Here is a 72,089-nt window from a genome sequence, read left to right on the forward strand (position 1 = left end):
TATTAGTTTTTTTTTTGTTTGTTTTGTTTTTATCAATCATCTTCATTACTTGGGAGGGCATAGAGAAGTCCTTTTGGAGCTAGTAAGTACAGTCTTTAAGCATTCTGGGTCTGGGAAGAACATATACAAGATTTATAGACTCGTGCGCGAGTGCTGTGTGTGTGTGTGTGTGTGTGTGTGTGTGTGTGTGTGTGTGTAAAGGCAGGTGTGCATGTGCCGTGGTTTTAGTGGAGGCTAAAAGATGACTCCTTTTGGGTGTTGATCCCCATCTTTTACCTTATTTGAGACATGCGCTCCTTGCTCTCTCTCTTCTCTCCCCCACCCCCGTCTCTGTCTCTTCAATTTTCAAAGACTTACTGATCAATAGAATAAACTCCAAAGAATCAACATGATATCATGCATTCAGATGAGAATTGTTTCTTGGTTAGGTGGCTTCTAAAAGACCCTTAACTATAAATAGTTCGCTGCTGAAAGCTGAAGTTTGGAAGTTGGGACCTTCTTCAGTTTGCTATAGTCTACATTCACCAAGCAGAACTTACATTGCTCATGGGAACCTGGTTTGTTCCAACTGACATTGGAGTTGAACAATGTAACATATCTTGCTGCTCCAGTACCTCGAGCTCTAAGAAATACAAAGAGGGGAAGCAAGCTTGGCTGTTCTTGGCCCACTGATAGTCTAGAGTAGCACTTTTGCACACAGATAGGAGAACAAGGCCACGAGCACAAGGCACACAGCTTCTGCAGAGGCGGAATCTCTTGGCTGTCACCGCATGTGCATCTGGCTGCATGTGGGGGCTGGGCATTTGAATTCAGGTTCTTATACTTTCATAGCATAAGCGTTACCCATAGAGGTACCTCTCCAGCTCCAGTTGGTTGGTTTCCTAAAGCAGCGTTGCTGCATAGTTCAAATGTCCCTTTATCTTGCAATTCTTCTGCCTCAGCCTCCTCCAGTGCCGGGATGATAAAGATGCGATACCACTACCAATTAAAGTACCTTGATAGCAAAAAGGCTAGAAGAACCTACTAGATCATAGCAAAATGTGTCGGGAGCCAACATAAATAAGCTTTAGGCAGCTACAGCTGCACTGACAGGAACATTAGTGTACATAATTGGAGTGGGCCAAGACACAATCAAGTTGGAATCTGTGAGTTGATAATATTACCAAAAAAGGAACCTTTATTATTTACTTTTTAAAAACAACTCCACCATTTTCTTTTAGAGAAGTTTATGGCACTGCTAAATAAAATATTTAATCAGAACAACAATATTTTTTGATGCTGGCAATTGAACCTAGGGCCTCACATGCTGAAGCACAAATTCTACCATAGAGCCACACCACAGTCTCATAGCAACAATAGTTAATTTGTAAAAAGCATCTCCCCTGGCCGGGCGGCGGTGGCACACGCCTTTAATCCCGCACTCGGGAGGCAGAGGCAGGCGGATCTCTGTGAGTTCGAGACCAGCCTGGGTTACAGAGCTAGTTCCAGGAGAGGCTCCAAAGCCACAGAGAAACCCTGTCTCGAAAAACCAAAAAAAAAGAAGAAAAAAAATAAAAATAAAAAGCATCTCCCAACCTATATCGCCTGCTTGTCAGTGAAATAGTGGCCTTTAGTTCCTTACTATTCAGCCAAGTTGAATTCATACATCCTTCCCTCCCTCTTTGCTAATAAAGCTTTAGATTTAGATATGGATGAGTTATTTGAACTCTTAAAAGTGCCTTTGCAGTTTCCATGACTTCCCCCAAGTTTTGACCATTTTTTTTTGATCCTTCATTGTTGTAGCATATTTTTGCTGGACTCTTTTCAAGACATGTGAACCAATGTTGTTTTTTAACCCAGGCAACAGAGACAAGCAAAGGGCTCAGAGGCTCAGGCTATCTAAGCTCCCTTGTGGCTCTGAGATAAGTTAGTCATGTCACCTCCCTGGCCTTTGGCTTCTCGTCAATAGGAGGACATGGATAGCAAGAATTCCTGTCTGCCATGGTTATAAGTTGAGAGTGGGTGACTCAGTACATGCATCAACACTTCCCATCAGTGCCCGTCACACACATGTGTCGAAAACAGGCTAGCTATTAGGAAATCGTGAAAGAGAATTTGACAGGCCTTACAAATCTGCACCAGACAACATCTTTCTCCCAAAAGATGCGACTCCATTTCCTTCTGGAAGCTTCTGCTGCAGAGAAGTAGGTGAAAGTGACTGTCAAGCAGCGGTATTTGGCGTGTTGGAGGCCACCTGCCTTCGTTTGCATGCTCGCTCCCTGACTCACTGCCATGTGACATTAGAGCAGCTGTTCTCTCTCATCGTGACTGTCATCCCCGGATCCCACAGTGAAAGGTGAGAACCAGCTTCCCCACCTTGTCCTTTGACCTCCACATGTGTGCCATCATATGTACAACCATACACACATACAAACATATAATTTAAAGGGTGGCACATGTGTAGGCCAGAAGACAACTTGCAGGAGGCTCTTCTGCCACGTGTGTCCTGGGGATTGAAATCAGGTTGGAAAGCTTGATAGCAAGCACTGAACCATCTCACTGGCCCAATTTAAAAAAAAAAAATAGCCAGGCGGCAGTGGTGCACGCCTTTAATCCCAGCACTCAGGAGGCAGAGGCAGGCCTGTGAGTTCGAGGCCAGCCTGGTCTATAAGACGTAGTGCCAGGTTCTGAAGCTACACAGAGAAACCCTGTCTCGAAAAGCCAAAAAAGGAAAAAAAAAAGAAAAATTAAATGGTAGTGAAATGCAGCTGCGTGTAGGCAGTCAGGTCTCCCTGGAATGTCAAGTCTTTCATTCTGGAGATACCACCTTCTGAAGCTCAGGGCGCTCTTCTTTGTAAACTACCATTCCTGCTCTGAGCTTTGGAACAATAAGTGCCCCTATCTATGCTGGCGCCAGCTCTGTATTCTCCGCATCGCTCATCTCTTTCATCATCTCCCCTCTGCCTCAGAAGGCTGCAGCTCCTCCAGGCTTGGCCCTAGGCACAGTATTCATCACAAGAGTGGTGGACTCCTTGTGCTGGCCCAACATTCCTGGGTCTCTGTGGCACAGGCGAGGCAGCTAAGCAGCCCCAGGCCACATGAGGGAAGGAGTTCTGGTTCTTTCCAGACCTCCATTATCTCTGTAGCAGCAGCTGCTGGCAGGTAAGTGTGTGTGAGTCACCGGTGACAAGACTCCATGCTTGGTGGGGTGGGAGAAAAGCCAAACTCTGCAGGATCCCAGAACCCCTTGCTGCTCAGAGCAGCAGCTACCTGGGGCCTCTCTGTGGGAACTGGCTACAAGGACACACCCACCCTCAGGCCCAGACTGGACCCTCTGCGTTCCAAGAGGCCCCTTTACAGTGGCCCAGGACTGTGTGAGCATCCAAGTGTGTGGCGATCTGCTCCAGAGCACAGGCTCTGCTTGACTTTCCCTTCCTAAGCCTTGTTTTTCTACCCAGCCAGTTATCTCCTGGTAAAATCTCCAAGGGCCTCGGCAGACCAAATTGTGGACTGCTCTCTGTCGATTTTCATGTGAAATTCCCCCTAACATGGTGGTACTATCGAAAACTGCTCCGTTGCCAGGCACCTAGGAGTCTTGTATGTACAATTCAGACTTCATTGGAATTTTACCCCTCTTTGAATACCATCCAGGGCTTGCCTCACATTCATAAGGATTCCCAAACTTGCTATAGCTCAGAGTGGCTTCTGTGTGTTCTATACATGAGAACCACAGGTTTGAATACCTTCCCAGATTTAAGATACTGGTCAAGGGGACTGGAGAGATGGCTCAGCGGTTAAGAGCATTAGCTGTTCTTCCAGAGGTCCCGAGTTCAATTCCCAGCAACCACATGGTAGCTCACAATGAGACCTGGTACCATCTTCTGGCCTACAGGCATACATGCAGACAGAATAATAAATAATCTTTTTTTAAAAGATACTTGTCACTTTGTTCCTACTGGCTAACCTTGGTCAACTTTTCTTCTCCAGTATGGAGTCAAGTCAATACTACCCAATAAGAAGAAAGTATTCATGACGAACACTGGTCACTGCAAAGCACTGGCCTGATTGACCTCATCTTAAACCCACCATGATTCCCTGAAGCAGGTTCCAAGATTCCCACTTAGAAGATGAGAAAATTCAGCGTGGACTAATAAATGAGATATTTCTTTTTTAGGAAAGTATGATTTTCTTGTTGTTTTTGTTTTTTTGAGACTGGGTTTCTCTATGTAACAGTTCGGGCTGTCCTGGAACTCACTCTGTAGACCAGGGTGGCCTTGAACTCACAGAGATCCATTTGCCTTTGCCTCCTGACTACTGGGATTAAAAGCATGCACCACAACTGCCTGGCCTAGAAGGGTACTGTTTTTAACAGCAAAAAAAAAAACAAAAAAAAAAAACAAAAAAACCCACAATCATTTCTAGCATGATGGGTAATGGGGGATTTTGCCTTTTACTCCCCTTTCCGTTCCTGTCACAAACACTTGGATAGTCCATTTAGAAAAAGTTTACACTGCTTCATGGCTTCAGGGAAACTGGTTTATGATGTGGTTCTGCTGTTTTGGGGCCCGTGAGAGACAGTCCTCCATGCCAGAAAGCAGCTTGCAGCCAGGAAGTAAACAAGGGAAAAGGGGGAAGGGAGCACCTCTCCATAATCTATACTTCTCTTACTAATTCCCACCTCTGAAAGTGTTCACCACCTCCCAAGGGCCCCATGCTATGTAACAAACTTTACCTTTGGAGAATATTTCAGACCCAAACTAAAACACCTATGTAGCTGAGCATAACCTTGAAGTGATGCCCTGCCTAGGATTGCAGGCCTGGTTCATGTGGTGTTAGGGAATCAAAGCCAGGGTTTTATACATGCTAGGCAAATACTCCATCAGCTGAGCTACACGCTCAGTCCCAGCAATCTTTCTTAAAGACAGGATTTCACTCTGTAGCCCTGAAACAGGATACATAGACCATGCTGGCCTTGAACTCACAGAGATCCACCTGCATCTTCCTCTCTAGTGCTGGGATTAAAGATGTGTGCCATCATGCCCATCGCCCACAATCTCTGAAAACTATAAAGCAATTTTGACCTTTTTCTGGCTTGAAAAGTAAATGCTTTTCAGGAATATTTTCCGAGCCTTCCGAGTTGCTCCCAGTTCCACGGTGCCGGGCACCACTTTCAGTCTACACTCTTGCTGCCTATGCACTTCCCCTTAATTATAACTCTGGTGGCAACTTGGACTTTCATCATCGTCTCTAATCCAGTGGTGGAACAGCAGCGCACCATGAGACAGTCTACTTTATCCTGCAGTCTAGACTCCCAGTTCCGCCTAGTTTATCACTGGGATTATTCTATTTCCATCTAAAAGATAGTGAGTAGAGCTGGATAGATGATTGATCAGAGCACTTGCTGCTCTTGCAGAGAATCCTGGGTTCAAGTCCCAGCATCCACATGGTGGCTCACAACCATCTTTGTAACTCCAGTTCCAGGGAATCCAAGGCCCCCTTCTAATCTCTTTTCTTTCATGATGTACCTCATAACATGAAGTATGGATTTCTTTTTCTATTTAACTAACTCCATTTGCCTTCAGACTCATTTCAAGACTGCTCACAATTTCACATTGTCTTCTGTCAATCTCACTATTTTGATGAGGTTTTTAATCTTTTCCTCTAAGGTCATGGAATATTTTAATGAAAGTTATGAAGTACTTTACTGGAGGTTGTAAAATCCAATTTTCCTCATATCCTCTTTTAACCAAGTCATCTGTAGCTCCATGGAATATTCATGAATATGTTTTGCTGTTGTTTGACATCTGCTCCCATAGTTCTTTGGGTGAGGAATTCATCACTCCCCAAGCAATCCATATGTTTCTCCACTCACATTTACCCATGCAATTCCCTCTGGCACAAATTCTCTTCATGTTTAGCCTCTAGCAATTCAAGAAACAACGTATCGATGACACCACCTTGTATTAAGCCTGAGAACTTTTTTTTTTTTGAGACAAGGTTTCACTCTGTTGTCCTGATTAGCTTAGAACTTTCTATGTAGACCATGCTGACCCTGAACTCACAGAGATCTGACTGTTGTCAGAGTGTTGGATTAAAGGGCATGTGCCATCCCACACAGCCTGATTCCATTTTTGTGAGTACAACCAACTTAACTTCAGTGTAATAATATGATGAATTTATTTTTGGTCCAGGGTTTTGCTGTGAGGCAATTCTGTCTGAGCTTCTTTAATGCTAGGATTATAGGTATGCACCACCACACTAGGCTCCATTATACATGGAATTTTATAAAAATATATTTCTCTTGAAAGGCATGGGCGCACACCTTTAATCTCAGCACTTGGGAGGCAGAGGCAGGCAGGTCACTGTGAGATGGAGGTTAGTCTGATCTACAGAGCAAGTTTCCAGTTCAGCCAGAGCTACATAGTGAGACCGACCCTGTCTCAAAAAAAAAAGCATGGGATAAAACTGGACTCTCTGAATATGGTGGACAATGAGGGCTGATGAGAAGCCAAGGACAATGGCACTGGGTTTTGATCCTACTGCATGTTCTGGCTTTGTGGGAGCCTAGCCAGTTTGGATGCTCACCTTCCTAGACCTGGATGGAGGGGGTAGGACCTTGGACTTTCCACAGGGCAGGGAACCCTGACTGTTCTTTGGACTGGAGAGGGAGGGGGAGACGAGCAGGGAGGGGGGGAGAGGAGCGGGGGAGGGGGAGGGAAATGGGAGGCTGGGAGGAGGCAGAAATTTTTTTTCAATAAAAAATGTATTTCACTGCACAAATTCAAATCCACTTAATTTGTTGATATCAGTTTTCATCTATACAGTGCAAGGAAACTATTTCTAGTATTTTTTGTATCCTTTGAAAAATTTTCCAAAGTTATTTTAATCTGTAAAATTCCTGTTCCTATAAATGTTGCTGGGGAGATGTTTTAAAACTTGCCCAAACTGGGGGCTGGAGAGGTGGCTTAGTGGTTAATAATACTGGCTGCTCTTCCAAAGGACCGGGGTTCAATTCCCAGCACCCACATGGCAGCTCACAACTGTCTGTAACTCCAAGATCTGACAACCTCACACAGACATATATGCAGGCAAACCACCAATGCATATAAAATAAATAAATACTTAAAAAAACTTGCCCAAATTGAGCCTGGGGTGATAGTGCACACCTTGGATCTCAGCAGAGCCAGGCAGAGTTCCAGGACAGGCAGGGCTACACAGAGAAACCCTGTCTTAAAACCAAAACCAAAACCAAAAGAATCTGCACAAATACTTTTTTGTTAATAGACATCATGCATTTTATATTTCAAGCTCCTTGAAAATAGTATCAACTTATTTTTCTTGTATTCAGAACATTGTGAATTCCAAACAAGGGCTTGGATTTTTTGTGTGTTTGTTTTGTTTTGTTGAGAGAGGGTCTCCCTGTGTAGGCCTGGACGTCCTGGAACTTATTCTGTAGACCAAGCTGGCCTCAAACTCAGAGAGCCATCTGTTTTTGCCTCCTGAGTGCTGGGATTAAAGGTGTGTGCCAACACACCTGGCTATTTTATTTGTAACTAATTGTTAAACTTCTTAGAAGTAAGCTAATTTGCTGTGTCTAAATTTCTCTATTTGAACTTGTCAGCCTAAATTTTGTCAAATTGTGAGTGAGTGACTCCTGACAAAATGGAATGGGCAGTGATGGTGCTATAATACCTGTAAAGGAGGGTGGTCCACTGGGAGTAATCCAGGATACACCCAGACACCAAGTTCTCAGCACAAAGGACATTTATCACTGCAGAGGGGCAAGCAGGGGGTTGATGCAAAGGCGGGGGCGGCAGCAACACGCAAGCAAGCAGCAAGCAGGTGTTTTTGCAGGAGTGGGTTTTTAGGGAGAAAAGGGGGGCAGGATCTATGCTAGGGTGAGTTCGTAAGTCCTGATTGGATATGTTAGCCAAATAATGAAATTTGATTGTTGGACCTTGGTGTTTTGGGCCAAATAAGGTAATAGGCTTTGGGGGCTAGCTTTAGGAATGTAATCTAATGGTTTAACAAGGTAGGGAACGGTAAAAGGCAAAACCTGTCAGCACCATGTTTGCCATACTGGGGTCTGTTGGAGAGCCCTTCAATACCCCTGTCCACCTGGCCCTACTTTTCTACTCTTCATTTGAGGATTACAGTGCTGGGGAGTTACAGTCCCTGGGAACCACCTTAAACCAATGACTCATGAGAGTTGGAGGAAAAACATCCCAGCTTCCTAGTCTCTCTGATGGGATGATGCTGAGGTAAGGAGGGGGGATTGAATCCAGCTGATCTCCAGAGGATAATGTCTGATGATATACTTGCAGCCTTTATTCCTGTCCTATAGTTATCTTTTTTAAAACAGAGCTTAAGTGGGGAGTTTATTGAGAGAAAGAGGAAGAGGAGGGAAGAAAGAAAAAGACAGAGAGAGGACCTATAGTCATCTTAAATTATTTGCAGGTTAGCCAGATGGATCAGTGAGTGAAGGTGATCGCCACCCCAAGACTGATGACCTGAGTTAGATTCCCCACAACCAACATGGTGCAAAGGAAGTACTGACTCCTAAAAGTTGTCCTCTGTCCTACACACACACTATGGCAATATGGCCCTGCACAGAGATAAATCCATAAAGTTTTCCATGTTATTTTTCTGTGTGTACATGCACATGCTGGTGTGTGTGGCTGTGAGCATTCATGCAGAAGTCAGAGGAGGATGGCACCATCTCTTGTCCCACCCTCCAACTTCTGCTTCCTGGAATTGTCTCTCCAATTAACCATATTTTAAATCCCTTTTCAAGGAAGTCCAAACTAAGATTAGAAATGTAATTGTATAGGTTTTGCCACTGTCTATTTTAATTTTTTTATTTGAAAATTTTATACATTTACAATGTATCTTGGCTATATACTTGTACTGTCAGTTTTCTAGTATTGATTTGATCAACTCTAATGTTTTCCATTGTCATTTGTTTTTATTTTTTTCTCTTTTGGTTTTTCAAGACAGGGTTTCTCTGTAGCTTTGGAGCCTGTCCTGGAACTAGCTCTTGTAGACCAGGCTGGCCTCAAACTCACAGAGATCCGCCTGCCTCTGCCTCCCGAGTGCTGAGATTAAAGGTGTGCGCCACCATCGCCCGGCTTGTTTTTAAATTCTTAAACACTTGAGTTAAAATGAGCCCAGACATATTTTTCATTCAGAACAAATTTTGCTAGGCACTGTTTTATGTTGTTTCTGCCAGCAGAGTCAAAGTCTGAAATGTTCACCAAGCAGGCTAAAGAAGGCTAGGGTTGGGGTGTATGCCTCAATCAGCATTCTGCTTTGTGTGACCTCCCAATGCATTTTTGTCTTCCTCCCTTGGCAGCCCTTTTTTTCATATCTTTCCTGTTGAGAAATACCATTTAATCTGCATGACCTAGTGAAAGTCAGTCCCGCATGACCAAGGACAGAGTTAATTCTTCCGTGAAACTGGTCCTCATTTTCTTCCATAGCATTAAAATCCCCGAGCTCCTACAGCAGGCTGTTTTTTCTTCTAGCACTTTTTATTTTCAGTGATTTGTTGTTGCTTACACACCCTCATTAGCAAAATGGATCTTACTTGGGTTGTGGTGGCAGGTGTTTTAATGGGAACTGAGCCTAAGTCCTTGCTCATGCTAGGCAAGTGTTTTACCACTGAGCTACATCCCCAGTCCTTTTTGTGTTTTCAGACAGGATCTCACTAAATTGCCCAGGCAGGCCTTGAACATGCAGTCCTCGTGTCTCAGCTTGTCAAGTAACTGAGATCACAGGCCTGGGATCATCATAGTTGCCCTCTCCCTGAACCTGATGTCACTCCTTTAATCCCAGCAGTCAGGACACAGAGGCAGGCAGATCTCTCTGAATTTTAGGCCATCCAGGCCTACACAGAGAGACCCTATTTCAAAACAGAGGTGGAAGGAGAGTGACTAGAATTAGAATTAAAATATAAATTTCATCTATTGGTATCCATTTTTTTCTTTTTCAAGTACAGTACTCAGTATCATTGAGGATATAGCAATCAGGTTATATCCAATACTAATATGTGTATAATACTCCACAATTTTCTGGAGCCAAATCCAGCAATTATTTGTAAGGGACTCTTGAGTTCATTCGGGGCCATGAAGATATGGCTCAGTGATAGAACTCTTCTTATTTGGTATGCATAAGGCCCTGAGTTTGATCCCCAGCACTGCAAAAATAAGTGCATAGAGTAGTATGCTTTAAATTCCATTTTCAGAAAACTACTTTAGGGAAATGCCCAGAAGTTTGGATGCTATAAGTATAGACACAAATCAAAATAACTTTAAATTTATGACGTTCGTGTGGGGGTGTGCATGTGCCATGGTACACCTATCATGCTACACCTGCAAAGGTCAAAGGATAACTTGTATAATTAGTTCTTTCCACCATGTGGGATCCAGGGATCAAACTTAGGTTGTCAGACTTGGAGCAGCAAGCATTTTCCACTGAACCTTATCTTACCAATCTTGACACAAAGAACTTTAAAATATAGTTTGTACTACTAGGGACAAGGTCAGATAAATTGCAGTATATATTTCAGAACACCAAGCAGTCATTAAAAATATTTTCAAAGAAATTTAAAGGCAGAGAAAATTGCTTCTAATAAAATTTTACAAGGGGGGACTTAAATGTTTGACACATCTATTGTAGCGGCTTTTGGAGAAGATTAGCTGAGCTTTGTTTGGCTGCTCTGAAGTCCTACTCCTTTTTTTTCCTACTCCTTTTAAGTTGTACAAATTATACAAATTCTTCTCTTAGAGGGAGAAAGTACGGCCCTCCTTGTGAAGTGAAACCCTCAACGTGGTGTCATCTTGGCCAAATATTGGTGTCATGAAGTAGAATCTGACTGGGCCTGCAGGGGGGAGTCCTATTTTGTAACCCAAAGTGCCTACACTAGATAATATGTTCATTGTCTTCACAACTCTGTAGCTAAGAAAAAAATTTTTTTTTCCACTGGTAAGAAGCCCTTTATTCAATAGCACCATGGAGGCTTATATACCCAACTGTCAAGTGGGCCAACAGGTGAAAACCTTATCCTCTGATCCTCAAAGTCAAGGCAAAACATGCTTGTGAAGCAGAGCTGGTAAACAAGTTTGACACAGACTTTAGTAACTCAAATCAGAAGGAAATTAAAGATCACTAGCAGAAAAGAGCAGCTGGAGGCCAGAACTCCAAATGGTCCCAACAACTGGCCATTTAGATGATGTTTTAATGTCTGTTTTTCTCATGATTAGTGAGCCATGTGTTTACCTGTACCTGATTGCTATTTTAATGTTTTTCATTATATAGAAAATGGTTATTCTTGTCCTTTGCCCAATTTTAGACTTGTTACCCATTTCTTTCCTAATGAGTTGCTAGAATTCATTATAAGCTTTGGATATTAAACCCTTTTTATACAGTTAATAAATCAGCATCCCATTCCATAGACAATTTCCTTATTTTGTTGAACAGAAGCGTTCTAGTTCATATACTCATTCAGTGCGTTTCGATTATTAGTCTTACATGAGAAATGCTGAAAATGAGAATGTAGTCAAACATAATTTGGGGAGTGTGATGGTTTATGAGGTAAAGGTGTTTTGCAGTCCAGCTCAAAAAGCTAAGTCCACAGGAAACCATATAATGAAAGGAGAGAGTTAAATTTTTTTTTGTAACCTGAGGTTTCTCTATCCCTCCTTGTCCCACAGACTTTTTAAAATAATCACTCAAAGGCTTAATATTAATTATAATATCTTTTGCTGATTACTCAGGCTTATCACTAACTAGCTCATACATTTAAATTATCTATATATTGCCACTTGGCTGGCTGTGGCTTTACTGTCATGCTGGCATCTCGTTTCTCGGGTGACTGCCTGGCATAAGAAAAAAATTTAAAGGATTTATGAGAATTTTTCTTGCCTCTATGTCTGTGTATCATGTGTAACCTGAAAACTGGAGTTATAGATGATTGTAAGCCACCACGTGGGTGCTGGAAATCAAACCCAAGTCCTCTGCAAGAAAAAGTGCTCTGAAGCACCAAGCCATCATTCCAGTCTCTTAGCTAGACTTTTAAGAATATTCTGGAGAAGGTGAAGGGAATGGGAGGAGGGGAGGAAGTGGGAACTGGGATTGGTATGTAAAATGAAAAAGGTTTCCTTTTTTAAAAAATAAAAAAATACTCTGTGATCAAACATTTAGTTTATATGGCCATAAACAAAACCAGAATGAATAGAGCAATCTTCTCAGAGCCTTTAATAATTAAAATGCTAAATCTGATAATTTCTCTAAGAAAGTGGAATGGTATATGTTGGTTCCCAGTAGTACTGAGACCAGTGAATACTTTCTTACCCCACATTTTGTGAGACTGATGTTCCGCCAAGCACCTTTTAGGTCTGTTTTATTTGGCATTTTCAGCCTGAATCAGGAATCCCGAGATATCCAGGAAGTATTTGTTGACAACTGTGATAAGTGTGCACACATCAGCTTTCCAGACATGAGAGCAGTGGTAGGAGAAATGAATGGATGTCTTCAGAGAAGTCAATCTCGGCAGACAAGCTCTCTAATACAACTCCCCTCCTCAAAGGGAGCATTTTCTTGGTACTTCTCCAATTTTCTGGGTTCTATTTTTATTGAGGATTTACCATGTGCCAGATACTAAGATTCTTGGAAGACAAAAGGGACAGTATCTGTCCTTAGTGTACGTACAGTTAGGGGTGTAATGGGGAAGGGAGTTATCCTCACATATGAGAAAAGGTGAGACCTAAGTATACACAAGGTGCTATTAGAAGACTAAAGGGTAGAAGTTTTAAAACAACGAGAAAATGTTTGTTACCAAGACTGGTTTATGAAGGCCAAGAAAGGGTGAGTCAAGAGAGGATAGGGTGTGGGGTGTGGGTCAAAAGGCAATGAGGCTTAAAGAAAACAGCCTATTCAGAAACCCATGAGGTTTGCATAGCTATATAGTACAGGATATAAGACACTGAACATGGATTTGGGGGGACAGCTCAGTAGTAGAGTTGTTGTCTAGTAAGTGCAGGGTTCCATCCCCAATATGGAGGGCAGGTCAGAAAAAGGTTTTACATGGCACGCTAGTGATTTGGGACCTTACTCTCACAAGATGAAAGGCAATTATTGAAGAATGTTCTATCTCAGGAGCAGATTTACCTTTAGAGAGCTCTCTCTGGCAACTGTGTAGAAAAGAGAATATGGAAGCTGATCAGAAAGACAATTCAGGAAGTCTAATAGGAACCATGAGAGTGTGAACCAACAAGCTTAAGAAGATGGATGAGAGTTTAAAGTGGCAAAAGACCAGTGTGATGTCAGACCTGTATTCCCTACACAAGGAAGGCTGAGGTAGGATCACCCAGCATTCAAGGTCAGCCTAGGACACACAGTAAGACTGACTTAAAAAACCCTGGAGATTGGTAAGAGAAGTCACATGTTGGGTAAGGACAATGCAGATTTCTGCTTTGAACTACCACAGGCAATGACAGAGCCACACACATAATCCAGGCAAAATTGTGGCCAGATATAAGAAGGAGTGCAGTATTTAGAAAAATAAATGTCCCCCAGGCTCAGGCATTTGAACAGCTGCCTATCAGTTGTTGGTGCTGTTTGGGGAGGTTTAGGAGATATGGCCTTGCTGGAGGAATCCTGTTCCTGGGGCGGGCTTTAGAGTAAAAGCCTATCCTACTTCTAACCTGCTCTCTTCTACTTCACGCTTACATTTGAAGACATGAGCTCTCTGCTTCATACTCCTACCACCATGACCCTGCTTACTGCCATGGACTCTCATCCTTCTGGAGCCATAAGCCAAAATAACTTAAGTTGTCTTTGCTCATAGTATTTTATCACAGCAATAAAAAAGTAACTAATCCAGAAGATAAATATGCTCAGTTTACTATGCCAATGAAACACATGAAGAATGCTTAGGAGCTGGCTGGAACCCTAAGTTGAGAAATGTGGATTTGTCAGGTGACAGAACTAAAGTTTGAAAGGAAGCTATAGGTGTGGCTAAGATTATGTAGGAAGTGTGTACATAAAGAAAACCAAGCTAAAAGCCCAGAAACTGTTACCTCTAACTCATCTAGCTCCCTCTAGCACTTGCCTGTAACCTACAATGGAACCTGTCATGCTGCAATGAACACTTACTATGAACATAGCACAGGCTAGTCCTGAGGGTCTTTCCATTCAAGGCAGTAAGATAGGGTATTTATATCCAAGGAGACTATGATCTAAGCACGGAGAAAGAATTCTGTACTATGCTGTTGTGCAAACTGAATGAAATCAAGAGCTACAAATGAGTGGAGTGTAGAAGAGACAATAAATTCACTGGGTAGAAATACAAGAGGTGTATTATTTTTCTATTGTCATGATAAAATACCATGACCGAAGAAAATCATATGAGAGTTTTGAGCTTACAGTCACAGAGGATTAGACTCCATGATGGCAGAGCAGAAGTACCAGGCATGTGGGTGGAGTAGAAGCCAAGAGCTGAGGGCTTACATTTCTATCTACAAGCAGGAAACAGAAAGCACACTCAAAATGGCAAGTCTTTTGAAATCTCAAAAGCCTGCCTCCACTGACACACTTCCTCCAACAAGACCACACATCCAAGCCTCCCCTTGGGACCAAGTATTCAAATGCCTGAGATTATTGGGGGACATCTCCTTCAACCATCACAGAAGCATTTCAGTTGGGCTTCATAAATTAAGTGGACTGGCAAGGAAAGAGAAAGACAATTTGAAGCTGGACACGAATACACCGAAAGGTAAACAGAATGTAAGAAGGCCACTGGAACAGAGCGCAGGAAGTGGTGGACAGAAAAGCTAGAAAATGATCTGAGTAAGTCAGGTCCTTTGGAATCCTGCTGAGGTTTCTTAGGAGTTCACATGAAAGGCACATGTGTGTGCATGCACACATACCTAAGACTACTTTCTGCCTATTTTCTAAGTTAAGAACAATGAAAGAGGCTGGAGAGATGGCTCAGCGGTTAAGAGCACTAGCTGTTCTTCCAGAGCTGCAATTCCCAGCAACCACATGGCAGCTCACCACTGTCTATAACTCCTCTTCAGGGGGATCTGATTCCCTCATACAGATATACTTGCAGGCAAAACACCAATATATATATAACATAAATAAATTATTTTTTAAAAAGAACCATGAGAAAAATATCAGAGAAAACATAAAGCTCACCAACTAAAGTTGAGGATCACATGCCTTTTCTCAGTTCTCATATTTCTATTCTATAAAACTGAAAAAGTCTTGTTAGTAGACCTTTAATAATTTGGCTTTGTTATATCATTTCTATTGCATATAAGAATATAAATCATCTCACTCTAACGTTCTCATTTGAATCTTCTGCTGAAAACATTGGTAGAAATAACAGTTTTCTTGGCACATTGAAGAATAACAAAGTATACTATTTATTAAGTTATTAATGACTTGAATGTGAAGGATTAAATAAAAGACTAAATAATCAGATAAAGACATACTTTTAAAGATTAAAAATATTTTATTTAAATTTTTCTTCATAAACACTTTTAACTTTTTTTCAATTTAAAAACAGAATGGATAGCATAAACATGTTGAATAGATTATATCCACGGCTTGGGAAAAAATTACCTGACAAAAAATGTAAAGGCTTTCAAAACAGGTATAAAAGGCAAGCCTTAAATTATCCTAAGATTTTAATATCGCCTCTAGGATTATTTGACTACTGGCCCCAAAGGTACCTAAAGGTCAAAATATTTTTTATAGACAAATTATGCCCAAGAGCAAAGGGCATAAACAAGTTAGGTAGAAAAGAACCTTTCTGATCACCTCTTAGGAACATTCCTTCAGAAAGCAAACACCCAATCCTTACTGATATACTGATTGGTAACTTTTAATGCAGTTGTTCCCAAAGAAGTCAAAAGAAAACCCAAGAATTTTAAGAGGGAACAAAGCTAATGGCATTCTCAATGTTATACATATAATATTGGGAGCTATACTGATATAGTAAAAGAATGGGATTTCCATGAATTATCTATTCCAGTTCATGCCTATGGGGTATCTGAAGTAATAAACTCTCAATAAACTAATTTTTTAGGACTTTAATTTTTAAGATAAATCTCTTTTTAGAAGATATTTATTCCCAAACCGACTCTAAATGCAATTAAACAAATGGATGGCCTCACAAAATGTTTAGAATACCAAAAAACAACAACAACAACAACAAACTGAAAACATGGTAGGCAAACAAGAAAACTGGCACTAGCAGTTCCACTGCCATATAGCCCTCAAATATTTCTACTTTGCACTATTGTCTATGTTGTTTTACTTCGATCTAAAACCTTTAAATTATGTATTCTCAAAAGAGCTAGTTTCTTTTGAGAGCTAGCTTATAAACTGAAATAACAACTTATATTATAAACTGAAATGTTATGACCCACACCCACATACACATATAGAAAAATAGTCCCACAAAACGTTCGACATGTTTACATTATGCAGCTCAAATAATTTGTTAGAAAATATTTTAAAGCTTAGTTTCATGTAATTAAGACAAAACTCTCCATTTTACCACTTCTTCCCCACACAAGTGTGTGTGTCCTTTATTGTGACTCAAGCAAGCTTCCCAGAATGAGGTGTCCAAAGGTGCTGCTTTAAAAAAGATACGAGAAGGGCTCAGTAAGTATTTCACAATTAGAGTAACACTCATACAAGATAGAGCAATGAGGAGGACACAGAAAAAGTTAGCAAACAAAGTTAATCATTCTATAATGCTTTGCCTTTTAGAAACCAGTAGCATTTCTTCCAATACAAAACCTTCAACACGAGAATCTTGTATTCTATGAAAAGGCTGTAGTGCAAGAATTTTCTTTAACATCAAAACTTAGGTCAAAGACATTTAAGAAAATAAGTGGTGCCAACTAAAAGGCAATTAAAGAAACTTTACTATTTTTTGTGACGTCTACCATTTAAAATGTAAAGTGAAAGATGACGCATTTAAAGATCCTAACAGTTAAACCATATCGTTTCAAACCACTTACTGAGTTTTTCAAAATGACAGTCTTGTTCATATACAATGCATATAGACAAAGTGGTTCTAACTGAAGCACAGAAAAGCTTGAAAAAATTCTATGAAAAAATTTTCATAGTTTAGTATAACAAAAATAAATCTCTTGCAGCTATTAAACCATAATTTTAAAAGGGAATGTAAGTTATTTGTGGATTTATAATCTAAATTAGAACTATGATTTCCTCATACATTCAGAACTCAAACAATAGCAACTAGTCTTAAAGCTCAAAACTGATTACTACTAAGATTATAGTCAGACATGACTTATGTGAAGCTGAACCCAGAATTAGTTCAAGTTAAGATATCATGAATTTTCTGAAACAATCGTTGACCTTGGCCTTGTTTATTCCAAATGGAAGACCAAGACTATTCAATTGTTTACGAAGATGCTGATCTACACAGGACTATGAAGTTGTATCAAAGCAATTAAAGAGAACTGCCACTGGAGTGTAAAGCCTTTGATAGGGGTACCCTGTCTGATATCCTCTTCTTGGTCATTTCCAACAAAAGATATCAAGAAAAATAATGAAGACATTTTCTTTAAAGACACACCAATAAACTTCTAAGTATAGTAGAAAAAAAGATGGCTAACCTATAGTTTCAAAAAACAAAATAATTAAACTTATTTTTAAAATAAAAAACCCTTTACCCACATTCTAAGGGAAACTCAAATATCAATTTTATTTTCAGAAATCAGAAATAAATGAAAGGCCACCTAATAAAAATGGAAGGATCACACACAAAAGGAGCCACTATTCTGATTCCTGAAAGAAAAAAAGGTTTTCTTTAGAAAGTGTACCTGACACTTTCTAAAACTCAAATACCTGGCTTTACAGTTTTGAAAAATCAGGCCTTATTCACACTGATTCGCAGCATGGGGGGGGGGGGAGAAAAACCCAAAATCTTCACATTTCCATTATTTCACACTTCCATTTTATGTTCAATGGTGCCAGCAGCAAAAATAAAACAAAACAAAGTAACTAGAAAAATTTATACAACAGCAGCCATATAGAAGGCATTGCAATATTGCACCAAAATCCAGAGATCTGGCAGGCTATGCCAGTGTAAGATTTAATCAGATACAGACTGCTCATGAGAAAATGGCATCAATGTGAATGACCCACTCACACGGATCACTCTTAATTTTGTCAGCTATATTTTGTTCCTTTGCATTTGAAGAGTTGAAATGTGCAGTTAATCCTAAACTATTTATTATAAACGCCATTAAAACAGCTATTCAAGATTCATTTCAAACTTTCGGGTGACTATCCTTCATGCTAGTAGTTTCCAGAAACCAAAAAGACGCTGAGGGTTAACATATCTCTCTAGTGCCACTGAATATTTTGTACAAAGTGATCAAGCAGATGCATCATAACTCCTTTCTCACCTCTCAGTCAAAACTGACTCAAACTGTGTAAGAGTTGCCGCCCCACATCCACCACCTGCAGCAGCCTTACTGAATAGAAACTATGGGAGTTGCACTTACTTTTACGAGGCTTTTACTTAGGAGTCGGGTAGTACCTGACTTTTCTTTAAAAGTGCTTGCACACTGCAGGCTGAGAGCTTGACAAAGAGCACTCTGATTCTCACTAAAACAGGGTAACCAAGATTAAACAGACTGCGAAGAAAAACATTTTCAAACAAGGAAAAAAAACATACATTAATATAAAATACTAATGTTTAGTTTTGAAAACAAAATGTAAAAGTTTTTTATCCATACATGTTTCAGAAATATGAGTTCAAATTTTACTGAACTAGTATGGACTGAAGATAGACTACTTTGATAGTGAATGAGGACTCCAGTTATTTTAACTTTCTAAAAACATTAACACAGTAATGACATTACATCTAAATTTCAACAAGTATGGCGAACTGTGTGTGCAAGTGCACTAGCTTAAAAATATAGAATCCTAATCACGCATAAAAGGGATATGCCTTATATATTTATAGGATGTGCGCGAGTATGGATATGCTTTCACTAACACAATGTAGATAAGAGAAGGCAGCTTAGAAATAGTGTTCTGATATAAAAAACTTTTGTAGAAAATTTAAATTTTTGCATTTTCAGCAAAAGCCATGCAAAAAGGTCAAGAGTTTTAAACTTTTAAATAATAAACCAAAACATATAGCAGACTAAAACAATGTCTAAAACAAGTTCAGACAGACAGAGACTGAAATCACATCCAGTGACACTTACTGGGTCTTCTCTTAGAAGATGCACAAATCTTACACTAACATCTGGAAGAAATGTTTAAAGCAGAAAAATACACTTCCCAGGTAAGTGGAGAAGTATAAACTGCTTTTGGAAGTAGTTTCAAGAGCTAGTGCTTTAAATAAACTTATTGCATGAGTCTGAGGTCACTCAAAGGAAAAAGATGCTAGCACAGAATGAAAACTTACAATATTAGACCAATGGCTTTGATAGGAAAACTGGTGAGGTTTTTCTTTATGCTTTTAAACTACTTTATTACAAATGCTTTATTTGCCTTTTTAATTTTTAGGGAGAAAGATGACATCAGTTGCAACGCCTAACCTCATCCATTATATAGTCTGGAAAATATAGGTTGCACACTTGTAAACCATCCAGCTTGCAGGGCATTCGAGGATATTCGTCTTCCTTCCACTTGTTTTCATCTGGGTCAAAGGTGAAAATGGAATCACTGTAATGACCATTGTAACAAAGCCCTCCAAGGACCATTATTTGTTTGTCGAGCACAGTCACACCATGGCCACTTCTACCAATTGGCATGGATGCCAAGATGGTCCACTGATCAGTATCTGGGTTGTACACTTCTGTGGAAGGGCAGCCCTGAGATTCAAAAGAGGCCCTCAAGATCACACAGACACCACCGAAGACATAAAGCTTGCCATTATAAGATATCATCTTGTGAAAGCATCTGGCATAATTCATCTTGCTCTTATTTTCCCAGCAATTGGTGACTACTTGAGTTCTCCTGGTCCGCTGTTCTATGGTCCCTTCTTTACTGGGATCAAACACACATACTTGTTTAGATGTGGAAGACGAAGTGATTCCTCCAGTGATAAACAATTTGTTATTGAGTACTGTCCCCTCATGTCCATATTTGTTAACTGGATAAGGATCTACAAATTCCCATTTATCATTAACGATATCATATCTTTCGGTCGAGTAGAAAGTCTCATCTCTTGTTCTGCCTGCTACAGCATAAATATATTTCCCAATAACACCAACAGCAAATTCTGAACGGGGTACAGACATGTCTGCCATGCGCAGCCAAGAATTTTGTCTTGGATCATACCTGAACACTTTTGAAGATGCATGGAATTCGCCATCTGGGCCTAGTTCTTCTCCACCTAACAGGAATACAAAATTATTGACAATAGCAAGGCAGTCTGGCCTCAGAGGTACTTGGGGGCCTTCCAGTTCCCACCAGACCCTTGGTTTCTTTAGAAGAAGTATTTTACTATTAACCATGCTATTTCCAATCATTCCTCGGAATACTGTAGTTTGTGGTTTGGCAGAACGAATACGGCTTGATTTTATGTCTAACAAGGGCTGCTGGTGAATGTTCTGGAAGTAATTCAATGCTTGGTCAACTTCATAGCGTAGCTGTCGAGAATATCTATAAAATTCTGATGTCTTAACCTAGGAATACAAGTAAAAGAATTTAACCAAAAGATATAGCATAAATGTTAAACAAACTATCAATGCCTACTATGATCAAGATATTTTAAGACTCCTTTGCTAAAACTTTTTTCCTGGAAAAATTACTTTGTTTTCTACAAAGCTTTTTCATTGTATTTGTTTCTGTAACTTGCATTTATAATTACATATATATGTTCCCCCAAGCCTTTAAAAGTAAACAATCTCTTTTTAAGGAATAAGTTAATTTTTAAACAGAACAGGGTTTATGAAAAAGTCTATTATCAGACACTGTTATATGTTAGGCCCTAGGCTGCAGGTGGTGATCAGGTCATAAACAGGGCTTCATATTAGAAAAAGATCTCATCCGTAGCTTTTTTAACCAATGATATTACATACCACGAAACAACCTCAAGTGCATCATGTGGAGAGTTATGGTAGTGAGTTAGTGAAAATTTTATGTACATACAGAATTCCCAGAAGGTTTTTGACATGAAGATTTAGTATGTCATCAACAAATCCTATTAAATAACAAACCAGGAGAAAATAGGTCAACTTTTCCTTTGTTTTTGGAAGTAGAACTACTTTAACATGACTACTATCAAGATCTTAGGAAGTACTTCTAAGAGCTATACTAAGCACTACTAGGAGATAGAAAGGTAAGTGTAAGAAGTAGTTTATGCCAGGCAGTGGTGGTGCATGCCTTTAATAGCGGCACTCAAGAGGCAGAGACAGGCAGATTTCTGTGAATTCAAAGCCAGCCTTATCTACAAAGCAAGTTCCAGGACAGGCTCTAAAGCTACAGAGAAACCTTCTCTCAAAAAAAAAAAAAAGAAATGGTTTATTTCCTCAAAGAACTTAGGATATATTTATAAAAATTAAAGCATACATAAATTGGTCAAGTTGACAGGTATGAGGTAGTACAGCACATCTCTGTATAGTAGCACTTTAGGTGTAAGAATGTATCAGTCAGGCTGTGGTGGTCCATGCTTTTAATCCCTTTAATCCTAGCATTTAGGAGGCAGAGGCAGGAGGATCTCTGTGAGTTCAAGGCCAGTCTGGTCTACTGAGTGAGTTCCAGAACAGCTAGGACTGTTACACAGAGAAACCCTGTCTAGGAAAAAAAAGTTATATAATATATATACCTAAATTTGCCAAGAAATACTTTGTAAAAGAGGATGTTGGAAATCAGCAGAGAAAAAAAAATCCCGTTTTCAATAACAAGGATTCACTATTCTAAGATGAGGGCTAGAGATGTAGTGGAGTACTTGCCTACCATGAGGCAAGGACCTGGGTGCCTTCCTCAGCAATGTAAACAATTCTACAGATGACCATGATTAATTTGACAGAGTAGGAAAGCGAAAACTTTAATGTGATTTGTGGACTTAAACTTAAGATATTACATGAGTGGTGGATTATAGATATGAGAAAAGCAGCTAGGCTTTGGGAGAGGCATTTATTTCCCTGGCAGGAAAACTGCTGGCAGGGTGCTGAAGGAGGAAATATCTAGAAGCCTGTTGGAAATCCAAACTGATAGTTCAAGAAAAAGTCAAAAGCAGGTATATGAGCTTTCTCTCTTCTCTTCTTAGGTGTTTTTCATTAATCCATCCTGTCATGAATTCTCCCAGGTAAGTCCAAAAAGATAACAAAGTTAAATGTTTCAACTGTATTCAATATAATTGTTGTCCTTTGTAACTCCAGGCACTTCATTTATGCAAATAAGACTATCACTTTGATATAGAGGTTCCCTCCATGGGCTTCACTAGACTAGCAAAGGCAAAATGTCTTTTCTAACTCCAGAAGATGGTAAACAAGAGTTGTGCTGGGCACTTCATATGTGTAGATCTTGTTAAAATTATTCCACCTGTAAGAGAACAATAACAATCCCTGATTTTCTGCTAAGAAAATTGAGGCTTAGGATATTATGTGACTTACTCGCTCAAATTATTTACATAACTAAACTGGTAGATGCAGAATCTGAAGACAATTTTACTCTAAAGTGCTTATTATTTCTAGTATGTTGGGAATACAGCTTCCATTCTGCTTTAGAAAAAAAGAATTTGTTTTTGTCAAAACAGGGTTTCTCTGTGTAGCCATAGCTGTTCTGGAACTCACTCTGTAGACCAGGCTGTCCTCAAACTCACATAAATCCACTTGCCTCTGCATCCCAAGTGCTGAATAGAATTTTTTAATGTATTTTCCATCTTCACATGGCTTTTTTTAAAATTGAACTACACATTTTTCTCTGCTCCCCTTCAGGGATAGAAAATTTTTTTAATAATATGTTCATTAATAAAAAACCTAGCTAGCCAGGTGGTGGTGGAGGTGCACATTTTTAATCCCAGTGCTAGGGAGGCAGAGGCAGGTGGATCTCTGTGTGAATTCGAGGTTAGCCTGGTCTATAGAGTGAGTTCCATAATGGCCAAAGCTACAAAAAGAAACCCTATATCAAAAAACCAGAAAGATAAAAATCCTAGCAAGTGATTGGACCTAATGACTCATCTCAAAGAAAAGAAACTATAACTGTCCTTAGCAAAAACTGATAGCCTGGTGTGTTAGTGCATGCTTGTAATTTTAGCACTTGGAAAACAGACATGGGGACCAGAACTACAAGACCATCTCTGACTACATAGTAAATTTTAAGCAGCCTGGGCTACCTGAAAGTCTGTCTTTTTTAAAAAAATATTTATTTATTTATTATGTATACAATATTCTGTCTGTGTGTATGTCTGCAGGCCAGAAGAGGGCACCAGACCCCATTACAGATGGTTGTGAGCCACCATGTGGTTGCTGGGAATTGAACTCAGGACCTTTGGAAGAGCAGGCAATGCTCTTAACCTCTGAGCCATCTCTCCAGCCCAGTCTTGAAATAAAAAAAAAAATCAGTTACTGGGATGACAATGATTACAAATTCAGCTCAATTCTTTCTATTAAAACAAGTGTAGAAGAATTCAGCAAATAAAAACTATGAACAAATGATTGCAAAAAGAAAAATATGAAAAAGACCCAATCCTTTATCATTTTACTTCACATATTTAACATGGAAAGATGCTCACAGAATATTCAGTTGTTTATTTTTATTTTATTATTGTTTTTCAAGACAGGGTTTCCCTGTGTAACCTTGACATTCCTGGAACTCACTCTGTTTACCAGGCAGGCTGGCCTTGAATTCAGAGACCCACCTGTTCCTGCCTCCTCCCAACTGCTGGGATTAAAGGTGCGCACCAACATCACCTGGATCAGTCAGTTATTTTATTGGTACTGATTACTGAACTCAGGTCTTGAATGACAGGCAAGCATCCTACCAACTGAGCTATATCCCAAAGCCTCAGTATGTTCTGTTCATTTTTCTGAAGAACAACAGTACCCTGGCACTATACCAACTAAATACATTTTTATATAAGCTTACTTACATTAGTAGTGATTCCCTCTGGAATTTCACGAATATTTTTGGTTCTTTATCATGTATCATATTTGTAAGTAAAAAGGAGTCTTTCCATTTTAAAAATGGGTCCCAAAGTGGATGGGGGTGGGTTGGGGCAAAAAATAAATGGCTCGGCTATGGTGGTGCACGCTTTTAATCCCAGCACTTGCGAGGCAGACGCAGGTGGATCTCTGTGAGTTCAAGACCAGTCTGGTCTACAGGGTGAGTTCTCGGACAGGCCCCAAAGCTACAGAGAAATCCTGTCTTGAAAAAACTAGATAAGATAGATAGATAGATAGATAGATAGATAGATAGACAGACAGACAGACAGACAGGAACACATCAGCTGTACAACCTTGAACCTTTTGTTTTTTAAATGTGCATTGGTGTTTGGTCTACACGTATGACTGTCTGAGGGTGTCGAATCCCCTGGAACTGGAGTTACAGACAGTTATGAACTGCTATACGGGAACTGAACCTGGGTCCTCTGGAAGAGCAGCCAGAGCTCCTAACCATTCAACCATCTTTCCAGCCCCAACCTTGAACCTTTAATCCTGTTTCCTCATCTGTTATTATTGGGATATCACCTATGCTTCTTAATTTTGGAGATGACTGAGATAGCCGAAGTGCAAAGGATTTAGTGTCTGTCATGTGCCCATGTACAAAATTCATTAGCTGTTACATTAAAAGTTAGTCTGTAGAGAGAGACAGAAATCAGAGGAACCTATTTTGGACCTAACTGAAACATGACTGCTAATATACTAATAGAACACTACTTTACAGAAAGCAGCCTTGTTCAGAGATTGAGGAAGGAGAAACCTTCATATCCTAGACAGGAAGCTCTCAAGTTTTTCCAAAAAAAAAATCAGGAACTTTGCAAGGAAGCTTAGGAAGGCTTGGAGGTTCTGTGAAGTATAACACTAACTCCTTAACTGTACAACACCCTGAGGAGAGAAATGAGAAAGTGACCTGATGTAGCAGTTATCTGGAATTCAGATGCTAAGAAACAAGTTCATAGAGCAAGTATTATGAAGAGTGGAATGAAACTGTAAGAATGCAGTAAAATGCTGAATCTTCACAAAGTACCAGATATTAAACAAAAAGCATCTTAAAGTAAAAATTAGAAGAAAAACTGAAATTAACAACAGAGAGGAAAAAACCTCAGGTGGCACACGCCTTTAATCCCAGAACTTGGGGGGCAGAGTAGATGGATCTATGTGAGCTATAGATAAACCTAAGTTCCAGGCCAACCAGAGACCCTATCTCAAAGAAAAAATAATTAGTTGAATGAACTATGGTATATACCATCATTTTAATGATTGTGTATGATGTGAAATGAACCCAAAATGTACTGACAGATGTTCAAAATGTTAAATGAGGAAAACCAAAGAACAGTACATATATTATTAAATAAAAATCAACTATTTTATATTTGGAAGCACATATGGGGGATCCACATGTGTTCAATACACAACTACCAGCAAGTTCCCGAGGTCTACCCCAAATTGATTTTATATGGGTTAGAATATATTTTTTTACAAGGGTCATAGCCTTTTTTTTGGAATAATCAGTTTTAAAAGGTACCTAATTTGCTCCAAATCGAGACAACTGGATCTCTGGAGTCAACAAGTCCTCTGATACTAGAGGTAATGACTACCAGCAGGAACAGTAAATAGGGGTTCCAGTGTCTCAGAAGACTAGGCTAGATGACCTGACATCCCCTTCCACATTCTAACACTGCTTCTTACAGATCTCATCAAATTGGCCCAGTTTACCTGCTTTGGGAATCATTTTCCAGTCTTGCAGTTTCTACCTAATCTTCTAGTTTCACTGTCCTCTTCCCCATACATTCTATTGTGCTCTTTTGAAACCTGGGTTCTAAAGAGCTTACAAAATTTACTTCAATTCTACGTTCAAGCCCAATCAAACTGTTCTACCCCTAAGTCTCCAATACTGGAATATATGCCTTTTGAAACAGCTAATTCAAAGACCTTCCAACCAAAGAAATTTAATTCCAATTGCTTTTGGCTGAAGCAAGTTCTAGATCTGCTTTGCTCTTTTCCCAGAGCTTCTAACTGCTATGCTTTTTCTAAAATTGCACAGTAACAATAAGCACAACCAATTACTTATTTCAATCTTGGCCTAAGGGATTTTATATATACATATGCACTCTACTTTTAAAAAAGCATAGCGGTAAAACCATATGAAAGAAATCCTTTGAAGTGTATTCATGAAGAGAGCTGCCCAAAAACAAATGTGACTCATCTTTTCATAAAAAAGGCATTTCTCGCATCATCCATCTTTCATGTAACAGCTTAGCCATCTGTATATCAGGTGCTCTCAAAAGACAAATATAGAAAGAATGACATATCTTCATGTTTTGAGTTACTTTCCTTCTCCTTTCATAAATATAAAAAGCTTGTCTTGTTTTAACACTTGGAAAAATTATCACTTTTCCTGCTTTCATACAGTAAGAATTTTGTTATAAAAGTGGCATTTTGTTTTATAATAAAATCCTAGGACATACATATCATCTCTTAAAAACAGTGGTCTGAATTATTAGTTGGACGTTTCTTCCTCAAACATTTTCAATTTAACTTGTGTGCACACATATATGCATATAGTTAGGGAAGGAAGAAATATGACACAGGATTAATTCTAACAGTGGTTCCTTAAATATGTTAAAAACAGCAACTAGAGCAGAGCAAAAATTCTGTTTCTCAAAATGTTATACAATCCATTTGCTAAACAAGCATATTTTTTTTGAGACAGGGTTTCACTATATAGTCTCACTCTATAGATCAGGCTGGTCTCAATCTCAGATATGCCTGCCTCTGACTCCTGACTGCCGGGATTAAAGGTGTGTGCACTGCCATTGCCAGGCTTAAATAAGCAAATTTTAAAGGTAACTTGTTCATACTACCTTAAATTTTGAGAAGTAAAATGAACTTGTAATATTAACAGGCATTTCCCTACAATCTACTAGATTTAACTCAAAATCTGAAATTTTAAATATCTATTAAGCTAGCTGGAGTCTAAAAGTTAGGTTTTTAAACAACAAAGATACTATAAGCTGTTTCATGTTTTGAATAGTCCTAGTGATCAAACTCAAGGCCACACTCGCTAGGCAAGTTCTCTTTTACTGAACTATACTATCCTCAGTCATGAAATAATTTTTTAATGTCAAACATATTTCCACTAAACCAAAAAAAAATCTTCTATATTAATATTTCCTTCAGTGTGAGATGCTGAGCCACATTCCTTTAGATACTTTCTTCCTTACAGGGAACACTAGTTACATGAGCAGACACTTCTGACTCTTCCTACATCCAAAAATGCTAACTTAAGCTTCAGAATGATGAGTGTAAGCTTCATTCTCACTTCTCTACCATGATCCCATCTTCACAAGAGAAATACCTAAAACTAAAAGTACTATCATGGGGCTTGTGCTAAAACAAATACTTACTTTTAGAAACCACAGCTGCATTCTGGTTAATTTTGGGTTTTTGGTGGTGGTTAGCGATGAGACAGGTCATACTATGTAATCTTGGCTGGCCTGGAACTCACTATGTAGCTTAGGCTGGTTTTGAACTTATCAGAAATTATTGTACCACAGCTTCCCAGGTGCTAGAAAGTGGCACTACACCTGGCTCGTTTGATAAAAGTTTTGGTTGTCAGGAAAATGTGGGGCAGTCTTCATGTGTTGTATTGGAAAATTACCATGTCAAAGTCTTTATGGAATCATGCTTGGGAGATAAGGGTGTGGTCAAGTCCTAGCCTAGCATTCATAAGGCCCTGAGCTTTCTCCTCAGAAGCAGAAAATATTCATCAGAACTAAAGCTTATACTGATTTATGTAAAATAAAAAGCTAGATTCAAAATGGCTTTTATTAACCCCTTTGTTAAAAAATACGGTGCTAAAAAATAAGTTTAGACTAGGTGCCAATCCTTTTGGTAGTAATATTATGATTACTCAGCTCTTGGTATCAGAGAGGGATTGGTTTCAGGGCTTTATGCTGATGCTCCAATCTCTTACTTAAAATGGTACAGTGCTAACATTTGGGGGTACACATGTTCCAGCATGCTTTAAGCCATATCTAGATTACTTATAAAAAATTCAAACTAAATGTGCTTAGAAAGCTTAATTTTCTTACAACTTCAGTATGACAGAGCATTGTCAGAAATGGTAAAAGTAGGAAATTATTTTAAAATAATTCTTAATATTTGAATAACTGAGCTGGGCAGTGGTGGCGCACGCCTTTAATCCCAGCAATCAGGAGGCATAGAAGGGCAGATTTCTATGCCTGGTCTGCAAGAGCTAGTTCCAGGACAGGCTCCAAAATTACAGAGAAACCCTGTCTCGAAAAACTCTCTCTATATAAAATCTTCCAGATTATTAAAGATAAACGATCTGAAAGTTAAGAAATAAAAATAAAGTTGAAAATTTTTATTTAAGCAACACAAGTAAGTTCTAAAATTCATGAGGAATCTTTTTATATTTACAGAGATATACTCTATTATATATTTTATTCATAAATGTATTTAGCAAGCAAGCCAAATAAAAGGTTTAATTTTAAAAATAATTTCTCAATAAGTCATGGAATAGTGCTTACGGAAATGTGGTTCATTTTCAGGTAATAAGTTGAAAAATTAAGACTTCAAGCCAGGAGGAGGTGGCACATACTTTTAAATCCAGAACTTGGAGACAAAGGCAAGTGAATCTGAGTTTGAGACAACATGGTCTACAGATTGATTTCCAGACTGGACAGGGCTGCACAGAGAAACCCTGTCATGAAAACACAATAAAATAGTAATACTTCAAGGCCTCAAATCTAAACATTCCCCCTGTTCCTTCTTGCTCCTAACCTTTTCTCCAGTCATTCTGACATTTGTTTTTCTTGTTGCTTTTCGAGACAGGGTTTCGCTGTGTAACAGCCCTGACTGTCCTGTAACTCGCTCTGTTGACCAGAATGACCTCGAACCACAGAGGTCTACCTACTTATTCCTCCCAAGTGCTGGTATTCAAGGCATGTGTCACCACTGCCCAACTAACATTTAGTCTTTTTTCTTTCAAAGTGATGGAGATGAACCCACGCTAGGGCAAGCTCTCTACATATTCAGCTCCCTTTAATCCTTTTAATTTTCTGTTTTTCTATTATCTCTCCTACTTATTAAAAAGGGTTACTTCTCTTACACATCAGCAAAGAGGCCCTTATTCTCCTGACTTTGTTCTTTTTTATTAAAAAGGGGAACACTGAATTATTTTTTTTTTCTGAAAACATGTTCTTACCATATTGTCCTGGCTGGCCTAGCACCCATAGAGATCTGCCTGACTCTGTTTCCTGAGCGATAAAATTAAAGGTATGCACCACCATGCCTGGCTTAAGATTGAGCTTTCAAATTCCTGTTTTCAACAGGTTCCTGTATACTAACTAACCCCTAACATCCTGACTGCCTTTATCAAGGTTCTAACAGCAGTCAACATCTAGGCTTCTGACATTCTTGAAAAAACTATCAGCCTAAACTGAATCCAAGTCAGAGGTAAGGGGGAAAAGTACTCTGTATACACAGCAGATTTCAAAGCCTAAAAAACACTGTGGGTTGCTTTTTTAGAAAAAAACCTGCATATACATTAATTCTGGGCATCTTAGTCTATGGGGTCTGAGAGGAAAGTTTAGCAAAAAGGAGACCAAAGTAACTGAGAGTATGTTTAATGCTGGCCTGGCTCCCAAACGAAAACCCACCCATTTTTGTTTTCACTCCAAAGAGCAAATGAGTTAACTGTTCATTTAAGCAATTTAGAGTTCTATCTGCATAAATACTATTTCATAGCTGAAGAGGATTTTAAACTTTTCAACACAACTCAAGCTTACCAGAAGTTCTGGTCAAATGTCTAATTTTCTTTCTTTAGAAATATGTTTACAGAGCTGGGTAGATGGCTCTGTGGGTAAAAGAGCACTTGCTGTGAAAGCAAGGGACCTGAATTCAAATCCCCAGCACCCAGGAGCTGGCCGGCCAGAATTGGGGGTCAGAGAAAAGCAGATACCGGGAGCTCAAGGGCTAGTCAACCTTGCTAAAACGACAAGCTTTAGGTTTAGTGAGAAACTCTTTCTCAAAAACTAAGGTGCAAAGTGACAGAAGACTTCCAACATCCTCCTCTAGCCTCTCTTTGCATGTACAAGCACCCTACATACATAAACACTTAATACACACGTGCACATATAATACAAATACATACCCAAAATATTACTGTCAAAAACACAGCACTTTTTCTCATATGTTTCTAAAACTGTGAGGGTTACAAGGAAATTTCCACTTATTCTAGCTCTAACCGAAGTAATTAGATATAAACAAAGTCTTTTCAAGAAGTTTTGACTAAACAGTGCTAAAATTACAAGTATCAGGATCAGACAGCATGTTCCAAAAACATACATGAAGGGATTGCAGACCTATAATAACAGGATCTACACTGTACCCATGGGCTGTACTTCAATTAATGAGAATATCATACCACAAGCATGAGATTAAGAACAGTAACTATGTTAACAGTCCACTGTGAATGCTGATGGAGAAACTGTGTGGAGGATTAGTGTTTGGTGAAGAACACTGACGCCACTATATTCTAAGGCATACTTTAGATACTCAAACCCTCATCCATAAATTCTACTAGTTCCTAGGTGACTTCATAATGCTTTGGGCTTGTTTTAAAATGTAGCTTTGATTTTCAGGTGTGTATGTGTATATGCATGTGGTCAACAGAGGTCAGTCTTGGATGTCATTCTTCTGGTGTTCACCTGTTTTTCTGACAAGATTTCTCACTGGCCTGAAACTGGCAAATTTAGCTAGGCTGGTCACCAGGACTCTAACACCTCTGTGCTGAAATTATAAATGTGTAACATCATGGCAGACTATTTTCCTGCATGGGTTCTAGGAATCAAACTTGAAGCCTCGTGCTTTACCAACTGAGCTATTTCTCCGAGAAACCAAAATGTAGGGGGTTTGCTGGGGGGGGGGGGTATTTTATTGTTTGGTTTTTGTTGTTGCTGTTTTGAGACAGGGTTTCTCTGTGTATCCCTGGCTGTCCTGGAACTCTCTGTAGACCAGGCTCAGAGATCTGCCTGCCTCTGCCTCCCTAGTGCTGAGATTAAAGGAGTATGCCACCATTTGCAGGTTTTTGTTGTTTTGGGATTTGTTGCTGTTGTTTTTGAGATAAGGTCTTATGTAGCTCTGGCTGTCCTCAAACTGTGTAGACCAAGTTGTCCTCAAACTCAGAGATTTGCCTGCCTCTGCCTCCTGAGTGCTGGGATTAAAGGCTCAGTTTAAAGGTTTTAGTTTTTTAGTTTCATAGTTTTTAAAGCCATTAACTCTAGGTGAGCATTATGACGCCAGCCTGTAATCCCATCATTCAGAAAGCTGAGGCAAGAAAGTTAAGCCATCCTGGGCTAGCTGAGATCCTGTCTTAAAATATCAAAGTGCTAGAAAGCTTTTCTGAAATATTATTTTCACTGACTTGAATTTTCACTAATAAAGACGTATTTTAAGCTATCAAAATTGTCCAAGTGGTAAATATTATATTACATATACATGGGTATGGATTAAGATCAGAGGACAACACTCTCCTTCCACCATGTACGTCCCAGATATTGAACTCAGGTCATCAGGCTTGGCAGCAAGCACCTTTACCCACGGAACCATCTTGCCAGCCCAAAGAAGTAAATAGTCCCAAAATAAACATTTATTAAGTACAAATATATTCTCAGTGATAGAAAAAGTACTATTCTAAATTCTGTACACACAACAGACACACATTATGGCCTTTCCTTCCTAAAAACATTAGCATTGCACTTAAAAAAACTGTAGGGACTCATCAGAAAGCCCAGTGGTAGAGTAGATGCCTTTGGGTGTTCTAACCAGAAAAAAAATAATTTTTAGATAAATCCAGTTTTGAGGTAAGACAGAGAATTATGCTTAACCAATAAGGGGGAAAAAAACCACACTACAGAGTCTGAATATCATGAGGTAGTTCATAAAACAATGTGTCTGAAATAAGAATGATGGGTTTACTTCAAGCAGACTATAACTATATAGTCTGCTTTCTTAATAAACTGGCAATCAAATCAACTATAAAACCCTAAATACAGAACTAATTTGTTTCTCTATCCTCACAGGACTTAATAATTTTGAAGCTAATTCATATTAATATAATATCTACTAGAGGGTCAACAGCATGCTGAGCATTACCTTATGCATATTTATGATTTATGAAGATGCTCCTGTTCAAAGATGTTAAAATATGGACAAGATTGTAGCTAAGTGGAAAAACATTTCCCTAGCAAGTATGAGGCCCTGGCTTACCTCCTAGTAGCATCAAAATTAAAAAAAAAAAATGTTGATGCCACTAGACTATGTTTTATTATTTATTTTCTGGGTTTTTGAAACAAGATCGTACGTACACTGTAGCTCAGGATGGCCTCAAACTTAGGCCATCCTCCTATCTTAGCCTTCCAAGTACTAGAATTACAGGAGCCACCATTCCTGCTATGTCACTATATTAAAGAAATCAACAAATGTGTTCTAATCAATAATTTAACAATTTTGTTGGGGCTCAGAGGTTAAGAAGAGCATTGTCTGCTCTTCTAGAGGACCTGAGTTCAATTCCCAGCAACCACATGGTGGCTCACAACCATCTATAAAGAGATCTAGTGCCCTCTTCTGGCCTGCAGGCATACATGCAGGTAGAACACTATATACACTATATATTATATATATAATTTTAAAAATTGTTACAAATAAGGCCTTTTGTGTAAAGTATTTTGCCAAATATGCATTTACTGGATAATTTATTGTATCTATTTATGTATATGTGGCCATGTAGTCATGGCATGTGTGAAGGTCAGAGGATAACTTTTGGAAGTCAGTTCTCTCCTTCTACCATTTAGGTCCCAGGGATGGAACTCAGGTTGTCAGGCTTGGTTACACTGCCCTGACCTGCTCAGCCATCTGACAGACCCATATTGTTTCTTGTTTTTTAAGCCAGACAGTGGTGGTGCATGCCTTTAATCTCAGCACTTGGGAGGTAGAGGCAGGCAGGTGGATCTCTGAGTTTGAGGCTAATCTAGTCTGCAGAGCAAATTTCAGGACAGCTAGGGCTGTTACACAGAGAAATTCTGCTTCAAAAAGAAAAAAGAAAAAAAACACAAAAACAAACCAAATAAGACTAGCCAGGTACAATGGCTCACAACCGCACAACTATAATGGTAGCACTCAGGAATCTAAGGTGGAAGAACTGTCTTAAATTCAAGTCTAACCTAGGTTATATGGTGAGTTCCAGCCAAGCTTAGGTTACCAATGAGACCCTATCACAAAACAAAAATAAAACAAAGAGCATGATTTAAATGATTTAACTCTCTACTGAAATTCATTGTGATAACAGGCCTTATTCCTTGTTAACAGATGCAAAGGCCATCAAAGCTAGTAAAAATGCATGCCAAAGATAACTGCTTAAGTAAAAATTGAAATTATAGTCTAGTTTCAAAACTAAGAATCTTCGACACAAAAACAAATCATAACTTAAACAACTATGTTTCAAAAAGACAAGATTTAACTTGGAATGTAGCTCAGTGGTGAAGTGCTTTCTTAAAATATGTGAAGACATGGGTATAATCCCCACCCAGCATCATAAAAATCTAAATTTAAAAAAGACTCTGAAATTGTGAGGTTTGATTAAACAGTAATAACAAAAATGTGTTTTCATACCTTATATTCTTTCAGGGTTATGAATTTCTTAGGTTTGTGTTGTTCATGCTACCACTTTAGAATTTCCCAATTCTACTAACAATTTCTAAATGACTAAAGGTGAATCACAGGTAAACAGCATGTATTATGTACCTCAAGGGGCTCTGATTAGTCTAGCAGCTTTAAGAAAGATGCTGACATGAGAAATAAGCAGACCTGGATTCCAGTCTGGACAGTGCCACTTGTTCTGGAATAAGATCCCTACCTTTCTGAACTTGTTTTCTTACCTATATAATGAGGATAACTTTTGGACTCTATACCTATGTAGAAAGCACTTAGTGAACACAACCTGACAAACACACACATGCATATGCACAAAGCACTGTGTATGTGTGTGTGTGGGGGGGGTTGTGCGCGTGTCTGTTTCAGTGTTCCAATAAACAGTAGAGATGCCTTTGAGGAACTCAGGAAATCTGGAAACCTTGGCCAAGGGTGACTTCACAGAGCACTCAGTATAAATTGAGGCAGTGTGCTGAGCTGAGAGAAATTCAGAAGGGATTACAGGGAATGATAAGGCAGTAGAATAAACCTAATAATCCTAGTGATTTGGACAGAGCTAGAGGCCTTATTCAGATTCCTGAGATCCTATTAGGTAGAGCTCTTCTTCAATGAGAAACATTCTTTTGCTTCTTAAGATGTCATCGCTTATATCTGACAGCTACTACTCCAGGAAGAAGTTTCTTCCCAAAGCTTTATATAGGTGCTTATTTTCCTGATGATAGAAAAAAAAGGGTCCTGACAAAGAAAGATGCTACACTCATTAACAGTTAATCTTCATCAAACACACTAAAATCTTTAGGTCTGGGAGTTTAACGCTAACTGTATATAACCATAACCAAAGGATGAAAATTTAGGGAGAAGGGTCTAAATATGAGAAAATTAGTTTACTATATGTATATTCAGAGTTGCTAATGAAAACTCACTTCCTTAACTTTAGAGCAGCACTCTACTATAAAAATATAATCCAAATGACAAATGAAAGCCAAAAGATGCAAAATTTTACATGCCCTACTATCCACATTTTAAAAAGCACAAAAGGTCAAATTTTATTTTGATATATTTAACTCAATATATCCAAAGTGCAATTTCAATATGTAATCAATCTTAAAATTATTTAAGTCTAGGGATGTAGTTCAGTAGTAGAACACTTAGCTAGCTAGTATCCACTAAGGTCCTACGTTTAAAATTCTTAGTTCCAAAGTAAATTTGAGATAAACATCCTTTTTGTTGCATTTCAAAAAGATTTATTTTATGGGTATGGGTATTTTGCCTGAATGCATATCTATGTGCATCATGTGCATCCCTGGTGTCATGGAGCCCCTGGAGCTGGAGCTACAGACAGTAGTGAGCTGCCATGTGGGTGCTGGGAATTGAACCGGGTCCTCTAGAAGAGCACCCAGTACTCCTAACTGCTGAGTCATTTCTCCAATCCCACTTTTTGTTGTCTTAATCTTTGAACAGTGGAACTCAAGTCAGTTACACCTGATTTGGGTCAAGCTGGAGACTGAATATAGTGCATACTAAGCTTATACTACAAACCGAAATCTCAGGCTCACTTCTTTATTAGGACTCTTTCAATTTTAACCCTTCATATAGTTTTAACTCCAATAAACCAAAGTATTCTACTTTTTCTTTAAGGAAAAAAAATTTATTACTCTAAATGAAACTGAATACAGAACAGAGTGAATAAAATTTTTGGTTTTGGTTTTAGTCACAGATATGAGCTGCTTGGAAACATAATACCAAAAAAAAAAATGATGATTTTCTAAGCCTAATCAGAACAACTAAATGGTTTTCCGAGTTTTTCCTCTGGCATTATAGTATTTTCCTGTAATTGTTCATAAAAAAAAAAACAAGATGCTAAAATGTAGCTGTGTTAATAGGAAACAAGGAGTATAAAGAAACTAAATTAACAACACAAGGAAATAATCAGACACATCTAGAATACATCCAGAATGTGAAACACATTCTAGTCTTTCTCAAGAAAAAAAGAAAAAGAAAAGAAAGGTGGAGGTTGCTGTAGATGAAGAAAGCTTAGATATATATGATGGCCAAAAAGCAATGCAAAAACACTGGATTCTAGTAGATTTTGGAAGCAAATGCAAAAACTAGAATATGCATTAGCAATTTGATGATGGGCCTTAGTGTTACTGCTCCTAAGGTAAAAATAGTATTGTATTTAAATAAGAAAAATCCTTACTCATCAGAGAAATACAGTTAAGTATTTAAGAGTGAGGTATATTGATAATTACAAGTTACAAGTTATTTTCAAAAGCTAGAAAAGCAACAGCTACACATGATACAAGTGTTCATTACACCATTCATTCAACTTTTCATATATTTGAACATCCTTAAAACAAATGAGGAAAGGGAGAGGCAATTAAAAATTAAAACAAAGACAACCAAATATACTGTGCAAATCTTGATTAAATTTTAGTTCATGAAAAGCAACCAAAAAAGATACCTTTGAACTAACAGAAAATGACCTAGATGTTACATGATGCTAAAGAAATATTGTTAATTCTCTTGGGTACAACAATAGTATTTTGGTTATGTAGGATGATAGCCTTAATCTTGGGAGATGATACATGAAACAGTTAGGAATGAATGGTCACAATGCCTACAACATTCTTTTATTTTTTTTTTTTTGAAACCTGGTTTCTGTGTAGTTCTGGTATAATGGCCTTGAATTGAGAGATCTACCTACCTCTGCCTCCCAAGTGCTGGGATTAAAGGCATGTGCCACCACTGCCTGGCTCTACAACATTCATTGAGCCAGTTCAGGAAGGAAAAAAGAACACATACTAAAGACTATACAATCTCTATCTAACAAATATGTTAACAGCTATTAACTTACATATTATGTTTGTTTTGGAGTGATCATTCTTTTTTTTCAACTTTTTTATAAAATTTACAACAGAAAATTTAAAACACATAAAAGCTAAAATAAGGCCATACCAACACTTCCTGCCAGATGTGGTACATGCATATAATTCCTGTACTTGAGAAGGCTGAGGCAGGAAGATTATCCTGAGTGTGAGGCCAACCTGGGTTCTATAACATGTTTAAGCCCAGCCTGGGATAGAGTAAAAAGCCTTACTTGAAGAAAAAAAATCCATTTTTATAAATTTCAGAAAATGGGGTAAAAACCACAAATCAAAAATAGTTATACTCCTTGTCCCTGGAGACTCTCTCACTAATAAGGAGCAGCATGGATTTAGCTTTACACTTTTATGCCCACTCTAGGACTAGGTATACATAACCAATGTTTGAGTTTTAAAAAAAAAAAAAAAACAAACGGCCTTGAAGGCCAACTGGCCCAGGTCTGAAAAAGCATGGAATAAAACTGGACTCGCTGAACACAGCGGACAATGAGAGCTGATGAGAACTCAAGAACAATGGCACTGGGTTTTGATCCTACTGCACTTACTGGCTTTGTGGGAGCCTAGGCAGTTTGGATGCTCACCTTACTAGACCTGGAAGGAGGTGGGTGGTCCTTGGACTTCCCACAGGGCAGGGAACCCTGATTGCTCTTTGGGCTGACGAGGGAGGGGGAGGGAAATGGGAGGCGGTGGTGGGGAGGAGGTAGAAATCTTTAATAAATAATTAATAAAAAAAGAATTAAACTCTTTTTATAAAGAAAAAAAAGGCCTTGAGCAAGGCAGGTGGTGGCGTGTGTCTTTAATCCCAGCACTGGGGAGGCAGAGGCAGGAAGATCTCTGTGAGTTCCAGGCCGGCCTGGTCTACAGAGTGAGTTCCAGGACAGGCTCCAAAGCTCCATAGAGAAACCCTGTATCGAAAAACCCAAAATAATAAATGGCCTTTAGCAGGGCAGTGGTGACGCTCACCTTTAATTCCAGCGTTCAGGAGTGAGGCAGAGGCAGGTAAATCTCTGTGAGTTAGAGGCCAGCCTGATCTACAGAGTAAGTTCCAGGACATCCAGGGCTACACAGAGAAACTATCTCGAAAAACCAAAAAGCAAAACAAAACAAAACAAATAAACAGGCCTTGTTTGGGACTTGCAAGAAAAATACATGGATACTATTTTCAAAGAGATTAAAATATAAAATACATGTCTAAATTCTTTGTTTTGAGACAGGGTCTCTCTATAGCTGGCCTCTGCCTAAGTGCTGGGATCAAAGGTGTATGCCACCATGCCAAACCATATCTAATATGTATTTGCCAACCAAATTCTCCCTAATAGTTTGTTTTTCAAGTTATATTTCTAGAGATAAGGCCTCTAATCTGCATAATTGAAGTGCATCTCAACATTTAAAAAGTCATAGATTGTTTTAATAAATCTCACACACTATTAAGGCAATCTTACTAGTATTATTCAAGTGAAAGATTTTTGTATTACAAAAAAAATGAAAAATTTCTTCTCAACTGGGTCTTAAGTTTACCTAAGAAAGTAATTTCAGAAAGAAGCCTTAATAATATTTTTATCATGAAAAAAAACCACACACTTAGCCAATGGTGATAACCATTGTTATGCGATAGGTACAAAAGGAAATCAGCAAGTTCAATTGCTAGACAACCTACCCAACACTATATTTTAGCCACGATAACAATTGCCTACTTTGAAAACTGATCATTGAAATGCAGACTAGTCTAGCAGCTCAGCATTTACAAAGCATTAACTGCTCTCAGTTAACCATTATTCTGTCCCACAAGAGATGAAATTTTATTTTCTATTTCAGAAATACTTTCTACTTCAATCTCTAATTAAAATGCGGGGAGTAGGGGGCTCTGTTTTAGTAGTGAAAAAGCATCCTCATTTAATATATAAAGACAAAACATGAATCCCCAGGGAAAGAAAGCAATAAAAACAATAGTAAAGGTAGAAAAAAATCAAAACATAAGCAGCAAATGGTTTACATAGTTGATGTGGGGCTGGTTTTTACTGAACAAAAACAAGTATATTCTTTAGTTTCAATTATTTCTGCCATATTAATACATTCTAAGAATAAAGATAAAATTCCATAAAATTCTCTATTAACGATAATAACATTTCTACAGGAGCTAGTTCCAGGACAGGAACCAAAAAGCTACGGAGAAACCCTGTCTCGGAAAAAAAAAAGATAATGACATTTCATAGCAGTTCAGAAGGGAAAAAAAGAAAAACATGCCAGTCTGCTGAGTGTTATTCAAAGGCACGAATTTGTTTATTTTTCAAATGGCATAAACAAAGTTCCTTTTCAGAGATTATATTTTTCCACATGATCTGTTAGTAGCTAAAGCCGAGTATTTTAACATGAAAGGTGTCTGTCAAAGAAGTTTTGTGTGCTTTCTAGAAAGGAAAGATGCAAGAGGTAAACATAGCCCCAGAGGTAACCAAGTGATTAGAAACCAATTAAGTTAAGCAATTACTGAAGCTGCTCTCTCTCCTTTGGGCAAGAATGGATCACAAGTGAGACTCTGATATAAAAATGAAGATGCTTACAAAAAAGGCCAAGGCTGTTTTAGAGAAAGTATTTTAAAATAGAATTATTTACATGCTAAAATGTACACATGGATGCTTGATGAATATACATAGAGGATTTATGGTCTACTAATTTGGAAATGTCAAAATGTTTTTAGGCATATATACTATTTTCAGGGATAAATTTAGTTAGTATTCAACAGTGAAATGGGGAACAGAAATAAGTAAGAATATGGAAGACAATCACTCTGTGGCCTATTGGTCATCAAGAGCTATTTATATGTGCCCTTACTGCATTTTAAATAACAAAATGCATTTAATGTATATGTACCATGTAGAATTGTAACTGCCCCCAATGTCAATTCTAGCATGGATTATTTATATTAACTTTAAAAATCTTAACCCAGTTTATATTATAAAAAGCTAAAGCAAATTTGTAATATTTGTATCACATTGTAAGCCAACCTTAAAAGTATTTCAAAAGTGGAACTATTCTACTACCTACCTGGTTCACCCTTCACTCACAAAATGTATTTTAAAAACAACTAAATACATAAGCTATAATAAAGTCAGCTTCTTATATATAAAATATTTTTATAAAACTACTTTGACTCCTAACCAACTCTGGGAATCTCATCTATAACAACATCTTTAACTAAATGAGGAGTCCTGTCTACTGTTTTCAAATGCACCAACCTTCTCAAAAATGCTGGATGGAGTCATCAAACAAAACCTGATGTTCTGAATGATGGTATCTGTATGTCTCCATCGTCGTGTATCATGTCTCAGCCAAGATTGCACAGCCTCGTATAGCTCAATTTCTGGAAACCTGCTCAGATGATCATTATCCAGATAAGACATGAGCTTCTCAAAGCTCAGATAGGACAGGAAGTCAGGCCTGGACATGAGTGGCACAAAGTTGTCTAGCAGAAAAGCGTCCAGCTTCTCCCTGACTCCCTCGATGTTAACACCGAAATCATCTAAGAGTCTCATAATTTCTGCACAATTTTCTAGGCAGATTTTGGCTAATAAGAAAGAACAGCAGAACTTCACCACTTCTATAAGCTGAACATACATTGCCGCCTGAAGGATTTCATGAACAGTATTCATACTCAGTTCTATAGTTCCATAATACATAAACTGAAGAACGTGGCTGAAACCGGTAGCTGTTAGACCTTTTAAATGAATTTTGTTCTGATCTCGTTCCCTCATGTCTGCAGTGAACATAATTCTGAAGTAATCACTTTGGGTGGCCAAGAGTGCTTTATGGGCCTGGAACTGATGATCTTCAATAACAAGAGTGACATCGAGAAGCAATCCCTCCTCATACAGTGCTCTGAACCCAGCAGAGACACTGGTGTCATGGAGAGAAGAACAGAAACCTTCCACGTCCCCTGCCATGAATCACCTGGAAAAAAGTAATTAAAGAAAATGGTATTAATCATGACAATGCATTCAGAAGGTATTAAGAGCTGTAACAGTTTTTATAATATCTTAGGTCTACTGGAACAGTCTCAAAAGTGTACAAACCCTTAGAGAGAAGGCAATCTTCTATGAAAGCTTCCAAGCTAATACTTTTGGGTTCCTACCTGGGGAAGAGACTCTACTAAAGATTAATCAATCAAGCAACAGTAACCTATTAACTTACAAACAACACACACCCATCTGACTTACTTTACATAATCCATCAAATATACACATGTTCCAAAACTAGGAATACAAAAGATTTCATATGCAAGTATGTAGTTAAGGAAAAGCAAAAAAAAAAAAAAATAGAAAATAAATTATATCCAGAAAAAAACCAAACTTGAAAATTCCTAGAAATTCACCCAAAGAAAGTAATTAGATAAACATGCCAAGTTGTACAGATAAAATTCTTCTTCCTAGGATTTATAATAAACTATTATAAAGTATCTGGCACAGTAACATGCATTTGCAGTTATAGCTCCTCAAGAGGCTGGAAGAAAAACATCACTCAAATCCAGAGTTCCAGGCCAGCCTGGGCATGATGAAGGAAGGAGAAAAGGAGAAGGGAGAGGAGAGGAAGAACAGAGGGAGAGTGATAAACAAAGCTTGCTGAAAATTCAAAGTCAGCCTGAGTTACACAGCAAGTTCCAGACCAGCTCCTGTCTTGAGCTACAAAGACAGACCGTCCTTGTCAACAAAAAATACACAAAAGCTTGACACTTGTGGGACATGTGGCACTCGGGAAACAGAGGCATTAAGTTCTGGCCAGCTAGGGGTACATAACAAGATACTATGTAAAACAAAAACAAGTCTGACAACAGATTAGTAAATAAATATGGTACAGTCTTATGGTAGATTACTTTAATAGATAAGAGTGGTGGTAGAAATCTGCTTATTCTGACAAAGGATGTTTATTAGCTGCTACCACGATATACTGAGTATAGCTTCAAAAATAAAATATATATGTATTTGTTCAGATGAGGAAAAAGTCTGGAAGAACATATACTAAAATGATGAACCTAGGTAGTAAGTTTTAAGAGACATTTTTCTTCTATACTTACCTTATTAACCTCATTTTAAAAACAGATGAATGCTTTTATATCTAAAATATATAATTTTTAAAGGAAACAAATTTCCACATAGCTAAGAAATAAACCCAGGCATGGTGGTGAATGTCTTTATTCCCAGCACTTGGAAGGCAGACAGAGGCAGGTGGATCTCTGTGAGTTCAAGGCCAGCTACAGAGTGAGACCTGGCCTATAAAATGAGTTCCAGGACAGCTAGGGATGCTACTCAGAGGAAAGGAAATCTCAAAGAAAAGGAGGGAGGGAGGGAGGGAGGGAGGGAGGGAAAAAATTAAGCTAACACGATACAATTAAAATCAGATATGAGGTAGAGGCTGGGCATGGAGGCATGTCTTTAATCCCAACACTCAAGGAACTAGAGGCAGGTGGATCTTAATTCAAGATCAGTCATGCCTACACATCAACTTCCAAACTATCCAGAGCTACACAATGAGACTTTGTCTCAAAACACAAGAAAAAAACAACCAAATTCGATCTATGGCAAGAGGCATAGCTTAGAGGTAGAGTGCATATTTAATATGCAAGCCCTGGGTTCAATTCCAAGTATTACAAAAATATAAGAAAAATAAACTAGGTCCAAGCAAAAAGTAAATTTAGTCGATTCTGCTTATGAACTGAAGTAATTTTCTTCCCACTAGCATCCACCTCATGTCATCTTCTATCTTGTTCTTTTCTTTGCATGCTCACATAGCTCCTAGCTTCCTCTCTAAGGATTTCTACATTCGTAAATGCCTTTACAATTCTTTCCACTGTGCCCTGTAGAACCTTGAATTACACATAAACTTCCTTACATGCACATGTTGGTCCAAAGTTCCTTCTCCATCCTTACTGAAATATTTTTCCTCAAATTCCCACCTTCCAGACTTCATGCTTCTATTCCCACCTTCACCCATCCTATTAAAAATACTCTTCCAAGGCATACAGATATTTTTAATCCTTTCCTTAACTTCCTACCATCCTTTTCCTAAATAAAACTCAGAATTTTTTTATAATATAAAAATCCATCCTCTGTTATCTCTTATTACACACCTCTTGATCAATCACTTTCCCACATAACTGGCACCTCGCTGAGTTATATGTCCCCATTCAGCATTCATAAAAGACAATCCACACAAAAACTGAGTCATAGTTCCTCCAAATATTCCTTAACTTCTATATACCCTCCCTTATTCCATTGCAAATCCTTAAGATGTGCCCTTATCCAGAACTAGTACACATCTGAAATCCAAACTATCAACTTCCTAATTAACACTGCTCCTTTTAAAGAAAGAAACCGGAGGCAGGCAGTGGTGCGCGCCTTTAATCCCAGTACTCAGGAGGCAGAGGCAGGCGGATCTCTGTGAGTTCCAGACCAGCCTGGTCTACAAGAGCTAGTTCCAGGACAGCTAGGGCTGTTACACAGCGAAACCCTATCTCAGGGGGGGAAAAAAGGCCAGGTGATGGTGGTGCACGACTTTAGTCCCAGCCCTTGCGAGGCAGAGGCAGGTGGATCTCTGTGAGTTCGAAGCCAGCCTGGTCTACAAGAGCTAATTCCAGGACAGGAACCAAAAGCCACAGAGAAACCCTGTTTCAAAAAAAAGAAAAAAGGAAAAAAGAGAGAGAGAGAGAGAGAGAGAGAGAGAAACCAAATAACCCAAGACAGACAAAGACTCAGACATCTTGCTTTACAAGTATAGGATCATAAGCCTCTATCACCACAGCTAGAGGCAATTCTTCCTCTTCACTTGTCATATCATATCTTAACTTTATCACTCTTTTTGCATCTTACACTTTCCCATGCCAGATCAACAACTCCTGTCAGGGCTTCCATTTTTCTTGCCTCTTTGTCCCACTAAACAAAAACCATACTGATCTGTCTTTTACTCTTAAGTGTCTGTGGAGAGTTATTTCTTTTTTTATTTTGCTTGTTTTTTGTTTTCTTTTTTTTAAAGATTTATTTATTCATTATGTATACAGTGTTTTGCAGGCCAGAAGAGGACACCAAATCTTACTACAGATGGTTGTGAGCCACCATGTGGTTGCTGGGAATTGAACTCAGGACCTCTGGAACAGTAGGCAGTGCTCTTAACTGTTGAGCCATCTCTCCAGTCCCTGTTTTTTGTTTTTCAACACAGGGTTTCTCTGTGTAGCTTTGGAGCCTGTCCTGGAACTCACTCTGTAGCTGGCTTTGAACTCACAGAGATCCATCTGCCTCTGCCACCCAAGTGCTGGGATTAAAGATGTGCGCCACCATGGCCATTCCCCACTGGTGAGTATTGATACACAATCACAATATGTTACCAAACTAAACATAACTGGTATGGACTAACCTCTGGAATATTATATCCATTGGAGGAGGGGTGATTTTGAGACAGGGTTTCAAGAGTCTCACTCTACAGTCCAGGCTGGCCTTGAACTCATAATATCTTCCTGTCTCAGACTCCCAAATCCTTCTCCACATAGTTAAGAAATGAAGCCAGGCATGGTATCGCACACCTTTTGTCCCAGGACTCAGGAGGCAGAGGCAGATGGGTCTCTGTGAGTTTGAGGCCAGTCAGGTTTACAAAGGAGTTCCAGGACAGCCAGGACTGTCACACAGAAAAACCCTGTCTCTGTATTCTGGAGAATTACAGATATACACCATATTCCCCCACAATATAGCCACTTTGAAAACAGTTTAGAATGTCTCATGATTTATAATTATATGTTTGAGCTATCTGCTGAAACATTACCTACACATCAGGCTTGAAGAACATATTCAAAGATGTAGCAGCCAACATCTGAGGCTCTGAAACACTGCCAAGTGACAATGCTGGGACCCAATCTCAATTTTTTCGTCTGCTTGGGTGTTTTGAACAAGATCCCTTCCAATGGAGCAATTGGCAACATATCTGACTCCTGTCACCTGCCCTATCTTCTCCTTCTAGAGACAACACCTGCCAATTTCACTGTTCTATTACCATAGTTTCCCTTTTATTTACTGAAAGGAAAAACACCAGTTTGCCAGGCACATTATATATGGATGTATGTGCCAATCAGGAAACCTCTCTGTACGCTGGATATGGTTAAGGAGGAAAAGGCAGTGCTCAAGACACACTAAGGCATCAATCCCCCACTTTCATGAGGAGATGATCATTAGATTTCCTACTGCTTCAATATGTTGTTTTAGCTTCTTGACTTTTTAACCTGTTTAATCAGTATTGAACCCAGCCTGAGCTCATGGAACAAAAGAATGTGAATAAGAAAAAAGTCTGAACTAGGTATGGTGACATATACCTGTAATCTCAGCAGAAGCAAAAGGAGGAGGGCCAGTAGTTCAAAGTCATCCTTAGCTACAAACCAAGTTCAAAACTAGTCTTGGTTACAACAGATCCTGACTCTTAAGAAAAAAAAAAGTCTAAGCCGGGCAGTGGTGGCGCACGCCTTTAATCCCAGAATTCAGGAGGCAGAGGCAGGCGGATCTCTGTGAGTTTGAGGCCAGTCTGGACAGGCACCAAAAACTACAGAGAAACCCTATCTCGAAAATAAAAAAAAAAAGGCTGAAAGAATAATATATTAAAATATTTAAAAATGGTTTTCTTGGCATGGTGGTGTGTCAGGCAGTTCCACTAACTGCTAATCTATTTTGCAATATAACTGTGATCAAAAGGTATCACTGCTTTTACAAAAACCTTTTAACAAAATCTTTAAAGTCTCTAATTGCCTGGTCTCTGTTTTCCTAAATTCTTCTGCAGCATGACTTAGGCCATTGGCTCATGGCTGTCAGCACATTACTCTGAATCTCTTCTTATGCTACTCATTCTTCATTCTCATTCATGGGGTCATTTTTCTCAAAGTAACCCCTTGAGCACTGGTGTCATCCGCAGATCAGCTCTTGCCCTATTTCTCTCATCTAAACACTGTATCTTTCTAAACAATCTCACCTAAACCTATGATTTTGAAGGTCTACTTTCACCAATATCTTGACAATCTTTCTGTATCTCAATCCTTACTCCACTCTGTCATATAATAAACCAATTGTAGCCGGGCGGTGGTGGCGCACGCCTTTAATCCCAGCACTCGGGAGGCAGAGGCAGGCGGATCTCTGTGAATTCGAGACCAGCCTGGTCTACAAGAGCTAGTTCCAGGACAGGCTCCAAAACCACAGAGAAACCCTGTCTCGAAAAACAAAAAAAAAAAAAATTAAAAAAAAAATAAATAAATAAACCAATTGCATAGCAGACACTTCTGTACACTCTATTTGAGATGGTATCATTTTGTGACTTCAAAATTAATATATCTAAAACAGAATCCTAATCCTATCCTCCCCTACTCCGTTTTTTTTTCTTTTATATCTTCCATCTTATCAAAAGACATATTGCAGGTGCCCCCTAACTCCCATGTCTTTTTTTTTTCTGAGTCAAGGTCATACTTTATAGCCCAGACTGGCCTGAAACTCATTATGTACTCCAAACTGGCCTTAAGTTCACAGTAATTCTCTTGTTTCAGCCTCCCCAGAGAGCTATGGTTATAAGCATGGACTTCTATGCTCAACTCTTTAAGGCCTATTGATTCTACCACATTAAATATTCACTAATCAAAGGTAGCAAAAGTATGCACTAAATGAAATTAATATAAAAATATTTATTTAGTATGCCATTAATTAAAAATTACACAAATTTAACCAGATTTTTATTTTTAGGCAGGGTCTTACTATACAGACCTAGCTGGCCTGGATCTCATTATGTAAACCAGGCTAGTCTTGAACCTGCCTCTGCCTCCTGGTTGAACATGGCTACGCAGTAAGACCTTATCCAAAAATTAAAAACAGACAAAAATAATCTTTAAAAATATTTAGCTGGGCAGTGGTAGCACACACCTTTAATCCAAGCTCTTGGGAGGCAGAGGCAGGCAGATCTCTTCTGTGAGTTTGAGGCCAGCCTGGTCTACAAGAGCTAGCTCCTGTAGGCTCCAAAGCTACAGAGAAACCCTGTCTCAAAAAACAAAAACAAACAAAAATTTTACAAAAACTTTTTGAGACAGGGTCTCTTTGTAGCCTCAGTTGTCCTGAAGCTTGCTACATAGACCAGGCTGGCATCAAAGTCGCAGAGAGCCTCTTGCCTCTCAAAAGCTGGGGATTAAAGGTATGCACCATGCCTGGCTAAAATAGTTTATGTGAAGTTTTGTTTGAAAAATATAGAACAACAGAAGGCTATCCTTTTTTTAAAAAATGAAATGTTTATTTATTTATTATTTGTATAGTGTTCGGCCTGCATGTATTCCTGCAGGCCAGAGGAGGGCACCAGCTCTCATTACAGATGGTTGCAAGCCACCATGTGGTTGCTGGGAATTGAACTCAGGACCTTTGGAAGAGCAGGCACTGCTCTTAATCACTGAGTCATTTCTCTAGCCCCAGAAGGCTATCTTTTAAGTGTGCAGGGGGGTGTTCTAGACAATGTAATATCAGAACTTTTAATTTGCATATTAAAGATTAAAGTGAGCAGGTAAAGTGCATACTTATAATTCTAGCGTTCAGAGGGCTGAGGCAAGAGTTTGAGCTTTGTCTAGTTACCACAGAAGGTTCAAGGCAAACCTAGGCTACTTACTAATATAATTCATCAATTTTGTCTTATCTGAATATATTTGTTGTTGTTGTTTTGAGATAGGTTTTTCTCTGTATTGCTCTAGTTGTCCTAGAACTCACTCTGTAGACCAGATGGCCTCAAACTCAGAGACCTGCCTGCCTCTGCCTCCCAAGTACTGGGCTCAATGGTATATGCAACCCTGCTAACCTTTTCTGAATCATTTAAAAAAGTTTATTAGCCCAGAAGTTTCAAGTAATAGAAGGTATATGTACAAAAATAAAATACTAGGAACAAAAGTAACCTCAAAGAAAACAGTGTCTGGACAATCACTGATTAGTAGAAGGCTACCACTACACTAATTTTCAAGTAAAACACAATAACAAATTAAGCTGGATGAAAATTCTGGTCTTTCCTTACTTTCTCAGGGTTATGTTTACCAAATATCACTTTCATCAATATACACCAGTCACATTCAATGAGAATTTAACAACAGAAGCCATTACCATTCATATACTATGGCTAGACTGTTTCTGTTATTGGCATTGCCTAAATTATTATATATTTTACTTCCTATCAGAGAGATCATCTTTAAAGGCTAGAGTTCAGTGCTTGCTTACCATGCACAAAGTCCTAATATCAATCTTCAACACTGCTTAAAAATTAAGAAAGGAAAAAATGATCCAGTGTATGCAATAGTTACTACTATATAAAAAGATTTCAAAAAATGTTCACCATTATGAAAAACATTATTTAAATGGAAAAAGACCCTTTTTCAAGGTTCATTTATTTTATGTGTATGAGTGTTGTGCCTGCACAAATATATGTATGTGCATCATGAACATGGCTGGTTCAGAAGAAGGCACTAGATAGGTGGAATTGAAGTTACAGATGTTTGTGATCCACCATGTGGGTTTTAGGAATCAATTTAACTTTCTGCAAGAGCAACAAGTGCTCTTAATCACTGAACCACCTCTCCAGCCTCTAAAAGAAAATGTTTGTTTGTTTTGGTTTTTTTGAGACAGTATTTCTCAGTAGCTATGGAGCCAGTCCTAGAACTTGCTCTGAGACCAGGCTGGCCTCAAGTTCACAGAGATCCGCCTGCCTCTGCCTCCCAAGTGCTGGGATTAAAGGCATGTGTCACCACTGCCTGTCTCAAAATGAAAAATTTTAAAGTAGATATGTGGACTGCAACACGACTCAGTATGTGCAAGGCCCCAGAGTCAATCCCTTTCCTGGGTTCAATCCCTATGCACCAAAAATAAGAGGCATTACACTTTCTTTGGGGGGCATTTTTTGTTTTGTCAGGCTATGCACTTCAGGCCTGTCTCAAGTTTATTGTCCCCTTGGAAAAGATACTAAAAAGTAATCCAGGCCCACATGTGGATTTCCCCTATAATCCCAGCTACTTGGAAAGTTGCAGACCATTCTGGCCTATAGTGTGATACTTTGTCTCAAAAAAAAGGAATCAAGGAGACTGTAGAGATGGCTCAGCAAAGAGTACTGTATGCTCTTCCTACCTGAGTTCAATTCCCAGCAACCATATGAAGGCTCACAACCATCTGTAATGAAATCTGGTACCCTCTTCTTACCTGCAGGCATATGTGCAGGCAGAACACTGTGTACATAATAAATAAATAATTCTTTAAAGAAAGTAATCAAAACAGCTAACTACGGCAGAAATATCATATGGCAATGAAGCAATAGGAAACTTCCTGGTAAAAAAGAAAAAAGAAAAAAAAATCACTGAAGACATAAGCAGGTTACCTGTCTCGAGTGCTGGGGTACTGGGTACCTTCTTGCCAAGCCTGTCTAGAATTCCTAGCAGGGGCTGGAGAGATGGCTCAGCTGTTAAAGGCTAGGCTCACAACCAAAAATATTAAGAGTTCGGTTCCCAGCACCCACGGCTGTCTCTCCAGCCACGTAGAATTCCTAGCAGGTAAACTTCACTTTGGTTCTAGCCCCAGTCCCACATGGTCAGACCCACCTGAGAAATATGAACCAAGATGAATACCACTTTGTCAAGAAATCTGGAAAGGCAAGGGACAAAAAAAAGGGAAAAAGGAGTGTACATTGACTATGTATGACTAGAATCAAAACATGTTAAAGAGCAGCCGTGGGCATCCACTTGTAGCCTAATTATCACTGAAAAGCAGTCAACTAAGAAAGAAGGCCTAGACAAGAGTACAAAGAGTGCTTTCCCAGTCCCCAGATCTAAAAGGAATCTTTATGTTCTTGAAATAAAGTTTTACTTTTTATTACCTGGGCTGATTTCTACTTACAGCCAAGGGTCCTAAGTAAGTCTTAGCACAGAAATACCTGTTAGTTACTTAAGATTTCTTATCATTCTGTCTCTGTAAAAAATGAAAGCATTAGACAATATCTGAACTTTTGAGGCATAATACTCCCATTTGTTTTTCTGCTTTTTATATGACTGTATAGATATGCAATGCTCTTACATACATATTAAAACTAAAGCTAAACCAGGCAGTGGTGGCGCATGCCTTTAATTCCAGCACTCGGGAGGCAGAGGCAGGTGGATTTCTGTGAGTTTCAGGCCAGCCTGGTCTATGTAGAGAATTCCAGGAGAGCCAAATTTGTTACAGAGAGACTCTGTCTCGAAAATCCAAAACCAAAACCCAAAACCCAACAAACTAAAGCTGGGCAGGGGTGGTCACACCTTTAATTTTAGGACTTAGAGACAGAGGTGATCTCTGAGTTCGAGGCCAGCCTGGTTTACAAAGCAAGTTCTTGGACAACCAAGGCTACACAGAGAAGCCAGATCTTGAAAAACAAAATAAATGAATGAATAAATAAACTATAGCTACTTTTAAAGTTCCACCAATACTTTTATCAAGTCTATCTGATCTAAATTAACTTCTAAAGTAATTTCTGACAGCTGGGGCATATGCATTAGTTTTTTTCCACCTAGGAAACTCAATGAACTTTTCAAATAAGACCAACAGCATTAGGATCAGTAACTTACACTTTTATGGAAAGCATGTATAGAAACAGAAAACCATAAAATACTCCATGATGAACTGATAACACCATACAGTCTCTCAATGAAAGCTCGAGTCAAAGTCTAGATCGAGAGTCACACTCAAGAGATCAAACTGTGATTATTCTTCTACTAGCTCTGTCACTTAGAGCAAACTATTTAGCGTCTCTGTGGTCTGATGTCCTCATCTGTAAAATGAGGATACTAACAGTAATAGAATCTACAATATTGGATGCTCTGAGAATTAAATGTTTTAATGCACATAAAGCACTTACCATAGTGCATGGACCTAAAGTATACTATGAGTACTGCACCTTTTTCTTTGGTGCCTACTCAAGCCCAATAGTAAACTTGACACTTTTATTAGTAGCTGAATAATAAATCTAATCCTGCTAACCTCATAGAAACCTTCTCTTCTCCCTACCAAGAGCATTTTGAACCATAGCCCACCTTCTCAGAACCCAGACCAACTGTAACTTACTTAATAGATGAAGACGCTAAGGTTTATGGATGAACAGACTTTATTTGAGGTCACACATCTAGTTAAGTGTTAAAAAGATAGGGTATGCCGGGCGGTGGTGGCGCACGCCTTTAATCCCAGCACTCGGGAGGCAGAGGCAAGCCTGGTCTACAGAGCTAGTTCCAGGACAGGCTCCAAAGCCACAGAGAAACCCTGTCTCGAAAAAAACAAAAAAACAAAACAAAACAAAACAAAATTATATAACTTTAAGAGGGCTAATTTTCAAAAGAATTACAAATATTTTTAAATTCCATAGTATCAGTTTCTACAAAAATCAATACACATAAACCAAACTTGTTTAGAATCCAAAAAAATTTTAAGAGATATAAAGAGGGCCAGGCAGTGGTGGCGCACGCCTTTAATCCCACCACTCTGGATCCAGGCAGAGGCAGGCGGATCTCTGTGAGTTCGAGGCCAGCCTGGTCTAGAAGAGCTAGTTCCAGGACAGGCTCTAAAGCCACAAAGAAACCCTGTCTCGAAAAAACCAAAAAAAAAAAAAGATAGGGTATATAACAATGATAGAAGTAAAGAGTGGATATAAAAAAAAAATGTAAGAGAATCTTTTTATATTGAGTTTGCTAATTACCTTAGATATACTTATTATATTGAATAAAATATATTAAAAACAGTTTTATCTGTTTCTCTTGTGATAAAAAAACTATGGCTAACAAAATTTTAAAATGCATTAGTATCTAGCATATTCTACTAAACAGCAAGGTTTTATAGTATCAACATTTAAGGCATCAAATAACCAAACTTACAAATGAACACGTGAAATAAAACCAACTTGTTCACAATTCATACCCTGGACACTACAAAGGAAAAAAAAGCACAGAATGGCAAGGTTTAAACACAAACAAAAAAAAAAGAGACCTATAAAACAAAAACACATATTTAAGTAAATCAAGTAACTAAGAAAAGCAAAAGTAAGACTTTTAAAAAGGAACTATACAAAACCTTATATAAAAATTCTCTATATAATTATACCAATTTTAGAAAGAAGTAATAATTCTAAGATGTATAGCACAAAACCCAAATATTTAATTCTATGATCAATGAGGACTGGGGAAATATCCAGTAAGGGACTTTTGAAAAAAATATTACTAACACGTAAAATGTTAAATGTTCAGAAACTCTATATCCTGACCTCTCATAATGGATCTTCAGATCAGGGCAAATTATGGCTTATAAACCCAATGTGTACATATTCTATACTTGGCCTTCAGAATTTAAAATAGATTTTTTTTCCAAAAGAGGAATGAACCTAAATTAGACTAAATTACAAGGCATGCTTATACTACTAGAAAGGAAATACTGTATAGTGTATCTTGCTGTATCAACTTGGCACTGCAGAGGCTACAAGAGGCTAAAGATGTAGTTCATACCTCGGTGACTGAGGACCCTGAATTCAGGATTCAATTCCCAGTACATACCCATATATATGCACACACATACACACCGGCGGGGGGAGATGGGAGAGAGACAACACAGACTGATTCATGTCTTTGGGCATATGATATGGTCTAGAGAGATCTGGAGTCACAGTCACCTGAAAGAACTTGTCAAGGTCAAAATTATTCTCAAAATATTTCAAAAGCTTTGGGGCTAAGAAAAAATAGTTCTAAGAAATAGGATATGTAGCTCAGAGGTAACACACTTAACCTAGCAGCACACATGAATTTCTGAAATTCAATGCCCAAGAAGTTATCTCTTTCACCTTTCCTCTATGGTTTTCAGGTTTTTTTTTTAAAAAGAATGCACAGAAAGTAAATACCTGTCATACTTTTTATAAAACCAAATGTTATAGAAAGATTTGGAAAAATATGGACAGCAATAATCCAATTATCAAGTATCTTTGTTTTGTTTTGTTTTTTGAGACAGGGATTCAACCTAGTCCAGGCTGACTTTGAACTCAGCAATTCTTTTTCAATCTCCCAAGTGCTGCGATTATCGGCATGAGCCACTACACCTGACTTCAAGATCTTAATTTTCTAGAGGATACTCATTTTTCATTAAAAACCATAATTTATAAGCCGGGCGGTGGTGGCGCACGCCTTTAATCCCAGCACTTGGGAAGCAGAGGCAGGCGGATCTCTGTGAGTTCGAGACCAGCCTGGTCTACAAGAGCTAGCTCCAGGACAGACTCCAAAACCACAGAGAAACCCTGTCTCGAAAAAAACAAACAAAAAAAAAACATAATTTATGTAACTTTAAGAGGGCTAATTTTCAAAAGAATTACAAATATTTTTAAATTCCATAGTATCAGTTTCTACAAAAATCAATACACATAAACCAAACTTGTTTAGAATCCAAATAAATTTTAAGAGATATAAAGAGGGCCGGGCAGTGGTGGCGCATGCCTTTAATCCCACCACTCTGGATCCAGGCAGAGGCAGGCGGATCTCTGTGAGTTCGAGGCCAGCCTGGTCTAGAAGAGCTAGTTCCAGGACAGGAACCAAAAGCTACGGAGAAATTCTGTCTCGAAAATAAAAAATTAAAACAAAAAAGGAGAGAGATATAAAGAGGCTATGGGACATCTCAAGTATCAATTAAGGGACGATAAAGAGATAAGTGACCACACAAAACACACACACCCACACACCCACACACACACACACCTGCCTTCGAAGACTATTAAAGCTATTTATATCACAAAAATTTCTAATAGTTCAAACTCTCTAGTGACCAGTAAAGAAAGAAGTCTGGTGGGGGTAACATGGCAAGGAAATTAAAGGCATAGAAATTAAATGCTTCCCTTTTAGTTAGAAGGCTACCATTCTGATCTGAAGGCAAAATTCTAGACAACTAAATAGAAGATGTTTCAAAATCAACTAACCTCCATGTTTAAGACATAAGTAGTCATTTATTGTTTTCACATTCCTCCCAAAGCTGCCTGAAAACTAAAAAACTGTAAGCTGTTCAGTATAAAAGCTAGACTCTCAAAAGGTTAATGTTTACCCTCAATGAAAAATGTAAATGATTCCAGACTGCCTTCACTATCAAATTGTTCTAACAAAATTGACACCTATGCAAGAAATGCCATACTTCCATATTGAAAGGAAAATGAAAGCTTAGCATTTTTTAAAAGATAAGATTTCCAAATCATAAAATCTCACACAATTTCTATAATCTAGCCAATAATTTTTAATTCAACAATCTCAAATGAGCCATTTCTCAGTACACTGATGGTAAAAGAAAATTTAGAAATGGGGAATTTATTTTTTTGAGCTCTAATAGGCATTCCTTTTATCCTCAAATATATACAACTACTCAAGCTGGGAAAGAACACAAGCTGAATGTGGGAGAAAAGACTGCTTATTTGTTTAATACTGAAACTCTCTTCATCAAAATATTCTTTTAACTCAGTACTAAATTGCAAATTTAGAAAGATCTGGTCCTCCAGCCTCAGGAATGGCACCTAATACCCAAATTACTTCAGTTTACAGGTATGTTTAGTATCTAGTCACTCTATATTATAAGAAAACTGAAAAAAAAAACCTCAACCATTTCAATGCTATTTTTCATCTTTAATGCTCCTTTCTTTACTTATTCCTTATTGTAAGAAGTAGTCCAAGAGTGATGTCATGGAAAACAGCTTCCCTGGTCTTTAGAGATTGGATCCAGTGAGAATTCTAGGAAAAGACTCTATTGGGAAATAAAATCCCAAATCTTCAAAGCTGCATTTTAACATGAAATCACAAATCGTGCACTGTTAGCATTTTCATTCTCCCCAAGAATTATATAACTAACACAATCTTTTGGAAGCTCCTGAGTTTATGATACAGATTTTCTATAAGTCCATGATGCAGTATTAACTAAATTCAAAGATAGTAATCAAGAACAAAAGATACTTTTTCTATCTAACCTTATTTGCTTCAATGATTCAGCTAGATCCCCCCCCACAGCTTGCAGACAAGAGCCCAGGGCTTCACTGTGGGATGTAAGTGCTCTATCACTGAGATATACCCCCCGCCTGATGAACTTTAGGTATCTCATATTAAAGAGAGAAAGCAGCTTACTCAGGTGGTGCAGCCTGATGACCTGGGTACCACCTCAGGGAAAAGGTAATAGAGAACCTACTCCTACAAGTAGTTCTCTAACCTCCACATTCATGCTGTGTAGCCTGTGCACATGTATGCACATACAATAAATAAATAAGCAAATAAGTAAATGTATTTTTTAAACATCTTATGGCCAGTGATATGACTCAGTGAGTAAAGGAGCCTGCTACCAAGTGTGATGATCTGAGCTTGATCCCTGGCTAGGCGTGGTGGAAGGAGAGAACCAACTCCTACAAGTTGTATTCTGACCTTCACATTCTTGCCGTGGCTCATAGGCATGTGCATTTGAATATACAAAAAGAGAAAAAATATGAAGGGCTGAGGATATAATTTAAAGGTATGGTGTTTGCCCAACACATAAAACCCTAGCTTCAACCTCTACCTCCAAGTATTAAAAAGAAGAAAAAAGTTGGGTAGTGGTGGCACACACTTTTAATCCCAGCACTTGGAAGGCAGAGGCAGGCGGATCTCTGAGTTCAAGGCCAGCCTGGTCTATAAGAGCTAGTTCCAGGACAGGCTCCAAAGCTACAGAGAAACCCTGTCTCGAAAGAAAAAAAAAGGAAAAAATAGAATATATTTTACTTTTTCACTCTTTATTATTCCAAAATTAAAAGTTCTGGGTCGAGAACGTCATTCAGTCAAAGAGCACTTGCCTGGTACATGTGAGGCTCTGGGCAATTCAATCCTCAGCACCCTCTTCCAAAAATAGTTATAATTCTGGTCTACTGAGATGGCTCAATATGTAAAGGCACTTGCCCCCAAGACCGACTATCTAAATTCAATCAATTCTTGGGAACTAAATGGTGGAAGATGAGAACCAACTCCTGCATCGTCCTCTGACCTTCATATGTACACTCCTACATACACAAAGACACAGACAAAAAAATAATTTTTAAAAATTCTAACTTGAAAGGTTATCTACTGCCACATGTGTTGGTACACACTTTAATCCCAGTACTTACAGGCAGAGGCAAACAGATCTCTGTAAGTTCGAGGCTAGCCTAGTCTACATAGTGAGTTCCAGGACAGCTAGGGCTATGTAGAGACCCTATCTCAGAAAAACAAAGCAAAACAAAAACAAAAGGTCATCTACTTATTTTTTTACTGGGAGAAGGTTGTTTATTTGGAGACAGGGCTTCACTTTGTAGCCCTGGAGAGATTTGAACTCAGAAATCTACCTGCCTTTGCCTTCTTCATGCTTGAATTAAAGATCCGGGGAACCATTCCTGGCCCCCTTGTCATCTAAATTTTTTTTCATTTTGTGGTATGGGTGTTTTGGCTGCATATATGTCTGTGTACCATGAGAGTGCCTAGTGGCCATGGAAGCCAGAAGAGTCTAGGGTGACCTGGAACTGGAATTACATTTAGTTGTGAGCCAACATGTGGATGCTGGGAATTGAACCCTAATCCTCTAGAAGAGCAACTAGTGCTCTTAATCACTGAGCCATCTTTCTAGCCCCATGGTCATCTACTTTTGAGCCAACAGCAATACAAGGTATACCTAAGGAAAATGACCTATGGGAGCCTTTTTATTGGTTCCTAAAATGGCAACAATAAGCTCCTTCTACTCTTCCTTTTGTTGCTGCTGTTCCTAGAAAATTAGCCTCACCTCACTTGTTCCTTTTTGCCTAGGATTACTCTATCCAGGTATCTATGACTCCCTTTAGATCAGTCTCAATGAGACCTTGTCCCAAATCCCTCTTAAAATAACAGAACCAGTGGGCTTGGTGGTACCTTTTTTCAGCACTCAGGAGGCAGAGGCAGGAGGATCTCTGTGGGTTCAAGGCCAGCCTGGTCTACAGCCAAGATTACAGCACAGAGACCCTATCCTAAAAAAAGCAAACAAACAAAACATAAATAAATGGGGGCTGGAGAGATGGCTCAGTGGTTAAAACATAAATAAATATAGGGCCCGGGCCAGGCGGTGGTGGCGCGCCTTTAATCCCAGCACTCGGGAGGCAGAGGCAGGCGGATCTCTGTGACTTCGAGGCCAGCCTGGTCTACAAGAGCTAGTTCCAGGACAGGCTCCAAAGCCACAGAGAAACCCTGTCTCGAAAAACAAAAAAATAAAAAACAAAACAAAACAAAACCCCTCTATTCCATCAACCAAAGAATCCACATCTTCATCTCTGCTTTATTTTTTTCCTAATATATATTTAATGCTGAAGTAAAAAATTTTAAGATAGGGTCTCATATTCCAGGCTGCTTCTACTGAAGAAGACTCTCAACTGATCCTCTTGCCTCCCCCTCCTAGTACTAAAACTACAGAAATGGGCCACCATAGTTTTATTTTCTCTTCAAATAATTTTGTTTTGTGCCACATATAGTTAGCTACACATGCCTTTAATGCCAGTACATGGGAGGCTGAGGCAGGAGGATTACCCTAATTTTAAAGCAAACCTGGGCTACAGTGAAAAACTGTCTGGAAAAAAATCCAAAACAAAAAAATTGTTAAAACTATTACTACTAACTTGAATCCCCAGCACCTAGAACAGTGTGTATCACATAGTAAATGCTTAATAAATACTTGATCTATGAAGAAATTTACTTCACAAATCTCCATGTTCTATAACCACTCTCAATTTAAAGATGAAAAAAAATCCAAAATATGAGGTCAAGTTACTGGCCTAAGGTTATGATATTACATAACTAGTGTCCTCCCGAGTTCTCCAAGTTGTACACCTTTCTAATTAACTACCATTACTGCAAGCCCTCACCAATGACCAGCTTTCGTTGTTCTTCGGTTTTTAAAAAAGCCCAAAGGAGCTATGGTATTCTAGTTCTAAAGAAATGTCTGGTAATAAATTAATCTACAACATGCCCCCAACCCAGACTAAGATTCATTGTCCTAACTTAACATTCAGTCATGAAACATTTGCAATTTGAAAGCTCAAACCTGAGGGTGGGCCACCAATATCATAGGGAGAGGGGTCAAAATCGGGGGGGGGGATTCAAGTTAAAGGTACTAAAATATAGCACTTTTTCCTTTCTCCCATCTCTCGACTTGTCATGATGTATTTTTATTTGTTGATATAAGTTGTCCTAAGTAAAGAAAAATTCCAATTTGAAATTATTAACACAAATTTCACTATTCATTTATATTGCACAATGTCAATTTAACACATTAAAACAAGTTTGGGACTCCCCCCTTCTAAACACACATGAATTCAGTCAAGCCAGTCTTGGTTCCACAATTTCATCCCTAAATAACCCACAACAAGGCAGAGATCAAACTCTGAAATTTTTGGTAACGTCGTGATCAGTCAAAATTATCTTTAGGACAAGGGATAAATCCAAAATATAAAAGCAGCCACTTTAAAGTTGGCTGCTCCTTTTCCAAATTAATCCTGCCCACCTTACATTATTCTGTCTTTTTACAAAACACAGAAGCATACTGTGAAAGACAACTGGTATTAGACTAGGGAATTAAAAAACACTTATTACCAACTAAAAATAATATACTCCAAAATGATCCTTTCACTTTTTATTGACTATTTTAAGTCAAAACATCCTACAGTTTTGAAACTCTAGCAAAATATTTTCAAACCACAAATATTACTAGCTTATTTTTCTGCCAAATTAGCCAGTAGTAAAGAGCATTAATTAACATCCTTTACCACTGACAAACTGTGACTCAAGGCACCTACTGAGTGTTGTGATTGAAAATAGAATTTAATTACACAAATATTACATTAAAAACTAAAATGTTGAGATTCATTACACATTTCTAGATCTATTAAGCATTGGAGAAATATGTATGCATTTGTAAGCTCTTCAAAAAACAATTTTCAAACGGGTAGAAGCATTCAGTCATCCTGTTCCCTAGACATGAAAAGCAAACATTGCAATTAGAGCATATACACTTTTAAAATGACAACGGCAAATCAGATGGCAAAGAGAAACTCTGAAAAACATAAGAAATATTCTGAGTCAGAAAAGGGCCTGAGAGGCCTAGAAAGATGCCAAGCCCTATAGTGACATGAGATCTGAATTAAAGAATACCGTTATTTTAAAGAAGCAGCTAGCATTTTGTAGGCGGCAAGCCAGCCAACGTGCCTATTAAACAGCCATCGATCACAGCACTGTTTTGCTATTCCGTACTTATTTACTTATAATATAGAAATTAAGAGGCACCAACAGTTAGCCACATTAACCACTCCAGCAAAGGGTACTTAAAAAAAAAAAGAAATGACCTTACATTTGCGACGACACTTTGCAGCTATAGATTATTTTTACATACATGACCTCATATAGTCCTCACTACCTTCTGATGTGGCTCGGACTGACTGCGTTTCAGATAAGCAACTGAGGTTCTGCACGGGATTTTCTCAGCCACCCAGACGTTCCAATTCCACGCTTTATTGCCTCACAATCCGCACAGTTCTATTTCAGGCACAACTCGGATTTTTAAAGGGAAGGAACCGGTTAGGGGGAAAATAACCATGGTACCTGCAGCTCTGTGCTGCAAAAAATGGCTGAATTATGCTTCTTCCTTTTTTTTTCCTCTCTTTCTGTCTCTCCCTCTCTCTCTGTTCCCCTGGAAAAAAAATTTACATTTCAAACAATTTAAGTAAACTCAAAGACAAATCGGGTCCCAGCGTCTTAGGAAATGTTTGAGCGCCGCCGGTGCAGCGAGGGCCACGGAGCCCGTGCCTTCCTCGGGGCCGCGGGCAAAGCTCGGGCTCCGCAGGCCGGCGGCCAGGGGCGGCTACGCACCTCGGGGTCCTGTCCAGCCTCTAGTGGACGGCAGTCTGCATCAGGAAGAAGCGGGCCGGTGGGCCGAACGGTGGGAGGGTCGGACGCCGGGCGCCGGCACGGACCTCGGGAGGCTCCCTAGACCTCTACAAGGGGCCGCTCCCTGGCCGCGCCGGGGCGCTCCGGCGCGGGGCGAGCGTGCGAACCCGAGGTCCCCTCAGAAGCAGTTCTAGGAAAGAAGACAGCGCTTGAGTAGCGAGTCCAGACAGTTGGGCTAGGCGGGAGGCGCACGGCTGGCGTCGGGGCCGGGGCCCAGACTTGCCGCTACCGGGGAGGGGAGGGGGGTGAGGCTCGCGGCAACCCCCCAACAGGGTTCGGCAAGAGCACCCCGCGTAGGGCCACGAACCGGGAGAGAGCTGAGGGGGTCGAAGGCAATGGCAGAAACGCTAGCAGGAGCGAAGTCGGCGACGGTGTCTCCGGGTTTTTGCCCCGAAGCGCGCGGAGCCTCAGGATCACCCACGCCGGGGGTGGAGGAAAGCGGGAAAGGGGCGGGAAAGGGGCGGGGCGAGCGGGGCCACGAGCCAGGGGCCGCTCCGGGCCTCGCGCCCCCTGCGGGCCACAGGAGCCGCCCGGGGCCCGCCCAGGGAGGCGGGGCTGCTGGTAGGGGGCCCGGACCACGGGGTCGAGGACGTGGAAGCCGGCCTCTCCGTGGGAGTGGGCGGGAGCGGGAAGCCGCGGCTTCGAGAGGAGGCCAGAGAGGTCTCCTGAAACCCTGAGGGTGCCCCGTAGGGGCCAGCGCGCCGCCTGCCGGGTGTTTACCTTCTCCCTGGTCGAACGCCAATGCCGCCATCTTCGAACCAACGCGCGTCACTTCCGGCGCCACGGAGCGGGAGCGGGGTGTGGGAGCCAGGTAGTGGGAGGATTGTCCCACTGCGCGCCTCGTCCCTGAGGCGGGCCTGTCACAGTAGCGGGAACTTGGGAGGGGCTCCGAGGGAAAGAGGTAGCGGGGTGCTGCAGTCCGGAACCGATGAGACGTCTCTTCTGAGCACCGCCATCGGGGCTATAGAGGATCGGCGGTGCACCTCTCCCAGCGACCAGTGTCACTTCGCCTGCCCGGGAGGTGGGCCCTGAGGCGCTGCGGCGAACATGGGGTGCGCAAGTTGAGTGCTAGAAAACCCGGAAAATTCCATTTTTCGCATCTTGCACACCATGGGATGAGGGGAAGCTTTGCCCACAGTACCTGTTATAAAAGTGACTAGAGCAACACTAAATGACATCATTTCTATAAGGCAATTTGCAATGGGTCGTTGCGTCACAGTTCCACCCGGCTTATTGCATACTAATTACACATTTCACAGATACATTTCCCAGACATGAAAAAACTCATAGAAAATGGCATGACTTCACCACAGGGAGAAAAGTGCGGACTAAAAAAGCGGATTTCTTTCGCGGCAAAATAGGCAAGAACGAAGTGTGAGTGCGTGTGTGTGTGTGTGTGTGTGTGTGTGTTTACAAGTCTGCTATAGAATTTAAGGTCATGACCCTTAAATATCACATTTTCTTGATTTAAGAATATGGAACTACAGCAGAGGCCTCTTGTAAATTTATTATGGGTCTCTGTGAGGAAGTCGTAGATGACAGAAACACTTAGTGGAAGCCACTGGTTATACTACCAGTTTAAAATTAAGGCACCCATTGATCATTTCTGACCTTTGCAGATAGTTTTTTGGCTTCTCCTACCTCTACCTCCACCAAGGAAAATAAATTTAAGTTTTATCTTATCTAAATAAACTTATCTAAATAAACTTATCTAAATAAACTGACACCTGCAGCAGTAATTCCTGTTTTCAATTACAGCCAGGCATTGCTCAACAACAGTGATGTGTTCTGAGAAATCAATAGGCAGGCAATTTCACTGTTAGGCAAACCTAGATGGAGGCCTAATGTGGCGGTGTGCGCCTTTAATTCCAGCACTTGAGAGACAGAGGCAAGAGATTGTTGTGAGTGTGAGGCCAGCTTCATCTACATAATGAATTCTAGGCTAGCCAGGGATTACCTAGTGAGACCTTATCTGATTGATAGATAGATAGATAGATAGATAGATTCCTTATCTGATACACACACACACACACACACACACACACACGTGTGTGTGTGTGTGTGCTTTTTCGAAGGTGTGTGTGTGTGTGTGTGTGTGCTTTTTCGAAGGTGCTATGGTTTGATATGACTGGCAGCATGATGGTTCGTTTCTTCCAGAATCAACCACAAAAGGAGTAATGTGTTGCACTACAGTTGTTAGGATAACTGAGACATCAGTAGGTAGTGGGGATTTTTCAGCTCCATTATAATCTTTTGAGAACACCGCCATAAGTGCAGTATGTAATTGAAACTACATCCTTTTATTTATTTATATTCTTGTATTTGGTAGGAGAGGGAGCCGTGGAGATCAGACAGCTTGCAGGGGATGGGTGAGGTGGGTTCCTCTTTCTATCATATGGATGCAGGGGATTGAATTTAGGTTGTCAAATTCAAGTTGCAATACTTGGTAGCAAGTGCCATTACCTGCTGAGACTTGTCTTTGTCTTTGTCACTGGTCCTTTTTTTTTTTTTGAGATAGTCTCTCAACTATCCCAGGATGGCTTGATCCTCCTGCCCCCACCTCACAGTAGTGTATAGTGCACTGTGATTCTTAACATTCGTGATGCTGCGACCCTTTAATACAGCTCCTCATTTTGCGGTGACCCCAACCATAAAATTATTTCGTTGCCACTTCATAACTGTAATTTTGCTACTGTTATGAATCGTAATGTAAATATCTGATATTCAGGATATTTGCAACTCCAAAGAGATGGCAACCCACAAGTTGAGAACCCCTGGTGTAGTACTTGCCTAGCACACGTCAGATGGGAGGGATTGAATCCGGGACCTCATACATGCTACACGAGTGCTCTGTCAATTGATCTATATCTCTAGTCCTGAAACAACATCCTTAAGCAACCACGACAACTTTTCTCATCGCGCTGGAAAGTAACTGGAATTCCTTCATTCTGGAAGAGCCCCCAAAAGCCGTCTGTGCCTCCCAAGTTTTAGGATCACAAGTATGAGTGCCCTGCCTGTGTTGTCTTTTCTTAGCTCCCTAGCCTAAGTGTTAAGAATACAATACACCAGCAACCACTTGGTGGCTCACAACCATCTGTAATGGGGTCTGGTGCCCTCTTCTGGCCTGCAGGCGTACACACAGACAGAATATTGTATAAATAATAAATAAATAAATATTTTTAAAAAAAGAATACAATACATGGGGCTGGAGAGATGGCTCAGAGGTTAAGAGCAGTGTCTGCTCTTCCAGAGGTCCTGAGTTCAAGACCCAGCAAACACATGGTGGCTCACAACCATCTGTAATGGGGTCTGGTGCCCTCTTCTGACCTGCAGGTGTACATGCATACAGAACACTGTATACATAATAAATAAAATCTTTGAAAAAAAGAATACAATACATATGTCCCAGTCTGTTGATGTCTGGCTGACTGACAGACCTGAGACATGCTAGAAACTTGGGCTGGGATTTGAAGGCGATCATAACTCGGGGATTACAAGGATTGACAATATTATATTCCCCCCTTGTCCCCTTCCTTTTTTGTTTTGTTTTATGTTTTAAGAAGTTGAAAGCCCACAGTGGTAGTGTGTACTTGCAGTACCAGAATTAACAAGGCTAAGGAAAGAGGATGCAGAAATTGAACCAGCTAGACCCTACCTCTGAAAACAAAAGAATACCTTGAGCTCTTCTGATGCATGACTAATGGGAAATTGGGATGCATATGAATAAAGGAAGAGTCCTGCTTGGTGTTTAAGCATCTTGGCTGTGACTGGTACCCTTCATTAGCACTGGCTCCTCTTCTTTTCTATTTCCCCTGGCCTCCTGGTCTCTCTTCATTTCTCCAAATTTTTCCAACTCTCTGCCTACCTTTTAATTCATGAACCTGGCCCACTTTTCCAGAAAAAGTAAATACTGTACGGGAACTGCATCAAAACTTCCATCTCTTTAAATAGGTCAAGGCTTCTGGAGATGTCTACACAAGGGTTTTCCTCACTTGTCATCCCTTACTGTCAATCTCTGGTTATTCAGTAAGAATTTTTGCGTTGTTCCCCTTTATTCTCTCATATCACGAAGCCCAAATCCCTCCCCAGGATTCAGATGGGGTAATTCCTTAAACACGTAGAAAGGATCCTGAGTACAAAGGCAAAAAACCACTCTAGGTCATACCTAGCAAGGTCATACCTTACTGTTTTTCAGGAACAAAGGTTCTCCACCAGCAAAACAAGTTAGTAATTGCAAAGCCAGAATGGCTCACCATGATCTAAGTAACCCACTCCCCAAAGAGAGGCATTTCAAGTGTGTACATTGTATTAGCAACAACCCTGGGAGCCACTCAAGGAAAATAAATCAATAACTTAAGTCCACATGACCAGAATGACTCAGCAGGATCTGTGTAACCCCAAGAGACAGGGTGCCTAAACTGTACATTGCATTATTTCAAAACTATGAGGAGCTATCCACGGAAAATGAATTAAATTTAAATTTACATGACCAAAAAAGAGAATTCAGCATGACTTATCCTGAAATCATGTAAATGCTAAATATTTTTAATGTCTACTCTTGATATCCCACCTAAGCCTTTCTTTTTTGGTGGGGAGTGGACATGGGGAAGAGGCTGGAGACAGAACCCGGTGCCTGGCTAAGTAAAGGCTCTACCACTGAGTTACCCCCAGGCTTATTTCCACCCTTTAAACTGAGGAAGCAAATTATCTCATAGCAGTATTTAGACTAACAGCACAGCCCCTACAGATAGCCATCAGGGTTCAAAACATTCAAAGCTGGGCTCAGGGCAATAGTTTGAGGTGACATGGGGTAATCTGGTAGAACCCAGGCTTGGAAAGATTGAGCAAGGCTTCTCAAAGGGGGAGATCTATAAATCCAGACCAGAAGGAAAGAGAGGGGAGAGAAAGAGTAAATAAGGCAGCCACAGGCTGCATCTAAACCTAGAAAAAGCAGAAAGCTCTTCAACAACCACTAATAACTGAATAGGGTGAAAATATAGGCCAAGAGAAGGGAAGAAGAGAGTAGCAATAGTTTGCTTTTTCAAAGGCCACAAACAGTAACCTATGTCATCTCTCTTGTTGTTGTTTTAACATGTATTAAGTTTGTTCTTTGATCATTTCATATATGTACAGCAGACATCCTATTTAATCTACCCATACAAACGGTGCAGCTCCTAAGGGAAAGGTATCCTGGCAGTGTGGAACCAAGGAATACCACAAAGTCACACAACAAACCTCACACAAAAGATTGGGAAATAGAAAGGAAATGTCTAGCTATGAGGGTCTAGAGGAGTTATAGGATCATGACGGGCAGCTCTGAAGGGAAGGCAGGAGAAGAGGGCAGGAAGGGGCACAGGAAACTGCAGGATTACAGCTGCAAGGGTAGAGGGGACAGGGTCAGGTGAAGAGACCCAAAATAGCCTTAAAGACCAAGGCTGCGGGGTACCACAGTTCCAAGAGTACCAAAGGGCTGCCAGATACTCAATGGTCACCTCCTCAGGCTCAGGGAAGCATTTACATGACCAACAGAAGGGGGAATTGAACAAATTGCCACTTGTGGATGGGGTGCCAAGCAATTGGTGAGCAGGAAGGTGAGTCTGTTGTGGGTGGACCAGAGGTGAGGGTGAGGGTCCTAGTGGGGCTCAGACCCTAAGGGGGAGCACAGGCACCAGGAGAGCCTATGTGAGTCACCCCACAAAAAGCTATCCTGACAGTCGGGAGCCAAGTATTACCAGAAAATCACACTGCACAATAAACTTCACACACAGATTTACTAGGAGGAAAAACTTGGGTGGATGGTTGCCTGGGTTCAGGTGCAAGGCAACAGAGAACTGAACAGAAGGCAGGCCTTATATAGGGTTTCTTGGGGGTTGGAGCTTTCCAGGGTGGCATGGGATTGGTGGGATTAGTGTGGCTTGATCTCCAGGCACGATCAGGGATTAGTGGGATTTTTTTTCTGTAGGGTTGCGCCTGGCCACTCTCCTACCTTGGGGAGAGGGTTTGGAAAAGGAAGTTATGCTGTTAGAGAAGTCTGGGGGTGGAGCCTAGTCAATGGAGCTTCTCGGGAGCTGGACCTGGCCTTGGACCTCCTCAGGGGCGGAGCCTAGCTATTGGAGGGCCTAGGGGCGGGGCCTGACTGCTGGAACTCCTCAGAGGCGGAGCCTAGCTCTTGAAGCCACTCAGGGGCGGGGCCTAGCTGTTGAAGCCACTCAGGGGCGGGGCCTAGCTATTGGAGGTCCTAGGGTGGGGCCTGGCTGTTGGAGCTTCTCAGGGGCGGGGTCAGGCCATGGAGCTTCTTAGGGGCGGGGTCAGGCCATGGAGCTTCTTAGGGGCGGGGTCAGGCCCTTGGAGCTTCTTAGGGGCGGGGTCAGGCCATTGGAGCTTCTTAGGGCGGGGTCAGGCCATTGGAGCTTCTTAGGGCGGGGTCAGGCCATTGGAGCTTCTTAGGGGCTGGGTCAGCCCATTAGAGTTTCTCAGGGGCGGTGCAGGGCCCTTGGAGCTTCTTAGGGCGGGGTCACGCCATTGGAGCTTCTCAGGGGCGGGGTCAGGCCATTGGAGCTTCTCAGGGGAGAGGTCAGGCCATTGGAGCTTCTTAGGGGTGAGGTCAGGCCATTGGAGCTTCTCAGGGGTGGGTCAGCCCATTAGAGCTTCTCAGGGACGGGGTCAGGCCATGGAGCTTTTCAGGGGCGGGGTCAGGCCATGGAGCTTCGCAGGGGCCGGGCAGGGCCCTTGGAGCTTCTCAGGGGTGAGGTCAGACCATTGGAGCTTCTCAGGGGCTGGGTCAGCCCATTAGAGCTTCTTAGGGGCAGTGCAGGGCCCTTGGAGCTTCTTAGGGGTGAGGTCAGGGCCCTTGGAGCTTCTTAGGGGTGAGGTCAGGGCCATTGGAGCTTCTTAGGGGCTGGGTCAGCCCATTAGAGCTTCTTAGGGGCGGGGCAGGGCCCTTGGAGCTTCTTAGGGCGGGGTCAGGCCATTGGAGCTTCTCGGGGGCGGGGTCAGGCCATGGAGCTTCGCAGGGGCGGGGCAGGGCCCTTGGAGCTTCTTAGGGGTGAGGTCAGGGCCATTGGAGCTTCTCAGGGTCTGGGTCAGCCCATTAGAGCTTCTTAGGGGCAGTGCAGGGCCCTTGGAGCTTCTTAGGGGTGAGGTCAGGGCCATTGGAGCTTCTTAGGGGCTGGGTCAGCCCATTAGAGCTTCTTAGGGGCGGTGCAGGGCCCTTGGAGCTTCTTAGGGCGGGGTCAGGCCATTGGAGCTTCTCAGGGGCGGGGTCAGGCCATTGGAACTTCTCAGGGGCGGGGTCAGGCCATGGAGCTTCTCAGGGGCGGGGTCAGGCCATTGGAGCTTCTCAGGGGCGGGGTCAGGCCATTGGAGCTACTTAGGGGCGGGGTCAGGCCATTGGAGCTTCTTAGGGGCTGGATCAGGCCATTGGAGCTTCTTAGGGGCTGGATCAGGCCATTGGAGCTTCTTAGGGGTGAGGTCAGGGCCATTGGAGCTTCTTAGGGGCGGGGTCAGGCCATTGGAGCCTCTCAGGGGCGGGGTCAGGCCATGGAGCTTCTCAGGGGCGGGGCAGGGCCCTTGGAGCTTCTTAGGGCGGGGTCAGGCCATTGGAGCTTCTTAGGGGCGGGGTAAGGCCATTGGAGCTTCTTAGGGGCTGGATCAGGCCATTGGAGCTTCTTAGGGGCTGGATCAGGCCATTGGAGCTTCTTAGGGGTGAGGTCAGGGCCATTGGAGCTTCTTAGGGGCGGGGTCAGGCCATTGGAGCCTCTCAGGGGCGGGGTCAGGCCATGGAGCTTCTCAGGGGCGGGGCAGGGCCCTTGGAGCTCCTCAAGAGTGGGGTCTGGCAGCTGGTGGTCCCGGGAGTGGAGTGGGCTAGCCGGTTTTACACCTCAATGGGTCAGACTGGGCTGTCAGAGTCTGGGAGTGAAGCCTGGCAACTGGAGGTCTTCAGGGGCAGGGCCTACAAAGGGGGTCTGTGCAGCCAGGAAAGCTGCCCCCACTTCCTGAGTCAGCATGAATAACCCATACCCCCAATTCTTATCATACACCCCCACAAGTCTCCACATTAAATCATTGTTTTGTTGTTGTTTTGTCATTTTTTAATGAGATCCATTTTCACCAGGACCATGCGGCAATGGTTTTGGAATTATCCATTGGAGCCTGGTGGGCTCATCAATGGATACAGAACTCAAGACAATGACTGTCCCACCCCCAGAGTCCATTAGGAGCCAAGAGTTCAGCAGGAAGGGGTAGGGGGTTGTGAACTCCTCCCCAATCTCTAATAGACTGGGGATATATTCAGTTTTATTTAGGCCTATTGTACCTAGTCACAGCTGCCGTGAGGTACAGACGGTTTTGATTGTGCCATACCCAGAAGATGCGTGGCTCTTTCCTTTCCTTCCAGGTTGTCCACTCTTCTAAGCGCCGAGCCACAGAGAGGGTGGCATAAATGTCACTTACACTCAGAACCATCCACTGTCGTCATAGGTAGGGTTTCTATTGCTGTTGTAATATTGCTATGACCCAACCAACTTTTGGAGGAAAGAGTTTATTTTGTTTACACGTCCACATCACAGCTGATCATCGCAGGAAGTCGGGGCAGGAACTCACCAGACCAGAAACCTGGAGGAGGGAGCTGAAGCAGAGGCTAGAGGGGAATGCTGCTTACTGGCTTGCTCCTCATGACTTGTCCAACCTTCCTTCCTATAGCACTCAGGAGCACCAGGGGTGGCACCACTCAGTGTGTGGGGCCCACCACATCAATCACCAATTAAGAAAACACCCAGCAGTGCGGTGGTGGCACACACCTTCAACCCCAGCGCACCGGAGGCAGAGACAGGCAGATCTCTGTAAGATCAAGGCCAGTCTAGGCTACGGAGTGAGTTCCCGAACAGCCAGGGAAACCCTATCACAAAAACAAAAACAAACAAAAAGCAAAAACAAAAAACAAAAACCAGAAGATGCAATGAGTATTGCTGTGTTAACTGAATATTCTTACTTTGAAACATCATCATAGACAAGGTCTTCTAGTAGTGGAAAGATTTAAAAGGAATGAGCTGGACATATCAGTGAAAGCCTGTAATTCCAGCACTAGGGAGGTTGAAGCAAGAAGATTAGGGATCCCAGGTCCTCCTCAGCTAAACAGTCAGTTCAAGCCCACCTGAGCTACAATGTCCCCGTCTCAGAAAGCCAAAACAGGGCCAGAGAGATGGCTCAGCAGATAAAAGTTCCTACCACTAAGCCTGACAACATGAATCTGTTCCCTGGGGCCCACATGGTGGAAAGAGAGAAACTCTAACATGCTGTCCTCTGACCTACACACTCACAGAGTGACATGGTTAAGCTGAGCAGGACCAATGAAGAGTTGCTATATGATCTTTGCACCGTGAACTGTAAAAAGGCTCCAGAAATTTCTTTGAAACTTAAGAGTTTGGGGACTGTAGTTAAGAATACAAATAAGAGCCGGGTGGTGATGACGTGCGCCTTTAATCCCAGCACTAGGGAGGCAGAGGAAGGTGGATCTCTGTGAGTTCGAGGCTAGCCTGGTCTACAAGAGCTAGTTCCAGGACATCTAAAGCTACCCAGAGAAACCCTGCCCCCCCAAAACAAAACAAAACAAAAAAAATCAAAAAAATAAATAAGATTGAATACAGGAACTTGGCTTATTTCTTGGTCCTATAACTAAATTCTTCTTTTTTCATTTTTTAAAGATTTATTTTTGAAACAGGGTCTCACTGTGTGGCCCTAGCTAGCTTGGATTCACTATGTAGATAAGCTAGCTTTGAACTCAGACACCTGCTTCTGCCTTTTAAGTTAAAGGTTTATTTTCACTGGGGCTGGAGAGATTGACTTAGTGGTTAAGAGCACTTATTGCTCTTGCTGAAGTCCTGAATTTAGTTCTAAACTCTCACATTGGGTAGTTTACGACCTCCTGAAACTATAGTTCCAAACAGTCTGTCGCCCTCTTCTGGTCTCTGAGAGCATTGCATGCATATGCATACGAACAGACAAGCAGGTGCACACAGAAATACATAAATAAAAAAAGAAGCTTCTTTTTGCTTTTTTGTTTTTACATAGCCTTGGCTATCCTGGAGCTCACTTTATAGAGTAAAAGGCGGGGATATGGCACCTAAGTGCTGGGATTAAAGGTATGTGCCACTGAACCTGGTTCCAATAAAATTATTTTTTAAAAGATTGCATTTTAATTTATGTGATTTATGAGCACTCTGTACACGTCATGTGTTGTTTTTAAACAAAATCCTGCAACAGTCATGTCTGTGTGGGTGTCCACAGAGGCCAGAAGAGGGCACTGGATTCTCAGAGCTGGAATTCCAGGTGGGTCTGAGAGGACCAAAGAGGGTTCTGGAAGAGCAGCAAGTGCTCTTAACCACTAACCCGTCTTTCCAGCTACCATCACCCTCTTTTTACTATTTTATTACTTGCTTTAAGACAGTATCCTGTAGGTCAGGCTGCTCTTAACTTGCTCTATAGCCAAGAATGGCCTTGAACTGGTGGTCACCCTGCTTCCACCTCCTAAGGGCTGGAATTGCAGGCATGTGCCATCATGCACAGCAGAAACTAAATTCTGGGTTGTTTGTTTTGTTTTGTTTTTCTAAGACAAGATCTCATTATGTAATTTTGACTGACCTGGTACTCACAATGTAGACCAGGCTGGCTTTAATTTCACAGAAATCCTTCTGCTGGGAATAAAGGCATGCACCACCAAGCCTGGCTGTGACTAAATTCTTTTTTAAAGTGACTGTAGGTCTTTTTATGCTCAGAGTGTAAAGGTGCCTGCCTCCAAGTCTGAAAACCCGAGGTAAAGTCCCAGAATTCAAGTGGTAGAAGGAATGAGCCAACTCGTTTTTGTTGTTGTTTTTGTCTTTTGTTTTTCCGAAACAGTGTTTCTGTGTATTCTTTGTGTAGCTTTTGGAGTCTGTCCTGGAACTAGGTTTGTAGACCAGGCAGGCCTCAAACTCACAGTGTGAGCCAACTCTTACCAAGTCTCCTCTGAGCTACACACACTCATCCACACACACTTACACACACACAAATAAGTGCTTAACAAACTAAAAGCCAGTTGGCTGGTAGTGGCACATGTCTTTATTCCCAACACTCGGGAGGCAGAGGCAGGAGGATCTCTGAGAGTTCAAGGCCAGCCTGGTCTACAAAGCTAGTTCTAGGACGGGATTCAAAGCTACAGAAAAACCCTGACTCGAAAAACCAAACAAAATGAAGAAGAAGAAGAAGAAGAAGAAGAAGAAGAAGAAGAGGAGGAAGAAGAAGAAGAAAAGAAAGAAAATTAAAAACCAGTGATTGTATAACTATCTCAACACCAAACTTTGTAGTTTACAGGGCAGAGAAAACCTAAAACATTTCTGGCCCCCTCAGCTTTGAATTGGGTTGCTGACTAGAAGAAAACAGGGTACCTTTCCAATAAGTGAAGATATGTCACTGTGATTGGTTTAATAAAAAGCTGAATGCCCAACAGCTAGGTAGGATTTGTAGGTTCAGAGGCCTCTGAGAAGAAGGCAGAGTTCCGAGGCGATGCAAAGGAGGCATGACATGTAGGAGATGAGGTATCACGCCATGAGCCACACGGCAGCACGCAAATGAACAGAAACGGGTTAATTTGAGCTAGAAGAGCTAGTTAGAAACAAGCCTAAACTCTCTGCCGAGCTTTCATAATGAATAATAAGTCTCTGTGTTGTGATATGGGAGCTGGTAGGCAGGACAGAGAAAGAGTCACAACATCACTTATATATGAACACTGGGCTCAGACTTGGCCTCCAGGAGCACTGACTTCATGTTGCCTAGAGATGTGGGGAGTACTGCCTTAGTGACAGATGACAGAATGCTAAGCATGGGTGAAGCAAATCCCAGAAGCAATTGGAAGTCTCCATACTGTCAGATTCCAATTCTTCCCAAGTTGATATACAGATTCAAGCCAGTCTCAACCAGGCCGAGGCTGTGTAGCTTAGCGGTCCAGTGAGTGCTTGGCCACTCACGAGGCTCTAGGTTAAGTCACTAGCCTAGAGAAAGAGGGAGAAGAGACAAAGGAGAGGAAGAGGAAAAAGCTAGGCAAGCTGTGTGTGAGAGAGAGCACGTACCTGTAATTCCAGCCCTAGGGAGGCTGAGGTAGAAGGTCACGAGTCCAAGGCCACGCTGGACTGCACAACAAATTCCAGGCCAATCTGGACAGCATAGCAAAAGCCTGTCTCAGAAAACAAGAAAGCCCTGTAATCGTGGGTATAAAGTTCCTGTTTTGAAGGATGGAAAAGCAAAGGTTTCATCAATCAGTTGCACAACAATATGTATATAGTT

At 40.5% G+C, this 72,089-nt stretch overlaps 1 protein-coding gene across 1 annotated transcript; it reads right to left on the minus strand.

The window, feature by feature from the left end:
• Nucleotides 1-19,082: 19,082 nt before the first annotated feature.
• Nucleotides 19,083-40,967, minus strand: LOC121445411 (kelch-like protein 15). The gene is made up of 3 exons (XM_041647547.1): nt 40,837-40,967; nt 40,003-40,714; nt 19,083-20,669 (listed from the first exon to the last, which is right to left on the minus strand). The coding sequence occupies exons 2-3, from the start codon at nt 40,705-40,707 to the stop codon at nt 19,560-19,562; spliced, it is 1,815 nt and encodes a 604-aa protein (XP_041503481.1). The 5' UTR covers nt 40,708-40,714; nt 40,837-40,967; the 3' UTR covers nt 19,083-19,559.
• Between the last annotated feature and the right edge of the window lie 31,122 nt (nt 40,968-72,089).

This window comes from Microtus oregoni, unplaced genomic scaffold (genome assembly GCF_018167655.1).
Source record: "Microtus oregoni isolate MIOR12 unplaced genomic scaffold, Mior012 000186F_ref0000110, whole genome shotgun sequence".
In the NCBI taxonomy this organism is placed as follows: Eukaryota; Metazoa; Chordata; class Mammalia; order Rodentia; family Cricetidae; genus Microtus; species Microtus oregoni.

What these genes read in the sequence shown, in the direction of transcription:
- LOC121445411 (XM_041647547.1), bottom strand. Translation starts at nt 40,707, where the DNA reads ATGGCAGGGGACGTGGAAGGTTTCTGTTCTTCTCTCCATGACACCAGT. An exon ending in CATCCAGCATTTTTGAGAAG is followed by an intron (nt 20,670 to 40,002) that starts GTTGGTGCATTT and finishes TTGTATTCCTAG; the next exon opens with GTTAAGACATCAGAATTTTA.